Source organism: Bidens hawaiensis, unplaced genomic scaffold, assembly GCF_021521415.1.
Source record: "Bidens hawaiensis isolate Kalapana, Puna unplaced genomic scaffold, B.hawaiensis_p1.1 tig00000284_1, whole genome shotgun sequence".
NCBI lineage: Eukaryota > Viridiplantae > Streptophyta > Magnoliopsida > Asterales > Asteraceae > Bidens > Bidens hawaiensis.
Window position 1 is genome coordinate 4117093 of NW_027491022.1, and position 72089 is coordinate 4189181.

General features: G+C 38.5%; 1 pseudogene; it reads left to right on the plus strand.

The window, feature by feature from the left end:
• The first annotated feature begins 19561 nt into the window (after nucleotides 1-19561).
• On the plus strand, nucleotides 19562-25953 carry LOC143618893 (calcium-transporting ATPase 2, plasma membrane-type-like; annotated as a pseudogene).
• Nucleotides 25954-72089: the final 46136 nt, after the last annotated feature.

Here is a 72089-nt window from a genome sequence, read left to right on the forward strand (position 1 = left end):
TTCCGGATGAAATTTCCAAAAAGTTGTGAATACTGTAACATTCGTTAGTTTCTGTAACGATTCCGGCAAATCCAGGTATACCCTAGCCGGTATATACTATTTACGTGTCATTTAATATTGATTATATGAGTTATAGTACGTTTATACGAGTATATATGATTCATAGTACGAATCGTACTCGATTATATAGTGAATCGTATTGGAATTACAATTAACCAATGAACGATTATTGAAACCCGAATGAATCGGGAATTACATTATAGACGAAGTATATAATGTTTAGTGATGTTTACGAAGTATTAATGCTTCGGGATAAGTGAATTATAGCACAGAAAAAGGATTTCGATTTATTGGTACGTCGGTACGATAAACGAAACCTTTAACATCAAACCAAGCAAGAGATGATCAATCAAGCCGAAAAAGATGCGTAATTATTAATAATATGATGTTTTAATGTCATGGTTTAAGTTTTTAAAGTTTTTAAGTCAGTTTTATGTAAATTTTATTTTAACCCGAAAAACGACCATTTTAGGCTCGTTTTAAGCCGAATTACGAGTTTAAACGAGAAACGAACTGAACCAGACTATCCACAACATTATCCGGATTGTGTAATCCAAATGTGTGGCCATGGTTTGAGATGTGGGCCCCCCCCACACCACCATATGGCCGGCCTCACACACACACCCTTTACACATTACATTTTCTTTTTTTTCACACCAATTCTCTCAAATCTCTCAACTCTTTCAAGTATCCATCCAAGTTTCTTGAGTTCTAACCAAGATTTGAAGGTATAACATATGTTTTTAAGCTTGAATTTTGTTTTCTAACTTCAAGATCTTGAGAAAAGGAGGTTTCAAATGTAAAAATGGGTGAAAACCCGAGTTGAAACCGATTCTCGCATGATCAAGTGATGTATACAAGTTATACAAAGGATCTTGATCCAAGTGATGAGTTAAAAGAGTTTATAACGAATTTTTACGGTTAAAATCTTGTTAAAATGAGTTTCCAAGTGAAAGATGGGTGAAAACCCGAGATGAAACCGACTCTTGTATGATCAAGAGATGTATACATGTTATACAAGGGATCTTGGTCCAAGAAATGAGTAAAAGAGTCGAGAACGGATTTTTACGGTTAAAACCTTTGTTTTTACTTAAAAACCGACACTATGAAAGAAATGGTTTGATTGTTGGTATAGTTTGTTGGTATAGTGTTATTGTGCTTGTAAGTGTTGTATCTAGTGGCTAGAAAAGGCTAGAAACCCGGATCTTTGCGATCTAACGCTAGAAAACACAAGATAGTTCGGTTTTCGTGTGTATATGAAATTTGGACAGATTGTAGCACGCTTAGAGTCGGGTCACGAAATTTCACAGAGATGATCTACACATGAAAATATGAGATCTGTGAATTTTTGGTAATTTTTGGATAAAAGATGAATATTTGGTGAATTTAATGCTCGGTTTTGGCCAAAAATGGTGAAAAATAGCTAAACTTGATGAAAAATTTTGGAAAATTTAAGATAAGCTTTTTATAACATATAAAAGTCACCCAAAAAATTTGAGCTCAGTTGGAAAAGTCTAAGTAGGCTTTTCGGTGAAACGAGTTCTAGGGCTTTCTAGCTCGGTTTTGGGTGAAAATGGCTTGAAAAATGAGTTTTAAGTTCTGGAAAAATTCCAGGGAGTTATGAGAATGGCAAGGATCATCCCAGAAAAATTTGGGATTTTTCTAAAGTCTTTTGGTATTTTTGACATATTTAGTGTTTTAAAAAGGTTTAAAAATAGATAAATAAATGTAAATATAAGAAAATAAATCTGGAAAATTTTTATAAAATGTCTTACTGTCAAAATAAGTTTTGTGCAAAATTTCAAGACCCGAGACTAAACGGGTAATTATTTGTGCTAAAAGGAACATAAAAACAAATTTTTAAAGCTTAAAACGTGTAAACCGGCAAAACTCGCATAAGCGAGCTGACTGGCATATAAAAACCTAAAAATGGACTATTTTCATAAATCTAAGTAAATTAAGTAAAAATAAATCATCCGAAAATAATTCGGATGATTTGGGTAATTTTACCCGATTTAACTGTTTCCGGCACCTAAATGACGGAAACGGGCCCCGCGGCCAAACGGGGTGTCCAAACCGAGCTCTAATTTCATCACTTTAACTAAAATAACAGTCGAACACCATTTTTGGGTTAAGTGTGAATAAACTCATTTTTGAAACTAAAAACGGATGACCGTGCTAGGCACGCAAATCAAGGAAAACATACAAATGATAATTTTGATCGTCCGACTCTAAGTAATAGCACAATTTGAGTCCTTAGGAGTGTCACGGGGTTAACAATGTCCCCGGATCGAGTACAGTACTGGGTTAACAATGTCCCCAGACGTACCGATTGACATAGATTTAATTTACGGGAATTATATAGTAACGACTAGATATTATATTACAGATCCAGGCACGTAGCTGTTCATTGTATTACCCACCGACTCACAAAAAGGTGAGTTTTCACGAGCCCCTTTTACTGAACTGTTTTAAATATTTTCCCGGGGCGGAAAACATGTCTTTGTTAAAATATTTAAGTACATACCGATCGTATGGAAACACTTGTATATTTTTATATATATGGTTTGATGCATAGAATATATAAAATGTTTATCGTGTGGTATTGTTCTGGGGTAACATAGTTCCCAGGGGTTATTATTGTTCTGGGGTAACGTAGTTCCCAGAGGTTATTAGTGTTCTGGGGTAACGTAGTTCCCAGAGATTATTATTGTTCTGGGGTAACATAGTTCCCAGAGGTTATTATTGTTCTGGGGTAACATAGTTCCCAGAGATTATTATTGTTCTGGGGTAACATAGTTCCCAGAGGTTATTATTGTTCTGGGGTAACATAGTTCCCAGAGGTTATTATTGTTCTGGGGTAACATAGTTCCCAGCATAATTTCATTACTAATAAATGGTTATTAAAATGATCTGTCAGTGTTTATTTAAATTAGTGAAACTCACCAACTATTCGTAGTTGACCCGTTTTCTTTACATGTTTTCTAGGTATGCCAAAGTTGGAATGATTGATATGTGCTTAATGATCTGTGCTACTTGTTGGAGGCTTGCTGCTCTATATTTTGTAATGAATATAAATTAATGTCTTATCGGTAAAATATGTGTGTAACACCTAGACAGTAACGAAACTCGCAACAATGTAATATGTTATAAATTAATGTAGTGGTATTTTCTTTATAAGCAATGCTGTTGATATCAGATGTGTCTGTTGCATCCCGTGTACGTTTCCGCTGCGGTTACGGGGTGTTACAGAACTTGGTATCAGAGCCATTGGTTATAAAGAATTAGGATGTCTGAAAGAGATACCTAAAATATAACCAGTAGCTCAAGTATTATAGGATCTGAATATCAACTAATAATTTATTGTGACGGGATCTGGATGAACTTGGATGGACAAGTGAGTTATTATGGTCCGGAACATAATAACAGACTTGTCTGCACGGGAGAATTCAGGGGAAGTCACGAGGAACTTTAAATAGGTAAAATTGGCAACATATGTGTAAATATATGATAATATTATTATGTGGTAAAGTTGTATAAATAAGTATGTATTGATTTGATTATGAATTACACTATGGAAAGAACTATATGCTTGTTAACTTGTGTGCAGGTAAAAATGTCAAGCCCGCATAGCTTATCAGTAGAGGAGGATCCGGAGGAGGTTAGCCCCGGAAACTCCGGGAGCCTACATGTGTCATCTGACTCCAAGCCCAGCGAGGCGAGTCACAGGAGCTCGAGCCAGTCCTCCCCGGCCCGGATCGTCAGATCCCCTACTCCACTCGCACCGCAGGCCACCTCTGTCCCTCCGGGATTTGGTCCTCGCCTTACGGCGCGGATCAGCATTCCGCGTGTCCCACCGACCTCTCCCCCACCCCGACCTGCTACTCGTCGGGGAGAGTCCTCATCCCAGCCTGAGCCGATGGCTCTACCTGTCTGGGGCCTTCCCAGACAGGAGCGGGAGGCGGTAGCCTGGCTACGAGTGCTCACAGAGCAAGTAAATGAGCACTCAGCCGCCCTGACCGTGGGGGTACAGAGACGAGTGTACCTTGGTGACCGCATACTGGATTGCCAGTATGCAATCGACCGGTTGACCAGGGAGTGCTCGTACTCCCTAATAATGGTTCAGCGGTTAGAGGCGTGGCTCCGGGGGGTGATGGCAGTAGTGGTGGCGATGGTGGCAGTGATGATGTGGTGGGCATACCACCGTGTTTAGTAGTTATGTTTGGATGGGGATAGTCAGGGACTTTTTTTTATACTCTGTGTAAGTAGTTAGTGGTGATACTAACACGGAGTGAATCTTGTTTAGTTATGATACAACCACTGGCCCCTAGGGTGGGTCTCTTTTGGGGCATATCTTTGTAGATACTTTTGGGTATCATTCAAGCACTGACCCTTTTACGGGTTATGTCGAAATGATTCCGACATAGTGCCCTTGTATTAGAACTTAGTTATGTAATGTTGACTGGGAAGTATGTAAACTGATGTTTGTGTAATATGTATCAATGTTTACTAATGAATGAAATATGTATTGTGTTTTATAATTTGAGATGGTATTGATTATATGTATTTCTTATTGTTGTGTAGAATGGCACCGAAACGATCAACGAAAACATCGGAAGTAGATGTGAGCCGTTTGATTGCTCAACAGTTGGAGGCGGCGATACCGGATATAGTATCGCGCATCGCCGCCAGTATTAATAACTCGACCAATCCAACCCCTCCGAGCAATCAAACGCCCATAAATAATGACGGGGAACAAAATGCTAATCCTCCAAGGAATGATAACACTATTCCGAGTAATGACGCACCGCCTAGGGTGGTCGTTACTGACAGCAATGGCCCTATACCTACGGTGGAGACAAACCGTACTGAACCAATTCGTACATCCAGGGGATGTTCGATCAAGGATTTTATGTTGTGCAAGCCATTAGAGTTTAGCGGGTCTGAAGGACCGAATGGGTTAGTTAAATGGATAGAGAAAATAGAATCAGTGGTGAATATTAGCAACTGTCCCGAGGATTGTGTCGTTAAGTACGCCACTTGTACATTCACCGACCATGCCTTGACATGGTGGAACACCATAGTACAGACTCGAGGTCAGGCGGCGACAAACCGCATGACCTGGACAGAGCTTAAGGCTCTCGTTTTGGAACATTTCTGCCCAAAGAATGAATTACAGAAACTGGAAAATGAGTTGTGGAACCTGGAAATGCAGGGGGCGGATCATTTGGGATATAAAAACCGGTTCAATGAGCTGTCACGATTAGTACCATGGTTGGTCACCCCAGAGGCAAAAAGGGTGGAGCGTTATATTTGGGGACTAACTCCAGTAGTGAGGAGTATAGTTAACGCGGGGGGACACCAAACGTATGAGGGAGCAGTGACACAGGCCGGTATTGTCACGTATGATTTCTTAAGGAGTGGATCACTAAAGGTGACAGGAGAGTCTGCTGGGGGAAAGCGAGGTACGTATGACAATAGGATCCGGGAGAAGCAGCAAGGTAAACGGGCTAGACCCACTGCCCAGAACTACGCCATGACTGGTTCGGGCGGAAGGCAAGAACCGCAGAAAGGAACGTTTCCTAAGTGTGGGAAATGTGGTTACCACCATGGTGGCGTGTGCAAAGAAGTGGTGTGCCACCGGTGCGGCAGGATTGGGCACACAGCACCAAAATGTAGGACAAACCTGAACAACCTAAATAGACAACCGCAACCAATTCGTGCTCAACCATTTAGGACCCAACCAGCCCTGCAGCAAAACCCACAAGGAAACCAAATTGTGACCACTAGCCGTGCCTGCTACGAATGCGGCAGCACGGATCACTTCAAAAGAAACTGCCCGAAACTGAACCAAGGAGGAAACGGGAGACAACCCACGGGTCAGGCATCGTCGTCCAACCCGGCGAGAAGCCGAGCTTTCGTGATAGGGGCGAGCGAAGCACGCCAGGACCCCAGCGTAGTGACAGGTACATTCCTTGTTTCTGACCATTACGCTTCAGTATTATTTGATACGGGTGCTGATAGAAGTTTTGTCTCCGTTAAATTCCTATTAATAGCAAACATGCCGGTTAGTGAATCCATAGAACCCTATACCGTAGAAGTCGCTAACGGTAAGACCATGATAGTCAATCAAATCGTTCGGAATTGTCCTTTTATTCTAAACGAACAATCCTTTCTGATTGACTTGTTACCGGTAGAACTGGGTAGTTTTGATGTGATAGTGGGAATGGATTGGTTGGCACGTAACAAGGTAGAAATAAACTGTGAAAAGAAAACCGTCAAGATCCGGGTGTCGGATGACGAGGAGGTGTTAGTGCAGGGAGAAAAATCCGGCACCATGATACCATTTATATCCCACCTCAAGGTGTTGAAATATATACGTCAGGGATGTGTGGCGTATCTAGCGAGCCTGACGGCCGCTGATTCTGAGGAAAAACGGGTGGACGATATTCCCGTGGTACGCGAATTTCCACAAGTTTTTCCAGAGGAACTTCCGGGATTACCGCCAACCCGACAGGTCGAATTCAGAATCGATCTGTTACCACAAGCTGGCCCTGTTGCTAAGGCCCCTTACAGACTTGCACCGTCCGAGATGCAAGAATTATCCAACCAGTTGCAGGAATTGTTGGATAAGGGATTTATTCGTCCCAGCTATTCCCCGTGGGGTGCACCTGTACTATTTGTGAAAAAGAAGGACGGAAGCCTTCGAATGTGCATTGACAACAGGGAATTGAACAAATTAACCATCAAAAATAGGTATCCTCTTCCCCGAATCGATGATTTGTTCGACCAACTACAAGGTGCGAGCTATTTCTCAAAGATTGATCTTAGATCGGGATACCACCAAGTTAAAATTCAGGAAGAGGATATCCCAAAAACCGCGTTTCGGACTCGCTACGGCCACTACGAATTTTTAGTTATGCCTTTTGGACTAACAAATGCGCCAGCGGTGTTCATGGATCTCATGAACCGAGTCTGTAAACCCTATCTCGACAAATTCGTCATTGTATTTATTGACGATATTTTGATATATTCGAAGAGTAAAGAAGAGCACGAGCAACACTTAAAGTTAGTTCTAGAGCTCCTGGATCAGGAGAAGTTATATGCGAAATTCTCCAAGTGTAACTTCTGGTTACAAGAGGTGCAATTCCTCGGTCACGTTATAAACCACCAAGGGATACACGTTGACCCGAGTAAGGTTGAAGCAATTAAGAATTGGCAAGCGCCTAAATCTCCAAAGGAAATCCGCCAATTCTTAGGCTTAGCTGGGTACTAACGTCGATTTATTGAGAATTTTTCCAGCATTGCCCAACCTTTAACCCTGCTGACCCAAAAGGAGCGAAGGTATGATTGGGGTGAAGAGCAGGAAGCGGCGTTTCAAACGCTAAAGCAAAGATTGTGCCAAGCGCCAATCTTAAGTCTCCCCGACGGAGACGATGGATTTGTTGTATATTGTGACGCATCCCGTAAAGGGTTAGGATGCGTGTTGATGCAAAATAAAAAGGTCATAGCCTATGCGTCTCGACAGTTAAAAGTTCATGAGAAAAACTACACTACTCATGACTTGGAACTGGGAGCAGTCATCTTTGCACTTAAAATCTGGAGACACTATCTCTACGGTACAAAGTGCACCATCTTCACTGATCATAAAAGTTTGCAACACATATTCGATCAGAAAGAACTGAATATGAGACAACGAAGGTGGGTCGAGTTACTAAGTGACTATGACTGTGACATCCGATATCACCCCGGCAAGGCTAACGTTGTAGCTGATGCCTTGAGTAGGAAAGATCGAGTTAAACCACTACGCGTGCGAGCGTTGGGAATGATAGTCCAATCGAGCCTTTCGGATTTGATTCGAGTCGCTCAACGCGAGGCGTTGAAAGAGGACCAATTGGATAAAGAAGGACTTTACGGGAATGAGAAGAATTTCGAACAGCGTGTGGACGAAATTCTCTATTTCAAAAATCGGATTTGGATCCCGACCCTCCATGACCTTCGTGATTTGATCATGGATGAAGCGCATAAATCGAAATATTCCATACATCCGGGATCAGATAAAATGTACAAGGATGTGAAAGAATTTTACTGGTGGCCAGGTATGAAAAAGAATATAGCCACATACGTCGGCAAGTGTACGACGTGTGCGAGAGTTAAGGCGGAGCACCAGAAACCCTCGGGAATGCTACAACAGCCGGAAATTCCCGAATGGAAGTGGGAGCAGATCACAATGGATTTTGTGACACATCTCCCCAAGACACCCCGAGGTCATGATGCGATTTGGGTAATCGTGGATCGATTAACCAAATCGGCACATTTTATTCCGATTAGGAATACTTTTAACACTGAGAGACTTGCGCAGATTTATATAAATGAAATAGTGTCTCGTCATGGCATCCCCATCTCGATCATCTCCGATAGGGATAGCCATTTCACCTCCAAACTTTGGCAAGCTGTCCAAGAAGCATTGGGAACACGTATTGACCTAAGCACAGCTTACCACCCTCAGACCGATGGTCAGTCTGAGAGGACCGTTCAAACTTTGGATGATTTGCTTCGTGCTTGCGTACTGGACTTTAAGGGAAATTGGGATCAACATCTCTCACTCGTTGAATTTTCCTATAATAACAGTTATCACAGCAGTATAAAGGCAGCACCTTATGAAGCATTGTATGGGCGGAAGTGCCGATCACCACTTTGTTGGTCTGAAGTGGGTGACTCGCAGGTCATTAGATCGGATCTGGTCCAGGAGACGACCAGCAAGATTCTTGAAATTAAGAACAACCTGAAAGCCGCGCGGGATCGGCAGAAGAGTTATGCCGATAACCGTCGAAAACCGTTGTCATTTGAGAAGGGGGAAAAGGTATATTTGAAAGTATCACCGTGGAAGGGTGTGGTTAGATTTGGAAAGGCGGGGAAGTTGGCCCCTAGATATATTGGACCATTCATTATTACTGCGAAAATCGGTCCTGTAGCATACCGATTAGAACTGCCTGAGGAACTAAGTGCAGTTCATAACGTGTTTCATGTGTCAAATTTGAAAAGATGTCTGGCGGATGAGACGTCGGTGTTACCCTTAGAGGGTGTTCAAATAAGTGATAGGCTCAACTTCGTAGAGGAGCCCATCGAAATAGTGGACTGTAAGATCAAGCAACTTAGACACAATAAGATCTCGTTGGTCAAAGTTAGATGGAATTCGCAACGAGGCCCAGAATTTACTTGGGAACGAAAGGATGAATTTCGGAAGAAATACCCCCACCTATTTCCTCAAAAGGAAGTAGTTGACATGTAAAATTTCGAGGACGAAATTTTTATAACGGGGGGAGAATGTAACGATTCCGGCAAATCCAGGTATACCCTAGCCGGTATATACTATTTACGTGTCATTTAATATTGATTATATGAGTTATAGTACGTTTATACGAGTATATATGATTCATAGTACGAATCGTACTCGATTATATAGTGAATCGTATTGGAATTACAATTAACCAATGAACGATTATTGAAACCCGAACGAATCGGGAATTACATTATAGACGAAGTATATAATGTTTAGTGATGTTTACGAAGTATTAATGCTTCGGGATAAGTGAATTATAGCACAGAAAAAGGATTTCGATTTATTGGTACGTCGGTACGATAAACGAAACCTTTAACATCAAACCAAGCAAGAGATGATCAATCAAGCCGAAAAAGATGCGTAATTATTAATAATATGATGTTTTAATGTCATGGTTTAAGTTTTTAAAGTTTTTAAGTCAGTTTTATGTAAATTTTATTTTAACCCGAAAAACGACCATTTTAGGCTCGTTTTAAGCCGAATTACGAGTTTAAACGAGAAACGAACTGAACCAGACTATCCACAACATTATCCGGATTGTGTAATCCAAATGTGTGGCCATGGTTTGAGATGTGGGCCCCCCCACACCACCATATGGCCGGCCTCACACACACACCCTTTACACATTACATTTTCTTTTTTTTCACACCAATTCTCTCAACTCTTTCAAGTATCCATCCAAGTTTCTTGATTTCTAACCAAGATTTGAAGGTATAACATATGTTTTTAAGCTTGAATTTTGTTTTCTAACTTCATGATCTTGAGAAAAGGAGGTTTCAAATGTAAAAATGGGTGAAAACCCGAGTTGAAACCGATTCTCGCATGATCAAGTGATGTATACAAGTTATAAAAAGGATCTTGATCCAAGTGATGAGTTAAAAGAGTTTATAACGAATTTTTACGGTTAAAATCTTGTTAAAATGAGTTTCCAAGTGAAAGATGGGTGAAAACCCGAGATGAAACCGACTCTTGTATGATCAAGAGATGTATACATGTTATTCAAGGGATCTTGGTCCAAGAAATGAGTAAAAGAGTCGAGAACGGATTTTTACGGTTAAAACCTTTGTTTTTACTTAAAAACCGACACTATGAAAGAAATGGTTTGATTGTTGGTATAGTTTGCTTGGTATAGTGTTATTGTGCTTGTAAGTGTTGTATCTAGTGGCTAGCAAAGGCTAGAAACCCGGATCTTTGCGATCTAACGCTAGAAAACACAAGATAGTTCGGTTTTCGTGTGTATATGAAATTTGGACAGATTGTAGCACGCTTAGAGTCGGGTCACGAAATTTCACAGAGATGATCTACACATGAAAATATGAGATCTGTGAATTTTTGGTAATTTTTGGATAAAAGATGAATATTTGGTGAATTTAATGCTCGGTTTTGGCCAAAAATGGTGAAAAATAGCTAAACTTGATGAAAAATTCTGGAAAATTTAAGATAAGCTTTTTGTAACATATAAAAGTCACCCACAAAATTTGAGCTCAGTTGGAAAAGTCTAAGTAGGCTTTTCGGTGAAACGAGTTCTAGGGCTTTCTAGCTCGGTTTTGGGTGAAAATGGCTTGAAAAATGAGTTTTAAGTTCTGGAAAAATTCCAGGGAGTTATGAGGATGGCAAGGATCATCCCAGAAAAATTTGGGATTTTTCTAAAGTCTTTTGGTATTTTTGACATATTTAGTGTTTTAAAAAGGTTTAAAAATAGATAAATAAATATAAATATAAGAAAATAAATCTGGAAAATTTTTATAAAATGTCTTACTGTCAAAATAAGTTTTTTGCAAAATTTCAAGACCCGAGACTAAACGGGTAATTATTTGTGCTAAAAGGAACATAAAAACAAATTTTTAAAGCTTAAAACGTGTAAACCGGCAAAACTCGCATAAGCGAGCTGACTGGCATATAAAAACCTAAAAATGGACTATTTTCATAAATCTAAGTAAATTAAGTAAAAAAAAATCATCCGAAAATAATTCGGATGATTTGGGTAATTTTACCCGATTTTACTGTTTCCGGCACCTAAATGACGGAAACGGGCCCCGCGGCCAAACGGGGTGTCCAAACCGAGCTCTAATTTCATCACTTTAACTAAAATAACAGTCAAACACCATTTTTGGGTTAAGTGTGAATAAACTCATTTTTGAAACTAAAAACGGATGACCGTGCTAGGCACGCAAATCAAGGAAAACATAAAAATGATAATTTTGACCGTCCGACTCTAAGTAATGGCACAATCTGAGTCCTTAGGAGTGTCACGGGGTTAACAATGTCCCCGGATCGAGTACAGTACTGGGTTAACAATGTCCCCAGACGTACCGATTGACATAGATTTAATTTACGGGAATTATATAGTAACGACTAGATATTATATTACAGATCCAGGCACGTAGCTATTCATTGTATTACCCACCGACTCACAAAAAGGTGAGTTTTCACGAGCCCCTTTTACTGAACTGTTTTAAATATTTTCCCGGGGCGGAAAACATGTCTTTGTTAAAATATTTAAGTACATACCGATCGTATGGAAACACTTGTATATTTTTATATATATGGTTTGATGCATAGAATATATAAAATGTTTATCGTGTGGTATTGTTCTGGGGTAACATAGGTCCCAGGGGTTATTATTGTTCTGGGGTAACGTAGTTCCCAGAGGTTATTAGTGTTCTGGGGTAACATAGTTCCCAGAGATTATTATTGTTCTGGGTAACATAGTTCCCAGAGGTTATTATTGTTCTGGGGTAACATAGTTCCCAGAGATTATTATTGTTCTGGGGTAACATAGTTCCCAGAGGTTATTATTGTTCTGGGGTAACATAGTTCCCAACATAATTTCATTACTAATAAATGGTTATTAAAATGATCTGTCAGTGTTTATTTAAATTAGTGAAACTCACCAACTATTCGTAGTTGACCCGTTTTCTTTACATGTTTTCTAGGTATGCCAAAGTTGGAATGATTGATATGTGCTTAATGATCTGTGCTACTTGTTGGAGGCTTGCTGCTCTATATTTTGTAATGAATATAAATTAATGTCTTATCCGTAAAATATGTGTGTAACACCTAGACAGTAACGAAACTCGCAACAATGTAATATGTTATAAATTAATGTAGTGGTATTTTCTTTATAAGCAATGCTGTTGATATCAGATGTGTCTGTTGCATCCCGTGTACGTTTCCGCTGCGGTTACGGGGTGTTACAGTTTCTCTTTTGCACCCAAAATCGAATTGTTTTGAATATTCATTTCATGTATTATTTTGTGTATTATGTTTTTCGTTCGCTAATGAATTTTCCCTTATAACTATCGAGCATATGCATTTTAGCCCCTCAACTCCAGTTTTACGCTCATTTTACACAACCCAAACTTTAGGAAACAAATATGCAAATTGTTTAAAATATAATTTTTTTCTTTTTCTTTTTTTTCCTCCCTTCTCTCCATCAATGCCGACAACCCCCCCCCCCTTTTCTTGTTGCTTAATCCACGCCAGAAATCACGATAATTGGCATCACAAAATCGTTAATTGATTGAAAACGTGTTTAAAGCATCGTTTAATCTTGGAATATGACAGCCGTTTGACTCAAATCCCGTACTTAATGAACCGCGGCCTAAACGAGTCTCTAAACCCTATAAATACACATTCATAATGCAATTAATCGATGCCACACCACCACTGCACCATCACGAAGCCAAACCCTAACTCAATTGCACCAATCGAAGCCGTCCAGACCCTTATCTACTTCAATCCCAAGCCGAAAACCATAGATCGTTAATATCATTCAATTCGTGTTCGATTAAGGTACATGTGGGTGCTTTGGGTTCAGATTCCATCATGCAACGAAAGCTCCTTGTGAATTTTGATTGATAAAGTGTATTCATTGATCAATTGGACAAATCAAACTTAGGGTTTATACTTCAATTTGGAATTCAATTTGTAAAGTTGTTTATGTTAATTTCAAACCGTCATATTTCACAAGATTAAGCACATCCTGATGGCTGTTGTGTGTGGCTTAGGTCTTTCAGCACCGGCCAGGCACAGGTTCGAGCCCCCTGGACGCGGTTTCTGATATATATTTTTTAAGCTCTATTATTCTTTATATTATTACTAGTATATGTTATTAATACTTAATAATTATGACTTTTAACAAAACTGAACCTTCGTACTCCTTCCCAGGCCCGGTTTGTTATCATTTTTTTTATTATAATCATTTTTGAATATTTCTTGTTTATTAAACTATATACAAAAGATATAATAATTATATTATGGATATTCTTTTACCACTCGTCTAATAAACCGAACCATATTAAAGGTTCCAAATAAATTTTCGTTTAACTTTTCTGTTAATATGGGTACATTATTACATATGATAATTATTTATTTATATATCAAACATAATAATAATAATAATAACAACAACAACAACTCAAATCCATAAACTCTTCAAACTCCTTTTAAACCGATTGGTAACCATTTTATCATGTTGCAATTTTTTTTATATTTGTTTATACTCTCTAGTTATATTTTTTTACAAATAGTAAACGTAATAATATTATTAAGTAAATAATGAATAAATAAAATCATCTAAACCCTAAAAGGACCAAATCTTTCAACTCAATTATAAACCGCAATATTGAAAACTAAACTAATACATTTTCTAATAACAAACTTGTACTTAGAACCTATCGAAACCCAAATCCGTCATAAGTCTTGTGATTATAATTATTTCATTAATTAATTAATATGATCGATAACAACTAGGAACGTTAGTTGTCATATAGGAGCAAAACCGCTTTTTTCTTAATTTATTGTCATCTCGTCTTCGTTAACCCACTCGTTAACGTGAGTTTACATACCCCCTTTTTCCATCTTTTATGTTTTGGGGGTAGCATGTATACCTTATTAACTTTTCTCATGTTTTATTTACTCATCTATTCAAAACACAATTCAATTTATGTTTATGTGTGATTGTTGCATGCTTTATGATTATACTCTATGTGCTTAAGTGTTTATTTTATGTTTGGTGGTTGGTATCTCATCCTCATGTAGTATGATCATACACTTACCCAAGTACATTGATTTTGTATCAATAGGAACGGGTCCACATCTATTTAGTTGTTTATATTTTCATAAGTATTGTAATGCTCACCATTTACATATGAATTGTGATTTACCTATATATATATACAACTAAAACTTATGTATTATCACCAACATTCGTGTTGACAAACTCTTTTTTTATGCATCTTATAGGTTCAGGTATTTGATATATTCAAGATCGAAGATGTAACATCCCGAAATTTCCAAGTAATATTAATTATATTACTTAATATTAGAGAGAAAGTTTACCCGGGTCATTAGGAAATAAATAACTGAGTAGGAGTTGGTATGAGTCGGGCTAGTGTTGGGTAATGGATGTGGGTTGTGGACTTGGGTTAATTGTGATAGGTTAAATGAGAATGGGATTTCAGGGATATAAATACCCCCAAAATCCCAAAATATCTCATTTACTCACCAAACTCCACACACACTCCACACACTCCTCAAAACACACACATTCTAACCGATCAAGATTCGAAGCCGAGACCCGAGATTTTGTGATAGATCTGAGTTGGTAAGGTAAGAACAAATCCAACAAAGCTAATATTACCGAAAATGGTTAGGATTGGATGGGTTGACCGGACCCGAAACCCAAACTGCCCAAATCGGACCCCTAAAACGTCGATTTTAGGCCGATTTGATGGTTGGGATTTGTAGGCGCCGATCATACGATTCCGTGGGTACCAAAATCGAGTTATTTGGCTAAGAAACGAAGGATTTATGGGCAAACAGATCTGCAGCGCGATAACTTCGCCTGCAAGATTAAGTTCGCCTGATGAACTTCGCCTTCAAGCGTAACTTCGCCTAAGGATAACTTCGCCTACGGCCAAGTTCGCCTAAGGATAACTTCGCCTGAAGCCAAGTTCGCCTAAGGTTTAACTTCGCCTGAGGCCAAGTTCGCCTAAGGTTTAACTTCGCCTGAGGCCAAGTTCGCCTAAGGTTTAACTTCGCCTGAAGCCAAGTTCGCCTAAGGTTTAACTTCGCCTGAAGCCAAGTTCGCCTAAGGTTTAACTTCGCCTGAAGTGAAGTTCGTTTAGAAAATAAATTAAAAACCTAATGGAAAATGTGTTAAGGCAGTTATCGAAAATAAAATTTTTCCAAGCTGACCTGGCAGCTTAACCCCAGCCAGGGGCTCTGCCCCTTGGACCCCGCTAGGGGCTGCCGCCCCTAGAACCCCGCTGCCAGGGGCGCTGCCCCCGGACCCCCGTTCGTTGTAGGTCATATATAGATAGAAATACAAAACGAGTAGTAGTAGTTAATTGATATGTGTAAGTATTGTACAGTTAGCCGAGTCCAGTTAAAGAAAGGAATTACGATCAACGGCGAGCGTAACAGGATCCAGGTGAGTTTCTAGCCCCATTTATGTGTTATGTTTTCGGGGCTGTGTGCATACTCGATATGTTTGTTAATACACTTATCCTAAGAGATAAGTGTATGCCTTATGTGAATGATATGATATGTAGGAATGATTGCTTGAGGGTACGTGAACGATCTTCGGATATTGCACGTACTGTCAGGTTGTAACGCTATGTGTAAGGTAAGTATGTTATGTAAGTGTATGTGCATGAACACGACAGAGATAATAGAAGAAAGAAATGATAACGTATGGCTGTATGGTTACGAAAAGGGTACCGAGCCCTAATAATACTCGAGGAATGTAGGGCGTAATGCTCTTTATAACTTAAGATATGAAAGTAAGTTAATACAAAAGAAAGTAAGAAAGCATGGAAGTAAGAAAGTATGAATGAAAGGATATAATTTTATGTGTATGTCGTGTATGGTATTTGTGACAGATACGATTGATTGCTTGACGGTACGTGAACGATCTTCGGATATTGCACGTATCGCCAAGGATAGTGATTGCCAAGTGGTTGATAGTGTGTATGAATGTTGTGATGTGACTTGCTCACTACGTAAATACTAAACTAATATGAGTGTGACCAAGGCAGGTTGAGGTAGAGTGTGTTAGAGGTAGCAGGAGTCTAGTAAGGGTGTTAGTGGCATAGCGTGAGTGCGTGATAGGGAAAGCCTATACGTGCCTTCGTTATTAAGTGGCATAGCGTGAGTGCGTGGTAGGGAAAGCCTATACGTGCCTTCGTTATTAAGTGGCATAGCGTGAGTACGTGGTAGGGAAAGCCTATACGTGCCTTCGTTATTAAGTGGCATAGCGTGAGTGCGTGATAGGGAAAGCCTATACGTGCCTTCGTTATTAAGTGGCATAGCGTGAGTGCGTGATAGGGAAAGCCTATACGTGCCTTCGTTATTAAGTGACATAGCGTGAGTGCGTGATAGGGGAAGCCTATACGTGCCTTTGTAATTAAGTGGCTAAGCTGTAGGGGTAACTAAGTGGTTAAACAGTGGCATGTTAGACAGTGGACTATGTGTCTTCGGATACGTATATATTGTATGAAGTGGTTGTATGATAAGTTGCTTGATTAACTAGAACTCACTCAGCGTAGCTGACTTTTAGTATGCACGCAGGTGAGCTGATTATAGAGTTAGCATGAGGATGACACACGGCATGGGTTGAACGGCTGGCATCTGAAGAAAGAAGTAAAGATGTTTTAAATATAAAGTTTTGTGTTATGATATCAAAGAAAAGATTTAATGTTTTGTAACAAATGATTGATGTTTTATATTCCGCGAAAAGTTTTAATAAACTCTGATTTGAAGGACTGTGTTTATGAGTAAATCCGACGCTAAAGTAGGGCTACCGGTGACTGGGCCTTACAGAAGATAGTTAGTTGACCTTAGGATATTTATTCAAATTACAAGTTATGATGTATTTACTTATTGAATTTGTGTACGTGTTTAATGTTAATGAATTTAAATAATTATTGTCTCTTTAATTAGTGTCTTTATAGCTACTGTCCAATCAATACGTTACGCCCCAGCATGTTCCGCCTTTGGTCGGGGTGTGATAGGATGAGCGTATGCTCTTCCACATGTATAGCTAAATCCAAAATATCTTTGTCACTACTTAGGTGTTCAAGGCCATTGTCCAAGTTCTTTTCAGGATGCAAAAACTAATAGTATATTAGTATAGTCCCATTGTTGCCTAACATATCTAACATCAGATCACACTCAGGAGTTGAAAATTTGTATATGTCTATCAAGTCTACAAACTTTACCTTACATCCCAGATAGGTATGGTCTGGAGGTGTTGTTAACCTACCACCAGTATGCAAACACAAACTTAAAAGATTTGGATATAAGCTTGCAAAAAAATAATTTTTTTTATAATTTAATCAAGAGTTAATCGTCACCTAGGGTTACAAATTGTAGCAAAAGTCGCAACATTACCATGTACTTCATCGAGGTCAACTTCTTCGATTGTCTATCGTATGAACCAGCCTGAATCACCCATCAGAGTTGATGATCGGAGTTGATGTTAAGAGTTTTGTGGCTAAACCCTAAATTATCGAAGAACGAGGATGAAGGAGATGATTTATTGAATGATCAGGAGGTTTGGGTTGGTTTATATTGGGGGAAATATGAAGGGGACCTGAGATGACCGTATTGCCCTCACGTGACTAGCAGGTGACATAACCTAACAAAGTTTTTTAACGGAGTTAGGCTAAAAGCAAAAACGCTGTTGGATTCTGAAACGTAAAGGCCACAAAATATTAATTTAGAAGATAAATGACCACGAGTGAAATTTCGGGTAAAGATAAAGGACAATTTCTGTAATTCTGTCTAGAATTTAATAATAATTATCATAATAATAAAAATAATAATAGTAATTCATTTTTTGCTTAATAATTAAGATCTGAATAATAATAAAGTACAAGAATTTAAACGGATCGAATTTTCGAGTCCGAATATTAATGAATGTTACACATATTATATAACAACATTAAAGAATATCACATAAGTGAAAGTAACAATTTCTCCTTGAACTTAGTAGTTGATCATATTTTGACAAATGAAAAACAATCTTTCTTTTATATGTCTTGGTTTAACTAAAAAGTGAATAACGTCACGCGATGTCACTATTATGCAGGCTTGGGACTCTCATGCTAACCTTACCTTCAAAACGCGTAAGTTTTAACTGAAAAAATAATTATTTTTAAATATTTTCCATTTTCTTTTTAAATGTGAGTTAGATCATGTGATTGGTTGAAAAATCATGTGAGCCCACAATATATATGTGTCCCTTAATGCAGTAGTGTCCAAAGGGCTGGCAATTCTTGTGTTAACGAAGGTTTAACAAGTTAGAAACGACGTGTTTAACACAAGTATCAACATAAATATAACTCATTTAACTATTATGTCATGAATATAAGATAGTTTTAAGATTGATGTATCAATAAGGGAAAATGATAGAGTCTAGTCTACTAATCCAATTATTTAAAGAAACAAAAAAATAAATATAGCGCACTCATGTCTTATCGTGTTTTAAGCATGTGTCGAATTATCAGTCGTGCGCATAAGAAGCCCATTTAAAGCTAAGAAACTGACAATGAGATGATACGGGTGCCGATTATCATTATTGCTCTTATCAGATAATATATCCCCATAAATTAAAATAAAAGCAAGGAATGAATAATTACAATAAATTATACTTAAGATGAAAAAAGCCCTGGTCATTGTTAATTCCACATATATCGGTTTGTCATAATAAAGAAAGAAACCGTTAAAAACTAACAACATTCCTCCATAGCTCATCTCTCTCCGTCAAAACCATCAATTTCAAATCTCCATATTACAATTTTCTCTTCAATCCATCATTTGGCATATTATTATTATTTTTATTCAATTTCCACGGCGAACGTACGTACGTAGCTTAACGACGACGTTCAAGTTTGAAGAATTTTATTTTTGCAACCGCTTTAGCGTAAAGTTCATCAATCTCTGATTTCGCATATTATTCTTTCTTCTTCAACATTATCATCATGTCTAGAATCTGATTCTTTCCTCCTCATTTCTCTTTACATTTCTTTTCCACCAACTTTAATTTCTATATATGTATATATAACGCGATTTTGTTTGGAAAACAAGAGCATTCGATCGGCATAACTTTCGAGATCTGATCAGTTAGTTATTTGCGTGATCAAAATGGGGATGGAGAATTATTTGAACCACAATTTTCACGCGGTGAAGTCGAAACATTCGTCTGATGAGGTGCTACAGAAATGGAGGAGTTTGTGTCATGTTGTTAAGAACCCTAAGAGATGATTTCGTCACACCGCTAACCTACACAAGCGCAATGAGGCTGCCGCTATGCGACGCACCAATCAGGTAGAGTATTTTTTTTTTATAATTATCGATTAATTTCTGAAATAAATGCCTATTTTAATTTGTTGGTGAACAGATTGTGTGGATTGTAATTTATGTCGTCTGATTGAATTAATGCATGAAACATAATGATTAAAGTGAGATTAGGTAACGGCAAGTGTAATATAATGTTTATTTTGAGATGTGAATCTGAATTTCATTCAATTTGAAATTTGTTCCTTCTCTCTAGTGTAGCCTTGCAAATAAATAGACTCTGTAGAAAATATTTGGTTAAAGTAGTCAATCTCAAATTCTTGAGGATCAAGTAGCTAGCTTCGAAGATGGGCGGTTATACAAACGCCATTGCATATTATCTAGACATCACTGACATGCCACACGGCCAAGCACAACAGGGTAAAAAGTGGTCAAACGGACTGTATAACACGGTCATACGGGTTGTGTGAGGGCCAAATCATACGATGTGTTATATTTTTACCGACATAGAATGACTGTTGTGACCACTAACAAAGCCACACAGGTCGTATGACCAAAATTTTGGCCCTAGTATACGGCCAGTATGATAGGGCTAGAAAGGTTATAAAAGCTCGTATTACGTGACATGCAAGCTGGTGTTCACTTTTGGGTAGCATACCAATAGAAGGACATTTCAGTATTTTACAAGTGTTGTTTGCAATTTGAGCTATTTTAATTCACCAGTTTTACATTGAATTATCAGGAGAAGCTGAGGATTGCAGTTTTGGTGTCAAAGGCTGCATTTCAATTTATACAGGGCAAGTTCCTCATTCTAATCTAGCATCATCAACCTTCTTTTATTTTTTCATTGTATAATGATTTTGTTTCTATTCTACTTTAGGAGCACACAATGGTGATTATGAGGTCCCAGATGAAGTAAAAGAAGCCGGTTTTGACATCTGTGCTGATGAAGCGGCCGCTGTAGTCGAAGGCCACGACCTCAAAAAGCTAAAATTTCATGGTGGCGTGGAGGGCCTTGCAGGAAAGCTTAAAACATCAACCGCAAACGGGCTCTCTATCGACAATGAAAAGCTAGCCCGCAGACAAAGAGTGTATGGAATCAACAAGTTTGCCGAAAGCCCACAACGAAGCTTTTGGGTGTTTGTTTGGGAAGCACTTCATGACATGACGCTTATGATCCTCGCGATGTTTGCCATTGTTTCATTAGTTGTTGGCATTGCAACCGAAGGGTGGCCCAAAGGAGCTCATGATGGTCTCGGGATTGTTGCAAGTATCTTGCTGGTGGTTTTTGTAACCGGAACGAGTGATTACCGCCAATCATTACAGTTTCGAGATTTTGATAAAGAGAAGAAGAAAATCTCTATTCAAGTTACACGGAGCGGGTACAGACAGAAGTTATCAATATATGAACTTCTTGTTGGTGATATTGTGCATCTTTCGATAGGAGATCAAGTCCCTGCAGACGGTCTTTTCATTTCAGGATTTGCAGTCTCGATAGACGAATCTAGTTTGACTGGTGAAAGTGAACCGGTCATGGTTAGTGCCGAGAACCCTTGGTTAATGTCTGGAACCAAGGTCCAAGACGGTTCGTGCAAAATGTTGGTCACAACTGTCGGGATGCAAACCCAATGGGGAAAACTCATGGCAACTTTAAGTGAAGGTGGAGATGATGAAACGCTACTTCAAGTTAAACTGAACGGAGTCGCAACGGTTATTGGAAAGATTGGCCATTTTTTCGCTGTGGTCACTTTTGCGGTTCTGGTGCAACGGTTGGTCTCCAGTAAGATATCAACAGGAACGCAATGGAGTTGGTCTGCCGACGAGGCGCTAGAGTTGTTAGAATACTTCGCTATCGCTGTCACCATTGTCGTCGTTGCAGTTCCCGAAGGGTTGCCTCTGGCTGTCACTTTAAGCCTCGCTTTTGCGATGAAAAAAATGATGAACGATAAGGCTCTTGTTCGCTACCTGGCCGCCTGTGAGACCATGGGGTCTGCCACAACTATCTGCAGTGACAAAACCGGCACGCTGACCACCAACAAAATGACCGTCGTCAAATCATGCATATGTTTAAACATCATGGATGTATCAAAACAAGGAAACCCTGGCGTCAATGGGAATGCGCTAAACATTCTTCTCCAATCCATATTCACCAACACAGGCGGAGAAGTAGTGAATAACAAAGAAGGGAAGCGTGAGATTCTTGGAACGCCTACTGAGGCCGCGATACTGGAATATGGACTGTCACTTGGCGGTGACTTCCAATCCGAGCGCCAGTCATCGACGATATTAAGAGTCGAGCCGTTCAACTCGTCCAAGAAGCGCATGGGAGTGGTGCTGAAGCTTCCGGATGGTGGTGTAAGAGCACATTGCAAAGGTGCTTCGGAAATAGTATTAGCTGCATGTAACAAAGTGCTCAATGCAGATGGAGAAGTGGTTGATCTTAAAGAAGGGTCACTTAACCATTTGAAAAGTACAATTGAGCTATTTGCTAGTGAAGCACTTAGAACTCTGTGTCTTGCATATATAGATTTAGACAAGAGTACTGTGAATGCTGACACTCCTATTCCGTCTTCTGGGTATACTTGTATAGGCGTTGTGGGGATAAAAGATCTGGTCCGTCCAGGTGTTAAGGAATCGGTTGCCCTGTGTAGATCAGCTGGTATAATCGTTCGTATGGTTACAGGCGATAATATAAACACAGCAAAAGCCATAGCTAAAGAATGTGGAATACTTAGAGATGGCGGTATAGCTATTGAAGGTCCAGATTTTCGTGAGAAGAGTTTGGAGGAGTTGGATGAAATTGTTCCCAAGATTCAGGTTTGTATAACATATTATTAGATTACATCAAAATTCTCCGATCTTTGATGGTTCGGTTTGTTTCGGTTTTGCTTTAACTATTTGTTCTTGAAACTTTTTTAGCAAACTAAAATAATGAATTTGGTTGGGACTAATTTTTTTTTTTTTTAATTTGTAATTGGTTGTTATCATAAATTTGGACTAAAATAATTAGGTCACAGTTTTTACCAAATTCTTATAAATCACACAAATTTCAAAACTAAAAATGAAAAATTCATATTCAGTTTTTCCGGTTTATATCACACGCATAACTGAAACCAAACCGAAAGTTCAGTTTATTACGAAAACATAAAACTAAAGAGTTGGGTTTTGTTTGTGTTTGTTTCTGTGGGTTTGAAATCTTTGGGCTGGAAAAAAATTGGCAAAAATAATGTACTTGGACCTAAAACTTTGGGACTAAATTTATTAGAAACTTGGGCTAAAATATTTGGGTATCACTTTATTAAATTCTTATAAATTACATAAATTTCAAAATCTGAAAGTTCATAAAATTGGTTCAGTTTCTTTTTTTTTCATGCAAAACCGAATATGAACTGAACGTTCGGTTGTTGCGAAAACATAAAACCATCGGCTTTTGTTTGGGTTCGATTATTTGGTTCGGTTTTTTCTGTTACAAATCATTTTTTCCGGATTTATACACACCCCTACCACAGTGCCCTGATTACCAATGGACTAGCTAAAGGACAACTTGCATCGGGCATGTTATAAATTTTAGCCCGATTTTTATACGTAATGTAGGTGATGGCGCGGTCTTCACCTTTAGATAAACATACACTAGTAAAACACTTGCGGACCACGTTTGGGGAGGTTGTAGCTGTTACAGGTGATGGAACAAACGACGCACCGGCACTTCATGAAGCAGATGTCGGGCTGGCAATGGGCATTGCTGGAACTGAGGCAAGATAACATGATTTTAGCCTAACTTTATCACTCATATAGATATAACTTTTTCCTTATGTATGTTGGGGTCGGTCGGTCTACGTTAATATTCAAAAGTTTGTACAGTTTCAGCTGACTGTCAACATTGTTGCTTTAATGGTGAACTTCACATCAGCTTGTTTGACAGGTATAGTTATTGTAACACCTCTGGCAAATCCTAACATTTGTAATGTTGGTCTTAAAAAGCACGCCTCAGATGTTTCCACTCAAGTAGGCCTGCAAAGGAACCAAACGAACACAAACGGTTCATGTTCGTGGTCGTTTTTTAACTTTGACTGAAAAAACACTAACAATTAAACGAATGGGATTTTCTTCTTCGTGTTTGCTCATTAAGAAAATGGGCTTGTTCATGCTCGTTTATTTTTGTTTGTTAACAGTATAAATGAACGGGTTCGTGAGCGTAAAAAAATAAACATAACTGAACATAAATGAACAAACATATCTAAGCTAGAACTAATTAGAAGTGAGTGTGAACAAAATGTTTTGGGCCTAAAGTGAATATAACTAGACTATAAATGTAATGTGCCTAAACAAATCAAATAATATATCATTTAACATAGCTCAAGAACATAAATGAATCAATAAGACATGTGTTCATATTCGTTCGTTTAACTAAGTAAACATAAATTTATGCTCATGTTTTGTTTGTTTATTAAGTAAATGAGCATAAACAAACTCCCCGTGAAAATTTCTCTTAGTTCGTTTACAGGCATACTGACTCAGGTGACAAAAAACGAACCTTTGAGCTCTTCATGTGCAAAGTAATCAATGTTGGTTGATACGAGTGGTCAGATGTTACAGTCACACCTTTACATATAACACGGAGCATCTACTTGTTCTTTTTTATTTTTCTTTTCCTTTTTTTTGTATTATTATAGGGAGCACTCCCCTAACCGCAGTTCAACTATTATGGTTAACATGATCATGGACACACTGGGAGCACTGGCGCTTGCTACTGAGCCATCAAACAATGCACTAATGAAGCGGACCCCCGTCGGCCGATATGGGAATTTTATTAGCAATGTTATGTGGAGGAACATCTTTGGACAATCATTGTACCAGTTCATAATTATATGGCTACTTCAAACCAAAGGGAAATCATTTTATGGCCTTCATGGAGACAATTCAGACTTGATCCTCAACACACTTATATTCAACTCCTTTGTATTTTGTCAGGTATTACCTTGTTCGTTCATTTAACTTTAACCGAACAAACGACCTAACAAGAACAATTAAACAAACATGGGTTCCTTGTTCGTGTTTGTTCGTTAAGCAGATGAACATGCTCGTCTTCGTTTATGTCTGTTCACATTCATTTATAAACAATATTAACGAAAACTCATGAATGAACAAAACTGAACAAACGAACACAAACAGAGCGTGTTTATGTTTGTTCATTTAACTTTAACCGAAAAAATGATCGAACATAAACAATTAAACAATTGGGCTTCTTGTTCGTGCTCGTTTTTTAAGAAAATGAACAAGTTCATGTTTGTTTATGTTCGTTCTTTAACTGTGTAAATGAGCGGCTCACTGACGAACATAACTGAACGTAAATGAAGGAACATAACTAGCTACAACCAATTAAAAATAATGTGAAGAATAATGTGTTAGTCCTAAAGAGTTATTAAAACTCCACTAAGTTGTAATGGGTCAAAAAATTTAAATAAATATATTAACGAACGACACAAACAAGTTTAAATGGACTAAAATGCTCACTAACATATATGAACGAACGAGACGTATTCATGTTTGTTCTTTTATTAAATAAACGAACTTATACAAACGTAAACTAAATAACATAATGAACGTAAAATAACGGACACATGAATTTAAACGAATGAACGTAAACCTCGTTTACGAACAAATATAAACGATCGAGACATGTATTCATATTTGTTCGTTTAACCAAGACAAATTTTTTTGTGTTCATAATCGTTTGTTTAATAAATAAATGAACATAAACGAACTTAAATAAATGTAAACTAACTAACATAAATGAACATAAACAAACAAACATAAAAGGATGAAAGTAAACCTTGCTCACGAACATATGTGAAAGAAAGAGGTGTGTGTACATGCCTAATGTTATTTCAAAATTGAGAACATACGTACATGAATAATGCAATCATAACAGTTTGATTATAACCTATGCAGCTTTTTAACGAGGTTAACTCTAGAGAAATGGAGAAACTAAACGTGTTCAACGGGATATTGAAGAACAATGTGTTTGTGGGTGTTTTAAGTGCAACTGTGGTTTTCCAAGTGATAATAATCGAGTTTTTGGGTACTTTTGCAAGTACTTCACCGTTGACCATGAGACAATGGTATTATAGTGTGTTGACCGGGTTTATGAGCATGCCGATTGCTGTGATCTTGAAGATGATCCCTGTTTGAGTCTGCATTAAGCAGCTAGATGAGTTCTCATCTCTTCATTAAGACTAGAAGTTGGTTTTCTTTTCTTTTTCTTTTTTACTTTTTATATAAGTGTATTAATACTAATTGCAAAATTTCGAACTTATAAAAGTTTTCTTGACTCTCAAATCTACCTATGTTTGTTTCAAATGCATGCGGAACTGATAAAATTGGTTTTATAATTTAATTAAAATATGGGCCTTGAATTAGGTTATTGTCACACCCCGACTAGCCAAGTGCGGAAGCATAAAACGGGAATGTAGCACACACCTCTGGTATCAACCACATTGTTTATAAAGAAAGATTACAAACTAATTTATAATATATTACATTGTTCTATCTTTGTTTACAAACTAGATGTTACAACAAAATCTGTTCGTCAAACTATTCTCTTCGTTACTAATACCCTTGCGTCTGTTAACACAGCATCGACCACATTCAGTAATAGGTAGCACATCTCCAAGGATTTTCCAATTTCGATACAACACCTAAAAATCACGTTTAAAATGGGTCAACCACTAGAGTTGGTGAGTTTCACGTGTTTCAAGAAAACAGATATGCGTAATCACAAGTCATAGTTTGTATATACGCTTGTAAGTATGTATGTATGTGTATATGTGATGTAATTATGCTAAGACACAGTGAAGCCTGTACTGTTTGTACATGCTGCGTGCCTCCATTCAACCACTGTGGCCCCCCTTACGCCCACAACATGCCCCAAGTAGCCATGCCTAACACTACGTAGTTTGTTTGTATAATTATGGACATGTGTAAACGGGATAAGGTCTCAGCAAACCGTGCTGGCCCCGTCTGGGTTTGTCTAACCAATAGTACTATTCACAAGCCACCGGCTCGAAGTTAATCATCGTGTTAGTGGGGACTTTCGTGTGTTAGCACTTAGATAATTCACATAATCATACGTTTCACATATGTATATAGATATAAGCAAATATGCTTTTCACCCCAAAAGTTTGTAAAAGAATTCAGATAGTGGGGGTCATGAAACTCACGATTTAATGGTATTCGGTACAGCGTCAGCTCGAGGTTGGTTTGACTTGCAAGCACTAGTCCCTATAATCAATATTATAATAATATTAATATTCTAACATTATTATATTCTCTATACTTAACTGGGCTGTATTTCTAATTTGGGTATAGCTGTTACATTTGAAAGTGTCAATGGGCTGTATTCCAATAGGTTCGTTAATCATGAACTTGTCGGTTTTTATCCAATTTGAGTTTGTTTAATCTTCTATTCAGCACCATTAAATATCTGTTTATCATTAAATTATGTAAATTTTGAAACTTATCAATTAAAATATTTAGATTTTTATAAAAATATTTCTAGAATTATTTGCTGATTTATTAATTTATAAAAATTCATTTTATATGCTTTATTTTTAGCCCGAAAATCGTCCATTTATACCAAACGATTCCGAAAAATCTGACAAAATTCTTGAATGATCCAAATACTTCCCAAAACACCCTGTAAAATTTCCAGAATTTAATAAACATGCCAAATTACTTTTTTGAGCCGAAAACGATTGTAAAAACCCAAATAAATACCAATCCACAAAACATAACTAGGGTTTTCCAAATGAACCCAAATTTCATATACGATTATAATATACCAAATTTGAGTTCTCCACAAAATTTCAGAATTTTTCCAAACATTTTAAGTATGTTTCCCAAATAAACGTGTATTACACGGGGCTGGTTCGTTTTCTCCCTCTTAAAAATATTTGGACATGGACTCATTCATATGGTCCCTGATGTCCCTGTAATATTTTGCAAGCTAACAATATGCACATTACAACCTAACTATAAACAGCCCGTAATCGATTAATTCGGTATTACCTTTTCCGTTTTGGTTCGTTTTTGCCCTCTTAATCAAATTTCCAGATTCTTGGGCTTCTAAGTAAGGTGGAGACAGGTCCTATATCACAAACCAAGCATATATCATCAACATAACAGCCTTGGAACTTAGGGTTTTGGCTAGGGCTTTAAACCGAACTTTTGAACTGTAAAAACGCGATTTAAACCCCATAATCCGTGTTTATGGCCAAAAATTTACCAAAACAGGTTCCTAACCAAGTGTATGATCAAAATATGTTTATGGACAATTTTTAGGATTTTTTCATGGTTAGGAATGATTTTTAGTAATCAAACTATGTTTAGGAATGATTAAACATGTTTAAATCATGTATTAATGATCAAAATATGAAGATTACCTAGGGTTTGATCTTGAACTAAATTTTCAGAAGTTTTTAGTGCAGGGATGTTATGAAAAAAAGTGCTATAATATCTTACATATATTATTAAAAAGAAAAGAAAGCTTGGGGGGGGACTCCTTTGGGGGCCGGAAATGGAATGGCCCCCCCTTGGGCCCATTTGGCCCACTTTTCTTGAGTTACGTGCCCGTACATGAAATGCTGAGTCCAAATTTATGTTGGATTCGGTTTATGGTATGAAAAATATATCGGGTACGACAAATAGCGCGAAAACGAGTGTTTCGGCCATTTTCTTGTAAAATTAGAAAACACACTATTTTTTTGTAAAATTTAAATTATTTTCACGGATCGCTTAAAACATTCCCACTAAGTGTTTTGTAAGTCTTTTTTGGCTTAACGGATGATACAATGCTTGTTTTGTAACTCTCTTTCGCGTTTAAGTTCATAGCGGGTAGTTAAACGAGTATGTTTTCATTTAACTGGTTTGCTATCGTACTAAGGCCATAATACCAATATTCTAGCTTATATTAAACGTATATCACTTATAGATACCCCCTGGGATATCTGGGTCATAGGTAGACCCGTTTGGTTTTTCGTTTGTTTGGTACGTAATAAGCGGTTAATTGTTTAATCGGTAAATACGTATTGAGGCGTACCTGGTTTTTTTCTCAAATGTCACATTCTCCCTCAGTTAGAAAATTTTGTCCCCAAAATTCGATTATTCAACTTTTCCTTATTTGGAAACAAGTGTGGGTATTTCTTTTTAAATTCCGATTTTCGTTCCCACGTGAATTCGGGTCCCCGTTTTGAATTCCACAGAACTTTGACCAGAGAGATTTTGTTGTGTCTTAATTGTTTGATCTTCCCCTCTAGTATTTCCACTGGTTCCTCTATGAAGTTTATTTTTTCATTTATGTTCAAGTCTTTTAGTGGTACGATTTCGATTTCGGCAGTAAGGCACCTTTTTAGGTTTAATACGTGGAAAACATCGTGAATAGAACTTAACTCCAAAGGTAGTTTCAGTCGGTAGGCTACGGGACGAATTTTAGAAAAAACTTCATACGTTCCAATATATCACGGAGCTTGTTTACCGGTTTTACCGAATCGAATAACGTCTTTCCAAGGGGATACTTTCAAAAATACTTTATTACCTACTTCGAAGGATAACGGCTTTCTACGAACATCAGCATAGCTTTTCTGTCGGTCTTGGCTTTCGAATTTTGTCAGTGGTTTCTTGAATCAGATCGGATCGGGTAATTTGCGTGTCGCCAACTTCAGTCCAGCATAGTGGAGACCTACATTTTCGCCCGTACAACGCCTCATATGGTGCCGCTTGTATGCTACTATGATAGCTATTATTATATGAAAATTCAACCAGTGGGAGATGTTGATCCCAACTCCCACCGAAGTCTAGTACACAAGTGAAGAGTAAATCTTCTAAAGTCTGAATGGTTCGTTCGGATTGACCGTCAGTTTGGGGATGGTAGGCCATGCTCAGATCAATTCGGGTTCCCAGGGCTTCTTGCATAGCTTGCCAGAAACGAGAGGTAAAATGGCTATCACGATCTGAAAAGATTGAAACGTGTACGCCCATGTCGGGATATGATTTCATTGATGTAGATGTGACCGAGTTTTTCGGTCGTGAAGTGGTACGATTCAGAAGGAAGTGTGCGGATTTGATTAGTCGGTCAACTATTACCCATATTGCATCTTTTCCTCGGGATGTTTTAGGAAGGTGTGTTACAACGTCCATAGTAATTTGTTCCCACTTCCATTGAGGTATCTCTGGTTGGTGCAACATTCCCGAGGTTTTTGATACTCAACCTTAACTCTAGCGTAAGTTAGGAATTTACCGACATACGTGGTGGCTATGTACTTCTTCATACCGGGCCACCAATAATATTCTTTTTGGTCTTTGTACATCTTGTCTATTCCTGGGTGAATGGAGTATTTGGACTTATGTGCCTCGTTCATGATCAAGTCCCGTAAGTTATTAAGAGTTGGAATCCAGACTCGGTTTTTGAAGTACATAATTTCATCAGTTCTTTCTTCAAAATTCTGCTTGTTCCCGTGCAAATCTTCATCCTCTCAGTGATCTTATTTTAAGGCTTCGTTTTTGAAAATACTGATTCGTTCGGTAAGGCTAGTTTGGACAATCATTCCCAGTGTTCGGACCGTCAGTGGTTTAGTTCTGTCTTTTCTACTAAAAGCATCTACTACTATATAAGCCTTGCCCGGATGGTAATGAATTTCACGGTCATAATCATTCAACAGTTTTACCCATCTTTTCTATCTCATGTTCAGTTCTTTTTGGTAAAAAATATGCTGTAGGCTTTTGTGGTCAGTGTATACTGTGCGTTTGGTGCCATACAAGTAGTGCCTCCAGATCTTAAGTGCCAAAATAACCGCGCCCAGTTCTAAGTCATGGGTAGTATAATTCTCGTGCACCACCTTTAACTGTCAAAAAGCATATGCTATGACCTTGTTTCTTTGCATAAGTACGCATCCTAAATCTTTCCGGGTTGCATCACAATAAACAACAAGGTCCTCAGTTCCGTTTGGGAGACTCAGTATCGGGGCTTGACATAGTTTCTGTTTCAGCAGTTGAAAGACCGCTTATTGTTCTTCTCCCCAATCATAAACACGGTCTTTTTGGGTTAAAAGGATTAGAGGCTGGGCTATACTGGAAAAGTTTGCAATAAAGCACCGGTAATACCCTGCTAGTCCCAAAAGTTGGCGAATCTTTTTTGGTGATTTCGGGGGTTGCCAATTTTTAATCGCTTCGATTTTGTTTGAATCTACATGGATTTCGTGCTGATTAACAACCTGGCATAAAAATTGCACCTCTTGTAGACAAAATTCACATTTGGACAACTTGGCATACAACTTCTCTTGCCTCAATAACTCCAAGATTGTTCGTAAGTGTTGCTCGTGTTCCTCCTTGGTGTTTGAATATATTAGAATGTCATCAATAAACACTTTAATGAATTTGTCGAGGTATAGCTTACAAACTCGATTCATAAGATCCATGAATACTGCGGGTGCAATAGTCATCCCAAAAGGCATAACTAAGAATTCATAGTGACCATGACGAGTTCGAAATGCCGTTTTAGACACATCTTCCTCTTGGATTTTTGACTTGATGGTAGCCGATCAGAGGTTGATTTTTGAGAAGTAATTTGCCCCTTGAAGTTGGTCAAATAAATCATCTATTCGTGGGAGAGGATATCGGTTTTTGATGGTTACTTTGTTTAATTCCTGGTAATCAATACACATTCTAAAGCTTCGATCTTTCTTCTTTACAACCGACACCGGTGCTCCCCAAGGAGAATATCTAGGACATATGAAACCCTTATCTAATAATTCCTGTAATTGGCTTGATAATTCTTGCATTTTAGAGGATGCCAATCGATAAGGTGTCTTGGTAATGGGGGCTGATCCCGGGATTAGGTCAATATTGAATTCGACTTGTCAGGTCAGTGGTAATCCGGTAGTTCGTCGGGAAAGACATCGGGGTATTCACGTACTACGGGGATATCTTCTATGTGTTTTTCATCGGGGTTCTCTACGGTTACGTTTGCCAGAAACGCCATACACCCTTGGCGTAAACACTTCAATACCTTGAGATGAGACACGAGAGGTAATATTGAAGTAGACTTTTCTCCCTGTACCATAATCGTCCTACCATCTGAAAGGGGAATTTTAACTATCTTATCATTATACACAATCTCCGCTTTATACTTGGTTAACCAATCCATGCCAACAATTACATCGAAGCTTCCTAACTCTACTGGAATTAGGTCAATAAGGAATGAGTGGTCATTTAGAATAATGGAACTGTTTTAGACTATCTAGTTGACAGATATAGAGTTACTATTAGCGAGTTCTATAGCATAGGGATTTGTTAGTTTACTAACCGACATATTTCCCACGGATAAAAAGTTGTTGGAAACAAAGCTTCTATCAGCACCCGTATCAAATAGTACAGAAGCAAATTGACCATAACTACGACTGTACGTGTTACTACGTCCTCTAGGCACACTTGAAGTTGATGCTTGGTTCTGTCTCGCAACTGCTCCTTGATTCAGCTTGGGGCAGTTCCTTCTAAAGTGCTTTGTGCTACCACGTTCAAAACAAGCATAGTGGTTTACTACGGTTGGGTTTTGTTTAATGGGTTGCTGACGAATTGGTTGAGGTCTAAGTGGTTGTGGACGACAGGGTTGAGGTGTTTGAGTTGGTTGGTTTACAATCTCCATACTAATCTGCAATTGGAGCAACCATTGTGCCCAGTCCTTCCACACTTCTGAGATACTAATGGTCTGCAATCACCCACATGATGAAAATTGCATTTATCACACTTTGGCCAGGGTCCCTTGTACCTATCTCGTTTCACATCAACACTACTCATAACATAATTTTGTATCATCGGGCATGCACGTTTACCCACTTGTCTCCTTTGTGATCTCATTCCATAATTCGTTCATTTTATACATGATGATTCCCCGTCCATTCTCAATACTCTGCTTCTTATCAAGTCAAAAGTTACAATGCCAGCTTGAGTCACGGCATTCTTAAATGATGTGTGATCAACAGAATTCACCAAAATCCTCACTTATGGGGCTAAACCCCATATATAAAGTTCAATGCGCTTAGCTTCATGAGTTACTAACCATGGTACTAAGAGAGCCAGTTTGTTGAAGCGGTTTTAATATCCCAAATGGTTCGCTCATCTCATTTCCAGGCTCCAGAGTTCATGTTCTGACCTTTGGATTTTGTTCTTTGGGCTAAAATGTTCCAACATCAGTGTTTTGAGTTCTGTCCAATTCATGCGATTAACTGTATCCTGTCCTTTTATTTGTACCGTAGTGTTCCACCACATTAAGGTGTGATCAGTAGATGTAGAGGCAACATACTTGACTATGCATTCGGGTGGACAATTACTGATATTGATGACAGTTCGGTCTTTTAAATCCATTTAATCAACCTGTTTGGCCCTTTGGTTCCCCAGAAGTCTATCGGTTTACAAGCCATAAAGTGTTTGATTGAATATTCTCTCCGTGGGTGATTAGGGTTGTTATGGTTATTGTCTGGGTTCGGTGGAGGATTATTGTTACCCATGGGATTTGTATTTAGAGTGGGATTGTTATTATTGATAACATTTGTATCTAGTGGGGGATTGTTTGTATTGGGAGTGGCATTTGTATTAGGTGGGGGAATATTATTTGTGACAGTATTAGTGTTAGTTAGGGCGACATATTGTTTGGCGGTTGATTTGTTTGTAAGTTTGCATTTACACCGGGAGTTACTTGTGTTACAATAAGTGGGATCACTGCTTGCATTTGCCAAGCAATCATCTCAGCTATCTCCACCTCAGTCATAGGGTTTGCTTTCTTTGGGGTCATTCTATAATGATAATCCAATACAAATCAATTAATACGAATTCCATCACATAACAGTGATCACAATAATGATTGTACAAGTAAACCAAACAACATACTGGTATTTCACATATTGTACTGTACATATGTATCAAAGTAGCACATATACTTAGCCTGATAAAGGCCAGTGCTTGCATGTGTATATCAAAATCTGTCAGTATGTGACGGTTAGACTTAACCCTGTAAGGGTTAGTGCTTGTAATAATACATCAAAATCCTGCTCCATGTCAGCATACATAATACTATATACATACATGGAGTGTCAAGAAACTACGTATATAGATCCATAACATACTGCATCTAGCTATACAAACTATGCGCTAACCACAAACATAAAAATATCAACGCCGAAATCATCCAATAACAGCTCCATAGTTGGACTGTCACCCTATCCAAACACTAGCGGTGGTAGGCATCAGACTGCTGTAAGTTCACCATCTGATGTAGTGTCAATATACACTGGGTCACGTCCCTCCTCCCCTAATTTATGTTAGCTTGGTTATCGAGTGGTCTGTCACATGTTCAGTTAGGACAGCAATCCAAGAGCTGTTTCCTATATCTGGGAGTTCAGGGCTAGAGGTAGTCACACTCAATGAATGGGAGGGTGTGGCACCTGTCCTAGGGTGTGAAGGCTCCCCCCGATGATAAGTAGATCTTGGTGTGAATGACTAGGGTCGATCGGGGTTACCCGAATACAAGCGGTCTGCTAGCTCGTTGTGTAACTAAAGTCGTCGGGGACAGGTGGATAGGTGGAGTAGGTGATCTAGCTACTCTAGTGGGTGAATGATATTGACTGGTAACCTCGTCCTGACCTCTACGTGGTGACCTGGGTGGGTAACTATCACGTCTATAACCGGATAGGTCGGGCTCAGCACATTACTGGGTAGTTCTCTAACAATTATCTCCTCCTCGTCCTCTTCCGGATCTTCTCCGGATCCTCTTCCGGATCCTCCTCCTCGATCTCCGGATCTTCCACCTCCTTAGATATCATCGGTTCCTCTTTCGGTACAAGTCGTTACTCCTTGCCATTTCTCGGCACAATGGTTATTTATATGAATAATATTTATTGCTAGTGTTAACTAGTGTAGGGGAGGTTTATGAATTAGGTCAAATTTTATATTAATTATAATAAAATATAATATTAGTTTTTTTAAAATTTAATGTTAATTATAATAAGAATCAATATAGATTTTAATCGAATATATATTCATTATAATATGATTTACCATTATCGACAGTACAGCACGTACACGTATTCGTACACCTTGTTCCAGAATGGCACGTATGTATGTTACATATATATATATATACTTAACATTACCTTTTATATACATATGTTGCAATTTTTACCTATCGGTACATCCCGTGATTTCTCTCCGAATTCCCTCGTACAAGCAAGTCTGTTATTATATTCCAGACCACAATAACTCACTTGCCCTACAAGTTCATCCCGGCATCCATCAGTATATAATATTAAATAATCATTTATTTCCCCAGAGATAATCGAGCCAACGGTTATATTTTAGGTATCCTAAGGGATAACCTAATCCTTTATAACCAATGGCTTTGATACCAACTTCTGTCACACCACGACTAGCCAAATGCGGAAGCGTAAAACGGAAATGTAACAGACACCTCTGATATCATCCACATTGGTTATAAAGGAACTTTACAAACTAATTTATAATATATTACATTGTTCTATCTTTGTTTACAAACTAGATGTTACAACAAAATATGTTCATTAAACTATTCTCTTTGTTACTAATACCCTTGTGTCTATTCACATAGCATCGACCACATTCAGTATCAGGTAGCACGTCGTCAAGGATTTTCCAATTTTGGTACCACACCTGAAAAGCACGTTTAAAATGGGTCAACTACAAGAGTTGGTATTTTCACGCGTTTCAAGAAAAAAAGTATGCGTAATCACAAGACATAGTTTGTATATACGCTTGTATGTATGTATATGTATATGTGATGTAATTATGCTAAGTTACAGTGAAGCATGGATTGTTTGTACATGCTGCGTGCCTCCATTTCCCACGCGCAATCAACCACTGTGGCTCCCCTTTCGCCCACAACATGCCCCAAGTAGCCATGCCTAACACTACATAGCTTGTTTGTATAATTATGGACATGTGCAAACGAGATAAGGTCTCAGCAAACTGTTCTGGCCCCGTCTAGGTTTGTCAAACCAATAGTACTAATCACAAGCAACCGGCTCGAAGTTAATCACTGTGTTAGTGGGGACTTTCGTATGTTAGCACTTAGATAATTCACATCATCGTACGTTTCATATATGTATATAGATATAAGCAAACATGATTTTCTCCCCTAAATGTTTGTAAAACAGTTCAGAAAGTGGGGTCATGAAACTCACGGTTTAATCAGTATTCGGTACAGCGTCAGCTCGGGGTTGGTTTGACTCGCAATCACTAGTTCCTATAATCAATATTATAATAATATTAATATTCTAATATTATTATATTCTCTATACTAAATTGGGCTGTAGATCTAATCTGGGTATAGCTGTTACATCCAGAAAGTGTCAATGGGCTTAGATCGTGATGTTGTTCAATGTTTAATACTTAAAACCGAACATGGCTCAGTAACCTGTTTCACCTACTGGGCCAAGTTGATCATTAATGCGTTTAGAAAACAGGTATGAGTATGTAAACTTGGGTAAATGTGTTGGTTGATAAAAAGATTAAGTTATAAAGAAATACCACAGTTTAGGGGCTTGGATTCGCTACGGGGCTATTTTTCGTTTATTCAGTTTGATTTGAAGAAAATGCACACAATTTATCCAACCTGTCCGGATTTCTCACAAAAATTTTGTTTTTTACTTAATTAATCAAAAAATATGATTTTTGATCAATATTGATGTTCTAATATTCCAACAGGTTCGTTAATCACGAACTTGTCGGTTTTTATCAAATTTGAATTTGTTAATCTTCAATTTAGCACCATTAATTATCAGTTTATCATTAAATTATGAAAATTTAGAAACTTTTTAATTAAAATATATATATTTTTATAAAAATATTTCTGGAATTATTTCCTGATTTATTAATTTATAAAAATTTATTTTATATGCTATATTTAGCAAGTAAACCGTTCGTTTATACCAAGCGATTTCTAAAAAATTCCAAAAAATTCCAGAGTGATCCAAATACTTCCCAAACAACCTGTAAAATTTCTGGAATTTAACAACCTTGCCAAATTACCTTTTCGAGCCGAAAACGACTGTTAAAACCCGAATAAACGCAAATCCACAAAACATAGCTAGGCTTTCCAAATGACCCCAAAATTTCATATGTTATCATATTATACCAAATCTATGTTCCCCACAAAATTTTAGAATTTTCTAAGTATTTTAAGTCTGTTTCCCAAATAAACGTCCTAATTCTGTAATAAATTCGTCAAATATTCTCAGATGGTCAAAAAATTACCAAATTTGGACAGGGACTCATTCATATTGTCCCTGACGTTCCTGCATAATTTTAGAAGCAAAAAATATTCACATCACAAACTAACCCTAAACAACACGTAATCGATTAATTGGGTATTACCTTTGCGGTTTTGGTTCGTTTTCGCCCTCTTAATCAAATTTCCAGATCCTTGGGCTTATAAGTAAGGTGGAGAAAGGTACTATATCACAAAACATGCATATATGATCAACATAACAGCCTTGGAACTTAGGGTGTCGGCTAGGGCTTTAAACCGAACTTTTGAACCGTAAAAACGTGATTCAAACCTCATAATCCGTGTTTATGGCCAAAAAAAACTTAACAAAATAGGTTCCTAATCATGTGTATGATCAAAATATATTTATGGACAATTTTAGGATTTTTGCATGGTTAGGAATGATTTTTAGCAGTCAAACTATGTTTAGGAATGATTAAACATGTTTAAATCAGGTATTAATGATCAAAATATGAAGATTACCTAGGGTTCGATCTTCAACTAAATTTCTAGAAGCTTTTATTGTAGGTATGTTATGAAAAAAAGTGCTAAATATCTTACATATATTAGTAAAAAGAAAAGTAAGCTTGGGGGGGGGGGGACCCCTTTGGCGGCCGGAAATGGAATGGCCCCCCTTAGGCCCATTTGGCCCAGTTTCTCGATTTACATGCCCGTACGTGAAATGCCGAGTCCAAATTTATTTTGGGTTCAGTTTTTGGCGCAAAAAATATATCAGGGATAACGAATAGCGTGCAAAACGAGTGCCTTTCGGCCATTTTCTTGTAAAATTAGAAAAATACACTATTTGTTTGTAAAATCGAAAATATTTTCACGGATCACTTAAAACATTCCCACTAAGGGTATGTTTGGTGAAAATAGTTGGAAGTTTAAAGTTGGAAGCTGGTAGCTGTTAGCTGTTAGTTGTAGCTTTTTAGATATATTTAGGTGTTTTGTAGAGTAGTTGGAGCTTTTTAGATATATTTAGGTATTTGGTAGATTAGCTGGAGCTTTTAATAAAACTAATTGGGTGCTAGCGCGGTGCGCGGGCAACCTGAGATCAACTGCATAATCAGCGTCGGCACGTGATTCACTTGATATTAGTGCACGAATAACCTGAATGCAGACGTGTACTTCATGCAAAGGTAGCAAGTGTGTAATCGTGGCGAAAATCAAGAAACAAAGCTAAAATATACAGTAATTTCAAATAGATAGTTTTTTAAACCAACCTCTTTTGATTTGAAACTCTTTCCGACCCGACACCGTTTTAATCTGAAACATATTATGACCATTTGCAACCACTTCCGCCGTTGAGTAAACTTCCGGCCCCGGAAATGCTTTTTGATGAAGAAGAAGAAATTCATGATTTCATTTCTCCAAATAGATCAACTGCAACTACAAATGAAGGGTATTCAGTACGCGGCTCGAATATTAAACAGATTCATCGAAAAGTTTCGAGCATGAATTCGAAAAGAACTTCACCAAGATTAAGACTTTCGGTTTGTTCTTTGTCCTGAAAATCCTGATTTGGCCATTTCTCTTGTGAAACAACCACCACCAATTAAGACAACTTCAACAAGCCCTGCTGCTAAAGTAATTCCCAAGATTATAAATCCAACATCTTCTCAGTGTCTGAGGTGCTGTTTATTTTTTTATGACAAAAACTGTCTGCAATCTGATTTCATGTCTACAACTGAATATGTGGTCTGAAGGTCTGCAATCTGAAAAATAATATTGTTTGTTTTATAATCTGGATATTGTCTGCATAAGCTGAAAATTAATTACCTATCATACATATAACAATAGATAGAACTAATTTAATGTCTGTAGATTGCTAAAATAATTGGTGTTGGTGTACGAACTATGAAAGTGGGTGGTGGTGGACGATTGGTGGCAAACTATTGTGGTAGGCGATGAACGGTGGTGGTGGATGATGGGTGGTGGTGATGGACGGTTGTGGTGGCGATGGACAGTGGGTGGTGGTTGGTGGTGGTGGCGGACGGTGGGTTGTGGTAGTGGATGATGGTTGTGGCCGACGGTAGGTGGTGATGGCGGACGGTGGATAGTGGGTGGTGGTAGTGGACGATGGTTGTGGCCGATGGTGGGTGGTGGTGATGGACGGCGTTGGTGGTGGTGGGTGGTGGACGGTGGTGGTACTGGCGGATGGTGTGTGATGGGGGGTGGTAATGGACAGTGGTTGTGGCCGACGATGGGTGGTGGTGGTGATGGACGGTGGTGGTGGTGGGTGGTGGATGGTGGTGGTGGAGGACGGTGGTGGTGGATGGTGGTGGTGGACGTTGGTGGTTGGTGGTCGGTGGTGGTGATGGCGGACGGTGGGCGATGGTGGCGCACGGTTAGTTGTGGTGGTGTTGGACATTGAGTGTTGGTAGGATGTTAAGAAGTGTGCTGAAGTTGAACAATAGCTTATTCTTTAAGATTATAAAAGCATTTTTCAGATTTTTTTTTTTTTGAAAAACAAACAAACAGTCTTCAGAAGCTTATGTCTGCGCGCCCGTAGATATATGCACCCTGCTGACCTTTTAATCAAAAACAAACATAACCTAAGCAATGATGATCTTCAAGCTAATAACCGTTCGAAACCAAAGCTTAAGCCTCATAGGCCGTTAACGTAAATGAACTGAACTTTTAGTGAACTGTTGGGCGGGATACTCGTTTATGTTTGTTTATTTTATAAACAAACGAACATGAAAAAGCCTTTTTGTTCATTTAGTTAAACAGACAAACATGAAGACGTCTCGTTAGTTTACTGTTCAATAAATTTCGTTTATGTTTGTTACTTTTCGTTTGGTCGTTTATACATTCATTTAAGTTTTGTAGGCATATTACAGTTTATTCGAGTCTATGAAATTAAATTATCATCCATTATAATTTAGTTGGATTTTATGATATTTAGCCTTAAAAGTGAATGTTGTCCCATAATAACAATGTTAGAAATCATTGAAAGGTATGAGACTTGTCTCACATCAATTGTATAGGCGACTAGCGTGCGGTTTATAGGCCGGATAGGTCCATCGCCCATTAGATTTGTCTCGCTAGTTTACTGTTTAATAAATTTCATTTATGTTTGTTAGTCTTCATTTGGTCCTTTATACATTCATTTAAGTTTTATAGGCATATTACAGTTTTTTCGAGTTTATGAAATTAAATTATCATCCATTATAATAAAGTCGGGTTTTATAATATTTAGCCTTACAGGTGAATGTTGTCCCATAATAACAATGTTAGAAATCATTGAAAGGTACGAGATTTGTCTCACATCAATTGTATAGGCGACTAGCGTGCAGTTTATAGGCCAGATAGGTCCCTCGCCCGCTAGACTGGTATTCAGGGTCTGTAACAGTCCATTAGAGAAAACAAAAAAAAAGATCAAAATAGGGCCGCAAAAGGAATGAACCTAGGGATGGCAATGAAACCCGAACCCGATGGGAAAACCCGAAACCCGACATAAATGGGACGGATAAGACCCGACCCGTTAGGGTTTGGGAATAGTTTTGAAATTTTTCACGGGTTTTGGACGGGTTTGTGATTTCTAATATACCCGATTACCCGACCCGATTACCTGATAACATAGACTCATTTACCTGATTATATACCCGATGTACCCGATATGGCTTATTATATTATACATATACTATATTCCAAATATATTATTTGTCGAAACTTGTTTATGTCAATTATTTGAGATATTTTACCTTTATGGTAACCATCTTGGTAATCGATTAGTTATATTTTGTCAAAATCCCGGTAGAAACCCGAAGGGTTTTGAGCTGGGTATACCCGACGAGTATTTTATCAAAACCCGATAGGAAACCCGAAACCCGACGGGAAAACCCAAAACCCGATGGGTAATTACTCGATTAAAACCCGACGGGTTTGGGATGAACTTTTATAACAGGGTATGGGTTTGGGAACACCTAAACCCGATCCAAACCCGACCCATTGCCATCCCTAATTGAACTGCCCACTTTCAATGTATCAGCAAGCCATTGCGATACATAACTGTGACATTTGAGATAAAACTAGGTGCACCTCAGTACGTATTTACTGATTAAACAATTAGCCACTTATTACGTACCGAACAAATGAATAACCAAACAGGTCTGGCTATGACCCATATATCCTGGGGGCATCTATAAGTGATATACCTTTAATATAAGCTAACATATTAGTATTATGGCCTTAGTATGATAGCAAACCAGTTTAACGAAAACATACTCGTTTAACTACCCGCTATGAACTTAAATGCGAAAGAGAGTTACAAAACAAGCATTGCATTTTCCGCTAAGCCAAAAAAGACTTACAAAACACTTAGGGTACCGAATACCCTTCATTTGTAGTTGCAGTTGATCTATTTGGAGTAACAAAATCATCAATTTCTTCTTCTTCATCAAAAAGCATTTCCGTGGCCGGAAGTTTACTCAACGGCAAAAGTGGTTGCAAATCATGGCTTGGTCGATACCAATCGGATGTTTTAACCAAGTCCAGCTATTATAAGGTGTTATATTAACCGCTTCAATTCCTATTGTTGATGAGTCATGTTGGGTCAGAAAATTGACAAAGAAGATTGGAATCTTTTCAATCTCCTCAAAAATGGTTAAGTATGGAACACGAGCAAGCTTGTAGCGCTCAGAAATGTTCGTTAATCGTCTTAAGCGTATATAAAAGTTTGTATAATAGATGGGATTTTAATCTTTCATGTTGAGGGGTCTTGTGGTACTTTTTGAAAGTTAATTTATTTAACTTTGATAACAAGACACCACAATTTCAGTGTAGGAGAACCGAAATTGTAAATTTCCCAAAACTTATTTTATTTTGGATGCATACCTCATTCAAGCGATCGGAGGTTTAGGGTAGCCCCAATACTGATCTTTTCATCTTTCAAGCCTATTCCAAGTCATATCCATTTAATTAGAAGTTTGTATTATGCCATGTGACATCTTTTTCATCCCTAATCCGTGTTATATTGTTGGGCTATATTTTTTGGTTTATGCTTTGTAGTTTTGGGCTTAGTTGGGTTATTATATGTAAACCGAAATCTTTAGATTTCGGTGGGCTTTAGTATGTTTTGGGCCTAGGTTTGTATATCTATATATACGATGTATGTAGTTCATTGTAGGGTTGTTCGTCTAAGTTGGTCGATCACCAGTGTAAGTTTGTTAAGGGCTTAAGCACCCGACATAATAATATATGTGTGTTTTGAAGCTAGTTCATCGTGTTCATTCTTACTGTTTTGGTTGTTATAGAATCGACTCATTGATTAGTTTCCGCTAAATCAACGAGTTCATTGATATCACATTGAAAGATCCTCTCATGGGACTTGCAATTTTATTAGAGCCTATAGACCTTTTCTAGGCTCGGTTTAAGGTGATATCAAGGATTCTACCGATGATTTTTGGTTATGTTTTGGTTAAAGAATTCTGGAATTTGAAGAAAGATATTCTTCGTGTTCTTCGGATAGTTTGAGACATTTTTGGAGAGGATTCGGGTTTATCCTTGACTTATCAAATCCCTTAATTCTCGGGATTTGACTCAATCTTCAAAGATTACCAAATCAAGATTCTTCTCGTTCTCGACCATTTTTGAAGATTCTCTAGTAGATTTGATTGTTCTCGGGCATTCCTTGATCGTTCTCAGCGAACTATCTGTGTTCTCGGGATTCTTTTGGGTGTTTTCGGTTAACTTTTAACGTTCTCGGCCACTGTTCAAAATTTTCGGTTAACTTTCAATGTTCTCGGCTATTTTTGCTTGTTCTTAGTCAAGTTTCAATGTTCTCAGTTACTGTTTGGTGTTCTATGGCAAATTTTCATTGTTCTCAGTTGACCGTATGAGTAAGTTCTTGAATCCATGGCCTTCACCTCTTCCAGATCATCCGAGGTAAGTTCTAAACTGTGTTCTCAATCCTGTATTAATAAGGTAGATTTGTATAAGACTGACATTAGTAATCTCCTTAGTGAAATGGAGGGAATAAAACATGAAAATCTCACCCTTAAGAAACTTGAAAAAGCTTTAAACGAAAAACTAGAGGCACAACCAAAGGATTTTTCAAAACTTCAATCTGATTTCAGCATAAAATGTTGTCACCATTTAGATGCTAAACAAAAAATTTCCGAACTAACCGCTGAGTTAGATGCTTCTAAGTTGGAGATTGCTAAGTTAACTAATAAATTTGAAAATGCTGAATTCAATTTTAAGAAATTCGATGTCTCTAGTGCTGCCGTTAAGTCCATGATCGAAAAACAGTTAAAATGGAAAGAGAACAAGGGTGTGGGTAGTGGGTACAATATGGTCCCCCCCCTCCGTATAATGATAATTACACTGGACTTCCTCTTACCAAAGAAGAGGAAGAAATGGAAAAGTTCATGCAGTATGGTACGTCGATTGCAAATGGCAAAGGTGCTGTTGGTTCAGCCAGCGCTACTGAATCAACATCTGGGGTGAATGATACATTGCTTCAGGTGTAGATGAAGTAATAATTGAGGATTGGACTGATGAGGATGATGACTCACCTATTAATTCTCATGTTTCTTTAAATTTACTTGTTTTGTACTCTATTGCTACTGATGCATGTGTGGGCTCTGTTTTAAAGAGTAAAGACAATTGTGTGGTTGATATTTCTAAAACTTCAAAAAGTAGTGATCTGTTTTCAAATAAACTTGATAAAAATAAAACTTTGCATAAATATTTGTCACCCAAGTTTGTTAAAGAAGGAAGTTCATGTACTCACAATTGTGAAAAATCCAGTGCTAAGTCCAAAGCGGGACAAACAGGCTCGCACAACAGAGCAAGACCAGAAATTGGCCATGACAATTTTTTTGTTAAAAGGAAAACGTGTTTTAATTCTGGCGTTCCTAGTCACATTGCTAGAAATTTTCCACATCGTCTGTATGTCCCATATTACAGATATCATCAGCGGACTATACCTCGAAATACCTACAAAAATTTTAATTCAAATAAAACAAGGTATTATGAGGCAAAGCCCTCTGATGGTGATTGGAGAAGAAACAAGGCTGACAGGTCAAGTTCCCATCAGACCAAACCTACATCGTTTCAAAAGCGTGATGGAAACTCAGTTTCTGCTTCAAGACCCAAATGGGCCTCGAAATCGAAATCGTTCAAGAAGTCAAAGTCAAATGTGTTTTCCCTCTACGAACCGAAGACTAGGTCAACCGTTTTTACAAATAACAAAAGTTTAAAACCTAATTATAAATGGTTGCTTAAATCTTCGGTGATCAAATCATCAAAACCTTCCTGTTTGAACTTTGATAATCAAGAAGACATGTCATGGCAACCCGTGACATGTTTGAATAAATCAGGCCTACCCATAACAACTATGGACCAGATACCTAAAACTAATTAATCTTGCACATCGTGCAGGAACAGCTATGGAGGAATATCATCAGACCCTGGTATGTTGATAGTGGCTGTTCTAGGCACATGACAGGAGACATCTCTCAACTACACGACATTCAAATCTTCAATGGAGAGTATGTTTTCTTTGTGGGAGGAGAGAAAAGAAAGATTACCCAGAAGGGTACTAAGATTGGGTGATCGACTCATTTCATGGCAATCGACATCCACTGTTGAGGCTGAGTATGTTGCTGCTTCTACTTGCTGTTCTCAGGTTATCTGGATGCAACATCAATTACTGGATTACAGTTTGGAATTTCTTGACACTCCTATTTTTTGTGATAATGATGCTGCCATAGCCGTTGTTAAAAATCTGGTTCAACATTCTAAAACCAAGCACGTCGATATCAAAATTCATTTTATTCGTGACTGTTACAACCGGAAATTGATTCATCTTGAACAAGTCCACGCTGATAATAATGTGACGGACTTATTTACAAAACCGGTCGGAATAACCAGATTTAATGTGCTTGTAGGGTTTCTTAAGATGCTGAGTTTTGATGACTGAGTATTTTTGAGGTTAAATTTTTACATAAATTTTTTCTTGTTTTATCATAATTTCTGTACAAATTTAAGGGGAGAAAAAAAAAATACAAAAAGAGTGTGTGTGTCTTTAAAAATGAAAATTTTTAAAAATAAAAAATCTAGTTTGTTATGTCGCTCAAAATCATGTCGGCTACTCAAGTTCAAGAGAAATGTTTTTATGTTTGGTCCCGTTGTCAATCTTGACATACGAGATAGCCAATAACCGAAGGACTGAAAGTGACTGGGGCGACTGAATATAAAAAAATTATATAATATTTTGTTTTGACTATCTGATTTTAATTCTTTCACTGAAAATTATGTCGGTTACCTATGTTTGAAGGACATATATTAATATATGTTTGGTTCTATTGTCTACCTGTAGATATATAGGATAGCCATTTAGCTAAAGGCTGAAAATGACTGGGGTGACTGAATCTAAAATTGTCTTCTGAGTTATCATCTAGTAAATGATATGATTATTCAGCTAAAGGCTTTATAGAAGTTTAAAATATTTTCAGATGAAAATTGATCCAACCTTTGAAAAATGATAGATACATTGATTTAGTGTGCATAACGTGTGAAGTTATTAAGCTAAAAGGGCTTTTGAACAGTCATTGATGTGTATGGTAGCTTTCTACGATAAGTAAGAAGTGATATAAACTAAATCTGCTTAACTTATTGTGGAGAGTCATTTTGAAGATGTTTGCATGTCCCTAGATACATCTCTCCGAATGATAGGCAGAAAAGCAATTACCTAGTCATACACGAGCCCGTTAGTGTCTTGATCGCCAAAAATATTATATTTCATTATTAGCATAATAAAAAAATTATTGTATATATATATATATGAAAATTGTTACAATTTAAATTTGTTTTCTAAAAGCTTAAAGGGGCACTAGGGAAATACAGGGGCGGGGCATATAAATAAGTCCTAAACACCCTGAATGTATGGCTTGTATGTCCGGATGGCATGTAAGTCCAACGTTCAACTTTAAAGCTTAAAATTATTTTTTGTATAGAGAAAATCTTTTGATCAAGCACTAGGGGGTTGAGTCAATTTGGGGTGATCTGGGGAAAGCCAAATACGCTTTGAGAAGTGATAAGGGGCATCATATGTCCATAAGTGATGTCCATATAAGCTTTATGCGTAATTGAATCTAAGCATATCATGGCTCAATGAAAAACATGCTAAGCTTTTAATTACCTACTATAAACCTTTTCACTATGTCTTAATAATGGTTAAAATGAATCATGGTGAAAGTATATCTTAATCAATATGATTTCATGTTCGGATCTTTTCTTAAAAGGGTTGCTTGTTTGAAAACAGCTGAAATTTGATCCCAAAATATGTTAAATCTATTGAAGGCTAGATGGGTAAATTATTTTTGTTTTAGTTTAGTTTTTTCTTTTAATTTTATTTTATTTTTAATTTTTAATTTTTAATTTTACCTCATGTTTACACGTGTCGAAACAAATACCCTAAGAAATCGTTTTTAACATGAATCGGGATTGTTTTTTAGCCTATGAAATTTGTCGGTTGCAAGTCATGTTCTTGGGCCATTCTGTTTGGCCCAACGTGTTCAAAACTCGTGTGGTCTCGGTCTTGTTCGCTTGGCCCAAATAATTGTTTTCGGCCCATCTGAATTATCGGCCTAAAGGGTGTATCAGAAGTTTAAAAGGCAGATTTTGGTGTATTATTGGATATCTTTTTCAAAATTGCAAAACCTTAAAACCCTCGTTACCAAACATCCGGAAAATTCCAAATTGCTTGATCAGCACTCACTTTTGATTTCGTCAAGCATTAAAGGTAATAAAACTTAACCAAATCGGTTTTCGGATTTTGGTTGCGAAGCCATTGGGGTCGTTTTGGAATGATTAAGGTGTGAGATGTATCTAGTCTATATGTTCATTATGAACGATTAGGGGTGATTGATTGTATTATGAGTTTTTCTTGAAGTTGCAGGTTGTTTATTGACGTGAGGTCGAAGACTCACTCAAAAATAAACTAAATACAAGTAACTAGATAGCAGTTAGTGGGTGTTGAACACAGAGAGTTTGTGGAATATGTGTTAATCAAGTAGCGTAACAATTAAACTAATATAAAAGTAAATGACAAAAAGTACTCTTCAAGTTGATTTTGATTTGATTTTATGAACTAAAATAACTAAGCAAATAAGTTGTAAACAATCAATTAAACAAGTATTCCTCTTGGAATTCGGGTTATTGCGCAACACTCATGTTAAAGTTCAAGAGATAATATCTTGGTTTTGTGTCAATATAATTGCTTGTGATTAATCAAGAACGAAGTACTCGGATTCCTAGAACGCGAGGTTATTACTTGGTAGTCAATCAATAGTTTAACCCTAATTCCTTCTACTAAATCTCAATTGTCAACGACACCAAGAACGTATAGATTGAAATTAGGTTTAAACGATATGGACAATTTACAAACAATCACATAAACATCATAATTATACTAACATAACAATTTAGATAATCAATCCAATGTTCAAGAACAATTAACATAAAGTGTCTTGTAATAACATTACATCCACGAGAAATACCAAAGAAATTAGCCACACCTGGTTTGGTTGATCATCATTGCTTCAATTGTCTTGTTCATAAGAATCAAACACACAAACTAATGATTGTAATCACCAAAAACAATGTCTTGGACTCCAGAAATCGCCCTAGGGTGGTCCCAATTGAAATAATTCTCAAAAGACAACCAAAAACAACCTAAAAAGTGGCCCAAACTCGGAAGTTACGAGTCGGACCGTGGTCCACGGTCCATCCACAGTGCACAGAATGGCCACGGTACGGTGAAAACTGTCATTTTGGAGCTGGGTTGACTGTGGTCCACGGTGTTGACTGTGGGCCACGGTGGAGCTTTTGCTCATTTTCTTGTTTTCTTCATATCTTTCTCGTTTCAACTCCGTTTTCTTCGTAGTTTTTGCCCACGTTCTCGTAATTTCATCCTCTACCTCCTCTACCTACAAACATATGAGTAACCATAGTCAACTAATTCCGTGAAATTAAGTTGGTTACGCCAATGCATTTGTATCTTTTAACTCGCTTAACGGTTTTCCAACGAGTCACTCGTCGTTTATCAATGGTGATTGGTGAGTTTGAGAAGATGAAGATGGTGAATGCAAGGGTTTTCGTTGCTGGTTAACCGAATACCCTTAGTCAAACCAGAGATCCTTTGGCTCAATTAAGCTCTTGGTCAAACTTTGATCGAGAAACCGTTTGGTCAACCGGGAACTCATTGTTCTCGGTGTCTCTGAGATTATATGGACTGAAAACATTAAATTGGACCGAAAACTCCTAATTTAGATAGAAAACTCCAAATTGTGACCGAAGACTCATAGATTGAACCTAGAACTCTTTCTTTGGACTGAAAACACCTCTTAATAATTACCATAAACATTTTTGTGAAGATCATGATGATTATAATTATGTTTTCAGTTCCGGTTGCATGGTAAAAATGCCAAATTCACAAGTTATATTAGTTCCATATAATGCATCACTAATTTGACTCGTTTGTTGCAGTCATGGATGATCAAGCACCTCTGAAGTTTGTTGACTCTCACAATGTTGCTGGATGCTTATTTGATCCTCCTCATATGTAAGGCCCCGAACTCCGGGAACCCTACATTTGGTATTCATACAAAACACTTATTAAAATAATTAAACCTGAAAACGGTTTCTTCCATTAAAACAAACGTCTCAAAGTGTAAATTCAGCGAAAAACATAAATCACAAGATAAGTTCCCTAAAACCTGGGAATTTTGCCCAAAACCAATTTTAAATATAATTCGTAAAACTAATTAAAATAAATTGTTCAAAATTCATTCTTCCATCCGTGTGTGCCCTTCACCGTCCAAGTAGCTTCGTGCACGTCCAAGCGATAGGGCATCCTTTTCCTAACCTGAAACTCATACTAACATGCACATAAAGTCAGCTTGAGTTGAGTGAGTTCAAGTTTTAAATAAATAATAACAGTAATGGAAATTATGATAGTCATGCCAAAAGTTTAAAAGAAAATTAAAAAGAGTACATTCATTAAGTCATCATTACCGAAGACTAAACATTCTCATACATATGTACATATACAAAATATACATATATAAACATCCTTTAAGTACATCCCTATATATACAACAATATATATATATATATATAACATCCACATATAACTTTGAGGGTCGAGAAAACGTACAACCCAAACACGTAACCTTCAACGCATGCAAACACAAAGTAGGCATACGCAACATTCAGTAGTCGAGACGACTACAACATCGCCAAATAGAGGCCAAACAATAATGTATATATATATATATATATATATATATTAACATCCCAAGGCCTACCATATACTAGCAAGCCTATATACATCCGTTTAAAACATTTCATCAAGTAAGAAAACACTTAGGTATGCATGCTAGCCCAAAAGTAAAAGAGTAAAAAGGGCATCATGAAATCACCTGAAATCAACTGAACACCTGCAACAAGCTAGGAAATCCCTAAGTGCACACTCACAAGTAAGAGCCTGTAAATTGTATACAACGCGTCACTAAACTAGACCGTAAGAACACACTTGCCTAATGGGCCGTTCAAGCCCAACACTCAAGCCCGAGGCCCAACCCATACCCAATTACTTCACCTCAGCCCCTAAAACCCTTCAATTAACCAATCCCACCCTTCGATCATGGTCGGGGCTAACCATGTTGCCTAACTCACCCGTCGGTATGCAAATCGAGTCGAATACGCGCGTACTAAATCTTAAAAACCAATTGTCAAACCAATCAGCCCCAAATGGACCAAATTCCCATATTAACCTTTTCATACATCATAATTATGTCACCCGAGTCGATAGGGTCGACGGTTCCTTTTTACAACACTCACTTTAATGTTTAAACGACAATTTGCGCACAACCGACTCGATTAACTAATAACCAACCTAATCAGCCCCGAGTACCAAATGAAATAATTTTCCCACAGCCCTTAAACCCCACTAGGGCTGTACAAACTGATTCAGTTGGTCATTCAATCGATTAACGCATCAAACTCAACAATTGACGATTCTACACCCGATAAACCCTAGTTTTCGAACGAAAATCGATTGACCGACCTAAACACCTTCAATGAATATGGTTTTTAAGTATGATGTACCACACATACCTAGGAGGATTTTGGTGCAAAAACCTCACTCAAAACAGTCCCAGAAATGCTCAATTGGACAGCCACCCGGTTAACCTATAACAAATCGTTTAAAGATCAATACGCGCAATATAAAGGTCAATTAAGGTGTAAAAGACATGGGGAATCATAAAACTGACCTTGAATTGAAGTTTTTACGGTTGAAACACGGCTGGGCAGAAGATTTTCGAGCAGGGGGGGTCTGCTCCTTGGCTGATCGCTGCAGGTGGGGGTTTAGGGTTTGGTTTTTTTTTTTTTATTATGATATAAAATAAATTACACTCTAGTCCCTCCAGTATGAAGTGTAAGGCAACTCGGATGAAAAGTTACATAATTTTAACGTACCGGGATGACGTAAAGGCTCCCAAGAAACTGATGTGTTGTAAAACACACGTATTTTCTGCACCTTTTATCTACGTATTGTATTACATTTTATGTATTTTAACTTGTTTTAGATTGGTTTTACATAGTTTTTATTATCTTGTAAACTAAGGGTTAAAAGGAAGAAAAACATAGCTTTTGGAGCAGTTTACGAGCCTTTTACGCATACGTTTTCAAGTAAAACTCAAGGCCCGGTCCGTTACATCATGGAAAAGCCCAAGCCTACTATTATATTATAATATAAAAAAGAAATAAAAAACCTAATTTGGGCAGGAGCTGCGATCGTAGAAGAGGAGAAAAGGAACCAAGAAGAAATATTTTTTCGGCTAGGGTTTGAAGGTTGTGTCGGCTAGGGAAGGAAGAAGACACAAGAACCAAGCGTCGGGATCATTTACCATAAGTTTTTACGCCACAAGCAGCCCATAAACATCCATATCCTTACACCTTTTACATTGTTCATATACTTTGATTTACTTGTTCAATTGATTAGTAGTTTTGCAATTACTTGAGATATCGACTTGTTATTGATTAGTATTGATTATTGAATGTTTGAATTGATGTCTAGGATGAGTTTATTAATGGTTTTATTAAAGGTTCATGGCTGTCCAATTATGATTCTCGGCTAAACTTGTTAGTTCTACCTAGGAATGATGATTATTGTTAGTTTTTAATATGTTTTATGGATTGTTTGATATAGACCTTAATTGCTATTGTAAAGTTTGATTTAGACATGAAATAGGTTGTGTTTAAGGGTTGGAAATATTGGTGATTCGTTGCATAAACCCCGTGTGTCGGTTGATTAGTTTTGTATTGATTGATCGATGCATTGTTTGATTCTAGACTTTGTGTTTAGGGTTTGTTTGCGGTAGGTACCGCCGTAGGGTTTTATTGTGTGATTATTTGGATTAAGTACAACGGTTAAACACCTTCTTTGAGACCGAGAGGTGATAAGAAGTTAGGGTTGTCTCATTGCCTTTGCATGCTAGAATAAGGATTGCGCGAGAGCGAGTTTGTTTCTTGTCTGGTTTAGGTGTTTTGAGCGACTAGTTGATCTATTTTGGTTTAAGTTGAATTGTTCCTCTATCCTTGGTTGTGTAGTATTCATAGCCATTAGGGTAGAGTGTTGGTGTGACCGGGAGGTGATCTAGCATTAGAACACGTTAGCAATTATTTCCCGGTTTGGTCGTTTTAGCCGATTTTGAGTAGTTAGGGTTTATTGAGTGAGACCGAGAGGTAATCCAGTGAGCCCGAGCGATCCTTAGTCGTGTCATCTTTAGAGACCGGTGTCTTGATATCATTCAATCCATTAGCTTGTTAGGCCTACAATTTGATTCAGACCTAGGTAGACGTTTTTCTCCATCCTAAGTTAACACAGTTAGTTTGTCGTTAAGTTTTCTATTTTTGGTAAGTTTTGTTAGTTAGTCCAGTTAGTTCAGTTAAGTTAAAAGAAATCAAAAATCAACTAAATATTATTCAAAGGTAGGTCTTGTCTAGGGTCAGTAATCGTTAGCGTCTTACGTGTCCACGTGTTCGATACTCGGACTTCCTAGGTCTATACTACTTGCGATCGGTACATTTGCCGGTTGTGTGTGGTTTTAGGATTTTCGTTTTAATATTAAAGCTTAGTTGTGAGGGTCATTATTATAGCGTTATTAGACACACATCAGAAATTTCGGTCAAATCCCGAGAATTAACGGGCTTTACAAGTCCACCCTTTACGATGGGTTTCGTCCCCGAATCCCGACACAACAGGAACAACCGCGGGTAGAGTTTCATCATCTCGTCTTTGGACTCCCAAGTAGCCTCGAAACCCCTGCGGTGCTTCCATTGCACCTTCACCTGTCTAACCACCTTGTTCCTTAAACGTCTTTCCTGACGGTCAAGTATAGCAATAGGTTCCTCAACGTAGTTAAGCTTACTATCAAGTTCAATATCATCAAGAGGCACATGGGTCTTTTCATCTACTAAGCATTTCCTCAGATGGGACACGTGAAAAGTAGGATGAATACCCGCGAGCTCATCGGGCAGCTCCAGTCTATACGCTACCTCACCAACGTGGGACAAAATATGGAACAGACCTGTAAACCTCGGACTAAGCTTCCCCCTTTGACGAAAACGAATAATGCCCTTCCAAGGAGAAAATTTCAACATAACCCGATCCCCGGCCTCAAACATAATAGGTCTTCGCCTTTTGTCCGCATAAGACTTCTGACGATCTTGCGCGGCTTTCATAAAACCCTTAATCTTATCGAACTTCTCAGTCGTAGCCTCGACTACCTCCAAACTACCCAATTGTTTCTGACCAATGGAACCCCAACAGAACGGAGTCGTACACCTCCTACCATACAGCATCTCAAACGGTGGCATCCCAATCGTGGCGTAATAACTGTTATTATACGAGAACTCTACCAACGGTAAGTGACGATCCCAACTACCACCAAAATCGATTACACAGGCCCGCAACATATCCTCAAGAGTCTGGATAGTCCTCTCGGATTGTCTATCTGTCTGCGGGTGATAGGCAGTACTGATGAGGAGTTTGGTACCCATCTCCTCGTGAAACTTTTTCCAAAACCTGGAGGCAAAACGCGTATCCCTATCCGAAACAATAGATAACGGCACCCCGTGCCTAGAAACGATCTCACGAATAAACACGTCGGCTAGCTGTTCAGAATTAAAAGTCTCTCGAATCGGCAAGAAATGAGCGCTCTTGGTCAGTCTATCCGTGATTACCCATATGGTGTCGTAATTACCCCTAGGAGTACGAGGCAGTTTAGTCACAAAATCCATAGTAAGATGCTCCCTTTTCCACTCAGGTATTTCCAAATGCTGAAGTTTCCCAAACGGTTTCTGATGCTCGGCCTTAACTTGTAGACACGTCAAACATTTACTCACATACTGAGCCACCTCAAACTTCATCGCAGGCCACCAATAATTCTTTTTCAGGTCTTGGTACATCTTGGTCGCGCCCGGATGAATGGAATAGCGCGACTTGTGCGCTACATCTAAAATTTTATCTCTGAATCCCCCGTACCTCGGTACCCATAAACGCCCATCCTTATACTTTACCCCATCGCCGACGTCTTCCAACAACTTTTCCTGACCCCAAATACGTTCTGACATAACCCATTCCACCTGTAACGCTTCATTCTGGATGTTGGCTATTTGTTTCAACTTGTCGGGTTTGAGAATAAGCTGATAGGATTTCACACGAATAGGTTTTGGTCTCTCCTTCTGGCTTAACGTTTCGGCTACCACATTATCCTTACCCGGATGGTACATAATCTCCAGATCGTAGTCCTTAATCAACTCCAACCATCGACGCTGTCGCACATTTAGTTCCTTTTGCTCGAAGAAATACTTTAAACTCTTATCATCTGTATAGATAATGCAAGGAACCCCGTACAAATAATGCCTCCACAACTTAAGTGCAAACACAACCGCCGCCAACTCCAAGTCATGAGTAGGGTAATTCACCTCATGAGGCTTCAACTACTGTGAGGCATAAGCGATGACTCGACCTCGCTGCATCAAAACATACCCAAGCCCCTGATAAGAGGCATCAGAATACACTACCAAATCATCGGTGCCATCAGGTAAAGCTAAAATCAGGGCATGCGTCAACCTGTTCTTCAACTCGAGAAAAGCCTCCTCCTGCTCAGTACCCCAAACGAATTTAACACTCTTTTTAGTCAACTTGATGAGTGAAGAAGCAATTTTCGAAAAGTCGGGAATAAAGCGGCGGTAATACCCCGCCAAACCCAGAAAACTACGGATTTCAGATGGAGACTTAGGAGACTCCCATTCATTCACGGCTTCCACCTTTCCAGGGTCAACCAGAATACCACTTGGGTTAATAACATGACCCAAGAACTGAACCTCGCACAACCAAAAAGAACACTTAGAAAACTTCGAATACAACTTGTTCTTTCGCAGAGCTTCCAAGACTTCCATGAGATGACCAGCATGATCGGATTCATTTTTGGAATATACCAGAATGTCATCGATGAATACAATAACTGAACGGTTGAGCATCGGTCTACAAACCCGGTTCATAAGATCTATGAACGCAGCCGGTGCGTTGGTCAAACCGAAAGACATCACGAGGAATTCATAATGTCCATAACGGGTGCGGAAGGCGGTCTTAGGAATATCCTCCTCTTGAATTTTCAGCTGATGGTACTCGGACCTATGGTCGATCTTCGAGAACCAACTAGCTCCTTCGAGCTGGTCAAATAAGTCGTCGATCCTCGGGAGAGGGTACCGATTCTTAACAGTGAGCTTATTCAATTAACGGTAGTCAATGCACATTCGCATGCTATCGTCCTTCTTTTTAACAAACAGGACCGGGGCACCCCAAGGTGAGATGCTCGGTCGAATGAAGCCCTTGTCGAGCAAGTCTTCCAATTGGGCCATCAGTTCTTTCATTTCATTCAGTGCTAGACGGTAAGGGGATCGAGCAACGGGTTTTGCGCCCGGCACAAGGTCTATCTGGAATTCGACCTCGCAGTCTGGCGGCACATCTGACAAATCATCTGGAAATACATCCGAAAAATCCCGAACAATAGGAACATCACCGACGGTAGCCACATCTGTTTTCATATTTATAGCATACGCCAGAGACGCCCCGCAACCCCGCTGCATCAATCTCCCCGCTTTAAGCATAGATATGATATGTGGCGTCGCACCATTCCGACCACCGAAGACAGTGATTTGGGTCCCATCCGGGGCTCTCAGATGAACAAGTTTCTGACCACAAATGATTTGAGCATCAACACTCGCGAGCCAATCCATCTCGAGCACCACATCGAAACAACCAAGCGGCATCAAATACAACCACACCGGAAATCTATACCCAGACAACTCGATGGAACAACCCTGAATGGCCCTAGACACGGACACGGATTTTCCTACGGCAACCGCAACCTCAAACACATCGACTACGCACTCGGGTGATTTGTTCAACGAGGAACAGAAAGTGGTAGACACAAAACTCCTACTGGCGCCTGAATCAAGTAAAACTGACGCCTATAATTCATCAAGTAGATAAGTACCTGGGACGATATTATACTACTGCTTAGCTACACGGTCAACACATACGATTTCAAAGGAATAAGAAATTATAACGGTGGAATGAAAATTAAATGAGGAAAAGTACCTGAAACGACATCCGCATCCTCTTTCGCTTCCTACTTGGAGATGTTGAAGGCCCTCGCTCTGGCCTTCGGCTTCTCATCCATCTTCCCCCTAGAGGAAGTCGCCTGACCGGACCCCCCCGCCTTACTGGAAGGACAGTTTGATGCCAAGTGTCCCGTACCCTTACAGCGGAAACAAGTCAATGTCAGACACTCGAAATGAGGGTGTCCAACCTTATCACAACGAAAACAGGTTCCAGACCCACTCTTACATTCCTCCCTGTGCTGTTTCCCGCACTTCGTGCAATTAACGAACGCCGCATCCCTCTTAAATTCAGAAGTCTTAGTCTTTACCCTTTTCTCAGATGAATTAAAATTGTTTCCCCCGGGCCGCTTACCATACGAATTTGAGTTCCATGTCTTCCTAGTCTCGGTCGGCGGTAACTTCTCCCTCTATTCATACAATGTAACTGCTAGAGTAACCACCGAGTGAAAAGAGTTCATGTCGGTAGTCAACACACCCCTACGAATATCCACCAGAAGCCCCTTCACATACTTCTTAATCCTCTCGGCTTTGGGAGTAACCAAATCGGGACATAATCGAGCCATCTTGTTAAACTTGGTGGTATACTCCCGATGCGACATAGTACCAGCCTCCAAGGTCAAGAAGTCCTGTTCTATCTTATCCAATTCATACGGAGGACAAAGCTGATCGAGAACCAATTTCTTCAACTCATCCCACGTCATCCTCCTAATCGAACGATCACCCATAGCCTGTGCCAAGTTATCCCACCAACACAGTGCCTCGGAAAGAAACGAGGCAGTAACATAAGTCACCATGTAGTCCCCATTGCACTTACTAACCCTCAGAATGGCCTCCATCTCTCTCACCCACAGATGTGCTGCCAAAGCATCTTTAGTGCCATTGAAAGAAGGGGGGTCGCACTTCTTAAAGTCACCATACGAGCAACCCCGAGTAGATACACTAATAGTCCACACCTCTTCATTATCCCCACTCGGCATATACACTTCCTCTTCCTCATCGAACCGCACCTGCTTACTCTTCCTTCCCTTATCTGAACCCTTACCAACCAGTGACTCCTCCATGGCCCTAACGGACTCAACAACGATCTCAGGAATGGCGCTATGGAGCACCTGGTAAACCTCATCCGTGATAGCCGCGCGCATAGCAGGATCCAAGGCGGGATTATCCCCCTCCTCATGAATCGGGGTCTCCTGCTGGGGAGTAAGAATCTCACTCTCGGCTTCGGCACGTGGCTTACGACCACGACCGTGAACACTAGGACCACCTCTCTTAGCTGCTCGAGTATTAACCATGACTTATCCCTACAAAGACAGAATTTTAACACGATTAAGTACAGGTGGCATTTAGAACATGTAAGATAAGGGTAAACAGCTAATGACATTGATCAAGTGTAATTAGTCGTTTAGTTTACCCGCCCGTCCTAAGTACCCCCTGCCCCTAACGTCGTTAGCCTTCTATCTAACACTTAGATAGTTAATCACATACTGGAAACTTTTAAATTTATAGGAATGACTAATAATTTAAAGTTACCTCTTGGCGTGCAGCTACTCGCGGTGGGCATACTAGTTACTTTCTTACAGTTCGAGTCCAAGCATTCGATAATGCTCGGATCCCTCGAACCATGGCTCTGATACCAATTTGTAAGGCCCCGAACCCCTAGAACCCCACAGTTGGTATTCATACAAAACACTTATTAAAATAATTAAACCTGAAAACGGTTTCTTGCATTAAAACAAAAGTCTCAGAGTGTGAATTCAGCGGAAAACATAAATCGTAAGATAAGTTCCCTAAAACCTGGGAATTTTGCCCAAAACCAATTTTAAATATAATTCGTAAAACTAATTAAAATAAATTGTTCAAAATTCATTCTTCCATCTGTGTATGCCCTTCACCGTCCAAGTAGCTTCGTGCACGTCCAAGCGATAAGGCATCCTCTTCCTAACCTTAAACTCACGATAACATGCACACAAAGTCAGCTTGAGCTGAGTGAGTTCAAGTTTTAAATAAATAATATCAGAAATGGAAATTATGATAGTCATGCCAAAAGTTTAAAATAAAATTAAAAAGAGTACATTCATTAAGTCATCATTACCGAAGACTAAACACTCTCATACATATGTACATATACAAAATATACATATATAAACATCCTTTAAGTACATCCCTATATATACAACAATATATATATATATATAACACATCCACGTATAACATTCAGGGTCGAGCAAACGTACAACTCAAACACGTAACATTCAACGCATGCAAACACAAAGTAGGCATACGCAACATTCAGTAGTCGAAACGACTACAACATCGCCAAATAGAGGCCAAACAATAATGTGTATATATATATATATATTAACATCCCAAGGCCTACCATATACTAGCAAGCCTATATACATTCGTTTAAAACATTTCATCAAGTAAGAAAACACTTAGGTGTGCATGCTAGCCCAAAAGTAAAAGAGTAAAAAGGGCATCATGAACTCACCTGAAATCAACCGAACACCTACAACGAGCTAGGAAATCCCTAAGTGCACACTTAGTAGTAAGGGCCTGTAAATTGTATACAACGCGTCACTAAACTAGACCGTAAGAACACACTTGCTTAATGGGCCGTTCAAGCCCAACACTTTGGCCCGAGGCCCAACAACTTGGCCCGAGGCCCAACCCATACCCAATTACTTCACCTCAGCCCCTAAAACCCTTCAATTAACCAATCCCACCCTTCGATCATGGTCGGGGCTAACCATGCTGCACAACTCACCCGTCGGCATGGAAATCGAGTCGAATACGCGCGTACTAAATCTTAAAAACCAATTGTCAAACCAATCAGCCCCAAATGGACCAAATTCCCATATTAACCTTTTCATACATTATAATTATGTCTCCCGAGTCGATAGGGTCGACGTTTCCTTTTTACAACACTTACTTTAATGTTTAAACGACAATTTACGCACAACCGACTCGATTAACTAATCACCAACCTAATCAGCCCCGAGTACCAAAAGAAATAATTTTCCCACAGCCCTTAAACCCCCATAGGGCTGTAAAAACTGATTCGGTTGGTCATTCAATCGATTAACGCCTCAAACTCAACAATTGACGATTCTACACCCGATAAACCCTAGCTTTCGAACTAAAATCGATTGACCGACCTAAACACCTTCAATGAATATGGTTTTTAAGTATGATGTACCACACATACCTAGGAGGATTTTGGTGCAAAAAACTCACTCAAAAGAGTCCCAGAAACGCTCAATTGGACAGCCACCTGGTTAACCTAAAACAAGTCGTTTAACAATCAGTACGCGCAATATAAAGGTCAATTAAGGTGTAAAAGACATGGGGAATCATAAAACCGACCTTGAATTGAAGTTATAAGGTTGAAACACGGCTGGGCAGAAGACTTTCGAGCAGGGGGGTATGCTCCTTGGCCGATCGCTGCAGGTGGGGGTTTAGGGTTAGGTTTTTTTTTATTATGATATAAAATAAATTACACTCTAGTCCCTCCAGTATGAAGTGTAAGACAACTTGGATGAAAAGTTACATAATTTTAACGTACCGGGATGACGTAAAGGCTCCCGAGAAACATCGGTCAAATCTCGAGAATAATACATGCTTTACAAGCTTTGACTCTTGGAACCGGAATTAATGGACGTTACATCATATTCACAAGGAGTTCAAGTCCATGATTGTTGGGCTGAATACCTGCAGGATCTCTCATGCCTTACGAGAAAATCTTGTCATATGTAAGAATATGGTGAATGATTTCTGGAAGTATGCCTCCATTAATCCAAGAGGTGTCGTGGGAGTAGCTGTAATTGAGTCAGAGATTCAGAAAAGGCCTGTCATTATTTCTGAGGCCATAATCCGTGAAGTGCTACTATTTGGGGATCAACCTCATTACCCAACAGAGTTTTCAACTGATGATGTTGCTACGATTGTGAGAAGAATGAAATATAAGGGAGTCTATCCTACAACCATAAAGAAGCTTTATCATCCATATTGGAGATTCTTGATTCATACATTCTTCACGTGTGTCTTAGAACAAATAGAAGGTACTGACGAGATCAGCCTCACCCAGATGTCGGCTGTAGTTGCTCTTATCATGGACTAGGACTATAACTATTCCAAGTTTGTGTTTGATGAGATGATGAGCAATCTCAAAGGGAAGAATAAGGAAATATTTCTAATGTACCCGAGTTTTCTACAGATGATCTTTGATTCTCCTTATCCAAACCTAAGCAAATCTGTATAGATGCTCGACATGAAGGCGTTGGGACCAAACACGTTTGGCTTAATGAAACAATCAAGGAAAGGAGTCAAGGTGATCTATCCAGGTCTTCATCCATTGGTCAAATTTGGAAGATTTGCTGAGACCGAGATAAATGTTGATGCTGCTGGTGTAGCTATTGTTGAGGAACATGTGGTTCCTGCTCAAAGGTTTGTTACCGCCTTTGAGACATTTTCTGATAATGATGACTCTGATAGTCCTCCATCACAACCTATGGAGACTGAACACCAGCTACAACAGTTAGTACCTACTGCTGAACAAGTTAAAGATTTGAAGCGTTCAAGGACACGCTCTAGTCGATTGCATTGAAGCCTCCTCAATCAGTCACTGTGACACATGTTGAAGAAGAGCCGGTCGCCGATCTCATTGGACGATAAAAACGAAAGAAAGATCCGAGACCGGGTGTGCTGGCTGATGATGTGACACCAACCATTCTACCAACTGTTACTGAGCCCGTTAATGCTGAAGCTCAGACTGCTGAAGGCCCATCTACTGCTGATCAACATACTCAAGAACCGATTTTGGAAGACATTACACATGAGTTTCATTTTGAGACATTTATTCAGTCCACTACTGAACCATCAGGACCGTCTGACCCGACTGGTCAAGAAAGCTCAAGTACCGATAACAAAATAGCTCATATTCTGGCCATGCAAGACAAGTTCTTACAAGACAATGGCAAGGGGATTGCTCTAGAGGCTGAACCTGCTGATATTCAGGTTTTGCAACGCCGAGTCTTTGAGCTTGAACAAGACTAGGTTGTGAAGGATGTTCGCATTAAAGAGCTTGAAGATTGCGATGCAGACAAAGACTCAAAGATTCAAGAACTTCAAGCTAGCATGGCTCTTACTACAATATACTTAGAACTCCAGCAAAAGCTTGTTAAAAAATTTGGAGATGAGTTTAGAAGTGCTGCTGATGTTGACCGTGCATGCTCCCTACTTCAAACATTGACACATCAGTGGGGATAGAGAAATACATGAATGCTCCACCAAAGACGGATGAACAGAAGGAACGATTGATGAGAAAGATGTTGATAAAAAGAAATTCAAATCAGAATATTGTATCCTCTGATCATCCTAAGAAAAGTTATTGTGGAATTACAAATGGGTTTTTCTGATAAATACGGTGATCGTTCTGGGGGTTCTTTCGTGGGGATATGATGTAGACAAGGAGATGTGGTGGGTCAAACAAAAATCTTGTAGCATTGAGTATTACAAGAAAGTGAAAAGCTTCTGATCATGGACGAAGGTTAATCTGACTGATTTGATTAATGCTCCTTTCAGCAATCCAAATAATGATCCAAGGGCTGCAAAGTTCTGGAGCTATTTGAAGAATCAAATGGAGCGTGGGTTTCCCAATATGCCTACTGCTGAATCATTTCTCAAGAAAGCAAAAGGCGTTCGTGACCCTCACACTAACAAGACTATGGTAAATGTAATGTGGCCGCCAACAGATAAAGAGACGATAATACCGATCACCAAGAGATTTCCTAAGGGAGCTCTTGATGGGATGACGTTTTGGACGTATGATGGTGAAACAGCTGCGATAATCATAAGACTGGCCAAGGGTCAATACCGTCTTGTCTATCCAAGGGATTTATTGAAGTTTGGCAAAAACGACATCAAGACACTTAGCGGCTTTCAGATTTCGGCTGAACCTTTTTATGAGCCAGCTGCTAAGGAATATACGAGCATGATAGGATCGATTATTCGTATAGGTTTATGGGCAACGCGCATAGGGAAGCAGATGCTGACATACTTGAGCATGAGTAATGATGAAGCAATAAACCAAGGGGGAGATTGTTGAGCTTTATTTTGTGGTTTATGCTTTGTAGTTTTGGGCTTAGTTGGGTTATTATATGCAAACCAAAATCTTTAGATTTCGGTGTGCTTTAGTATGTTTTGGGCCTAGGATGGTAGATCTATATATACTATGTATGTAGTTCATTGTAGGGTTGTTCGTCTAAGTTGGTCGATCACCCGTACAAGTTTGTTAAGGGCTTAAGCACCAGACGTAATCATATACGTGTGTTTGGAAGCTAATTCATCGTGTTAATTCTTACTGTTTTCGTTTTTATAGAATCTGCTCATTGATTATTTTCCACCTAATCAACGAGTTCATTAATATCACATTGAAAGATCATCTCACGGGACTTACATATATTTTTATTTGATCGAATTATTTGTTTAGGTCAAAATCCGGCTACTGTTTGGTTTTCTGGTGACTGTTTCGGAGACGGCCGATGGCAGGGATGGTACAAGGTTGTAGTACTCAGCGATGCGATCAGGTGGATATATTATTTGCTTGATTTCGAGTTCGTATGACCAAGTTATGAGCAAAACAAGAAAGAGTTCGCATGTCAGATGACGGTTCAGGTTTCCGTTGGTTGTTTGATTTTTTGGCGATGGTGTTAGCAATTTACAGTAGTGGGAATAGGTGGCTTTGATGGGGCTCGGTGAGACGAACATGTGGATATATTATTTGTCCAACATGGAGTTTGTTTGATTGGGTTTCGAGTTATTCGACAATTAATGTGTAAAACCGAATGAACATGGAATTTGATTTCTGCTTTGACATATGTGGGGGCAGGTGCAGCCTGTGAAAATAAATTTCTTAGGTCTGGGATATCGATACGAACGCATGGATATATTATTTGCCCATAACGAAGTTCAATTGATAGGGTTTTGAGTTATTCGACTGTTTACGAGTAAAACCGAACGAACCTGAAGTTTGTTTTCAGTTCTGACAGCTGTGGGGCTAGCTGCATCCTATAGAAGTAATTTTCTTTGTTCGGAATGTCGAGATGAACGCATGGATATATTATTTTCCCAAAATGGAGTTCGTTTGATAGGATTTCGAGTTATTCGACTGTTAACGCGTAATACCGAATGAACCTGTAGTTTCTTTCAATTCTGACAGCTATGATGGCAGACGCTGTCACACACCGACTAGCACAATGCGAAAGCGTAAAACAGGAATGTAACATACACCTCTGGTATCAATCACATTGTTTATAAAGAAACATTACAAACTAATTTAGAATATATTACATTGGTCTATTTTCGTTTACAAACTAGGTGTTAAAAGAAAATATACTCGTAAGATATTCTACTTGTACTAATAACCTTGCATCTATTAACATCGCATCGAACACATTTAGTAACAGATAGCACAACATTACACATTTAAAATGGGTCAACTACACGAGTTTGTGAGTTTCACCAGTTTCAAGAAAACAAGTATGCGTAATAACAAGTCGTAATTTGTATATACGCATGTAAGTATGTATGTATGTGTGTGTATATATATATGTCATGTAATTATGCTAAGCTATAGTGAAGCCTGGACTGTTCGTGCTGCGTGTCTCCATTTCCCATGCTCAATCAACCACTGTGGCTCCCCTTCCGCCCACATTATGCCCCAAGTAGCTATGCCTAACACTACATAGCTGGTTTGTTTAATTATGGACATGTGCAAACAAGATAATGTCTCAGCAAATCGTGCCGGCCACGCCTGGGTTTACCAAACCAATAGTACTATTAACAAGCCACCGGCTCGAAGTTAATCACTGTGTTAGTGGGGACTTTCATGTGTTAGCACTTAGATAATTCACATCATCATACATTTTAGATAAGTATATAGATATTAGCAAACATGCTTTTCACCCAAAAAGTTTGTAAAATCATTTAGAAAGTGGGGTCATGAAACTCACGGTTTAGTAGAAAATGGCATCGAGTCAGCTCGTGGTTTGTTTGATTCGCTATTTATCTTCAGAAGTTCAATTCGTTTGTCTTCAGAAGTTACTAACCAGGGTACAAAGCGAGCCAGTTCATTGAAGCGGTTCGTGTATCCCAAATGATCCGCTCCTTTCATCTCTAAACTATAGATTTCGTGTTCTAAACTTTGTATTTCATTCTTTGGGCAGAAATGTTTTAGCATCAATGTTTTAAGTTCAGCCTAGGTTATGCGATTAATCGTATCTTGCCCTTTTATTTGTACCGTAGTGTTCCACCACATCAGGGCGTGATTAGTAAATGTAGAAGCAGCGTACTTGGCTATGCTTTCGGGTAGACAATCACTGATGTTGATGAGTGATTCGGTCTTTTCAATCCATTTAATCAACCCGTTTGGTCCTTCAGTGCCATTGAAATCGATCGGTTTATAGGCCATAAAGTTTTTGAATGGGTATTCTCTCCGAAGGAGATTAGGGTTGTAATTGTTTGGATTTGGTGGAGGTTATTGTTTTTGACATTATTTATATCTGGTGGGGGATTATTTGCATTGGGAGCGACATTTGTATTAGGCGGGGGAATGTTATTCGTGACATTTTCAATGTTAGTTGGGGGAGCATGGATGTATGGTTGTTGATTTGTTTGAATATTGGCATTTACACCGGCAGTTATTTGTGTTACAATAAGTGGGATCACTGCCTGCATTTACCGAGCGATCATCTCGGCTATTTCTGCCTCAGTCATAGGATTTGCTTTCTTTGGGGCCACTCTATAATGATAATCAAATATAAGCCAATTAATACTAATTCAAGTATATGACACACTGTAACAATAATCACAATAAGAGTTGAACAAGTAAATCAGACAACACACTAGTATTTCATAAACTATTATCTACATGATAACAAAAGGTACATAGACTTAGCCTGATAAAGGCCAGTGCTTGCATGTATATATCAAAATATGTCACTAGGTGACTGCCAAACTTAACCCTGTATGGGTCAGTGCTTGTAATAATACACAAAATCATGCTCCATGTCAGCATAATATACCACTATGTACATACATGGAGTGTCAAAAGTCTACGTATAAGGTCCGTAACATGATACATCTATCCATACAAATGATGGACTAACCACAAACATAAAAATAACAACACCGTAATCACCCAGTAACAGCTCCACAGTCGGACTGTCACCCTGTAACGTCCGTAAATTTCCGATAAAAGGTTTAGCCTTGTAGTGTTGCTTACGCCCTCGGGCTTGACCCGGCATTCTTCTGAGAGCTCCTGGCCACCTACATAAACGTTTTTCACACTTAACTTTCCACCCAAGTTGCTACACACTTCATACTGGAGGGACTAGAGTGTAAATTATTATTTTATATCATAAAACAAACCCTAGCTTTTTTTTTCCCTTGCCTGGCCGATTGCACAGCAGCAGCAGAAATAGACCCGCGATTTTCTTTTTTCCAGCCAACATTAACGTGTAAAAATCTAATTCAAGGTTAGTCCCATGTCCCCTATAGTCTTTTACACCTTAAACCATCCTTATACATCGCGTATTGATCGTTAAACCGCTTGTTTTAGGCTTACCGGGTGGCTGTCCAATTGGGCAGTTTCGGGGCTGTTTCGGCTAAGGTTTTTGCACCACAATCTTCTTAGGTATGTCACTTATATCATATTAAAATTTCGTGGCCATTGGAGTTGTTTAGGTCGGTCAATCGATTTTAGTTCGACAACTAGGGTTTATCGGGTGTAGAATTGGCAATTGTTGAGTTTGATGCGTTAATCGATGGAATGACCAACTGAATCAGTTTGCATGGCCCTAGGGGAGTTTAAGGGCTGTGGGAAAATTATTTTTTTGATACTCGGGGCTGATTTGGTTGGTGATTGGTCAATCGAGTCGGCGGTGCGCAAATTGTCGTTTAAATGTTAAATTGAGAGTTGTAAAAAGGAACCGTCAACCCTATCAACTCGGGTGACATAATTCTGATGTATGAAAAGGTTAATATGGGAATTTGGTCCATTTGGGCCTGATCGGTTTGAGAAGTGGTTTTTAAGATTTAGTATGCGCGTATTCGACTCGATTTGATTACCGACGGGTGAGTTGTGCATCATGGTTGGCCCCGACCATGATCGTAGTGGGGATTTGGTTAATTGAAGGCTTTTAGGGGCTGAGGTAAAGTAATTGGCTATGGGTTGGGCCTCGGGCCAAGTTGTTGGGCCTCGGGCCAAAGTGTTGGGCTTGTACGGCCCATTAGGCAAGTGTGTTCTTATGGTCTAGTTCAGTGACGCGTTGTGTACAATTTTCAGGCCCTTACTTGTGAGTGTGCACTTAGGGATTTCCTAGCTCGTTGCAGGCATTCGGTTGATTTCAGGTGAGTTCATGATGCCCTTTTTACTCTTTTTAAGTTTTGTGCTAGCATGCACACCTAAGCGATTTTGCTTGATGAAATGTTTTAAACTATTTTGCATAGGCTTGCTAGTATTCGTAGGCCTTGGAATGTTATAGAATGTGTGTATGTATATATATTATTGTATGGCCAATATTTGGCGAATGTTGTAGTCGTTATCGACTACAGAATGTTATGTATGCCTACTTTGTGTTTGCATACGGATGGATGGTGATCTTGGCCTGGCCAAACTATACGACTCAGGTTCTTAAATCCTGTGGCGGGCCTTGAAAAGCCTGTGAGGGGGGAGGCTCATGTGGCATGATCATCAACGGAATGTTACGTGTGCTCAACCCTGAATGTTATACGTGGATGTTATATATATATATATATATTGTTATATATATAGGGATGTACTTGAAAGGATGTTTATATATATATATATATATATGCGAATGTTTAGTTTTCGGTAACGATGACTTAATGGATGCACTCATCTTACCTTAAAAACTTTAGGTATACGTGTTTGGGTTGTACGTGTGCTCGACTCTGATGTTAGTATTTGGATGGTATTTGTAGGGATATAAATATATGGATGTATATAGATGCCTAAGTACGAATACTTAGTGTTGATGGTGGCCTAACTGTTCGTATCCCGTATTGTATTTTAAACTATTGGAATGTTTTATAAACCCGTTTTTATATTTAAATCCTTGGAATGATTTATTTAAATGTCTATTATTAAAACTTGAACTCACTCAGCTCAAGCTGACTTTGTGTGTATGTTAGATTGACTTTCATGTTAAGGATTGGTGGTTACCGCTTGGATGTGCTCGAGACTATTTGGACGGTTGAAGGCATAACTAGTCGGAGATTAATACGCAAACTGTTTTCTTTTCATTTATTATTTTAAAATTTAAATTATGGTTTTGGGAACTTGGTTTTAGTACTTGTGATTTTCCGCTGTTTACTACTCTGAAACGATTCTTAATAAGATGAAATGGTTTGACTTTAAATTTTTGAGAATTTTTGGATATGATTACCAACTGTATGATTCCTGGGATTCGGGGTCTTACACACCCTATCCAAGCACCAGCGGTGTTAAGCATATGACTGTTGCAAGTTCAGTACTATCTGTTGCAAAGTTAATAAGCACCGGGTCACGTCCCTCCTCCCCTGGTTAATGTTAGCTATGGCTATCGAGTGGTCTCTCACACGGTCGGTCAGGACAACCATCCAAGAGTTGTTTACTACATTTGGGAGGTCAGTGTGAGAGGTAGGTATACTCAACGAACGAGAAGATGAAGTATCTGTCCTAGGACGTGAAGGCTCTCCCCGGTGATAGGTAGATCTAAATGGAACTGAGGTAGGGTCAATCGGGGTTACCCTAATACGAGCAGTCTGTCGGACTTATTCAGTGGCTAAAGTAGTCGGGGACAGGTGAATAGGTGGAGTGGGTGATCTAGTTACCCTGATGGGTGAATGATACTGACTGGTAACTTTGTTCTGACCTCTATGTGGTGACTTAGGGGGTAACTATCCCATCTGTAGCCAGACTGGTCAGGCTCATTACAGGGCAGTTCTCTAACAATTAATTCCTCCTCAACATCTTCCTCATCCTCCTCTGGATCTTCCTCCGGGTCCTCTTCTGGATCCTCCTCTGGGTCCTCCTCTTCGATAGATATTACCGGTTCTTCTTCCGGTACGTAGTCGTGGCTTCTTGCCATATCCTGTCCAATGGTTAATTATAAGAATAATATTTATTGTTAGTATTAACTCATGTAAGGGAGGTTAATTAATTAGCCCAAATTTAATATTAATTATAATTAAATATAATATTAGTTTTATTTTTAATTATAGTGTGAATTAATAATGAATATAATTGAATATAATATTCATTATAATAAGATTTGACCATTATCGATAGTACAGTACGTACACGTATTCATATACCTTGCTCCATATAAGCACGTATGGGTGTTATATGTATATATATACATATAACATATATACATACTCAGTATTACCTTTTATACACATATGTTGCCATTTTTACCTACTCGGACGTTCCGCGATTTCTCCCCGATTTCCCTCGTACAAATAAGTCTGTTATTATGTTCCGGACCATAATAACTCACTTGCCCTACAAGTTCATCCCGGCATCCATCAGTATATAATATTAAATTATTATTTAATTATTTTCCCAGAGTTAATCGAGCCTACGGTTATATTTTAGGTACCCTAAGGGATAACCTACTCCTTTATAACCAATGGCTCTGATACCAACTTCTTTCACACCTTGACTAGCACAACGCGGAAGCGTAAAATGGGAATGTAACAGACACTTCTAGTATCAACCACATTGTTTATAAAGAAACATTACAAACTAATTTACAATATATTACATTGGTCTATTTTTGTTTACAAACTAGGTGTTACAACAAATAAGCTATTCTACTTGTACTAATAACCTTACGTCTATTCACTCCACATCGACCACATTTAGTAACATATAGCACAACATCACGGGTTTTCCAACTTCGGTATCACACCTGAAAAGCACATTTAAAATGGGTCAACTACACGAGTTAGTGAGTTTCACGAGTTTCAAGAAAACAAGTATGCGTAATCACAAGTCGTAATTTGCATATACGCATGTAAGTATGTATGTATATATATATGTGATGTAATTATGCTAAGTTACAGTGAAGCCTGTACTGTTCGTGCTGCGTGCCTCCATTTCCCACGCTCAATCAACCACTGTGGCTCCCCTTCCGCCCACATTATGCCCCAAGTAGCTATGCCTAACACTACATAGCTGGTTTGTATAATTATGGACATGTGCAAATGGGATAATGTCTTAGCAAACCGTGCCGGCCCCACCTAGGTTTGTCAAACCAACTGTACTATTCATAAGCCACCGGATCGAAGTTAATCACAGTGTTAGTGGGGACTTTCATGTGTTAGCACTTATATAATTCACATCATCATACATTTCAATAAGTATATAGATATTATCAAACATGCTTTTCATCCCAAAAGTTAGTAAAACAGTTCAGAAGTGGGATCATGAAACTCACGATTTAGTAGAAAATCAGCACCGAGTCAGCTCGTGGTTTGTTTGATTTGGTATCACTAGTTCCTATAATCAATATTATAATAATATTAATATTTTAATATTATTATAATCTTAACACTCAACTAGACTGTATATCTAATCTGGGTATAGCTGGAACGCCCAGAAAGTGTCAATAGGCTTAGGTTGTGATGTTGTTCAATGTCTAATACTAAAAACCGAACTTGGCTCAGTTTCCCCGTTTTCCCAGCTGGGCCAAGTTGTTCATTTATGCGTTCGGAAAACAGTTATGGGGAAGTAAGCTTGGGTAAATGAGTTGGTCAATAAATGATTAAGTTATAAAGAAAGATCACACATTGGGGTTCTTACGGGGCTCGTTTCCGTTTATTCAGTTTGTTTTGAAGAAAAATGCGCACAATTTATCCAAATTGTCCGGATTTCTCATAAAAAGTTCGTTTTTATTTAATTATTCTAAAAATATGATTTCTGATCACTATTGGTGTTCTGATATTCCAACAGATTCGTTAATCACGAACTTGTCGGTTTTTATCAGAATTTAATTTGTTTAACATTTGAATTAGCATAATTAATTATCCGTTAATCATTAAATTATGAAAATTTAACCACTTATCAATTAAAATATGTATATTTTATAAAAATATTTCCAGACTAATTTAATGATTTATTAATTTATAAAAATTTATTTTATCTGCTATATTTAGCCCGAAAATCGTCCGTTTATACCAAACGATCTCCAAAAATTCGACCAAAATTTTGAGTTATCAAGATATGCCCCAAAATAACCTGGAAAAATCCCAAACTCTAACAATCGTGCCAAATATCATTTCCGAGCCAAAAACGTCTATGAAAATTCAATTAAACGTGAATGCACAAAACATACTTAGGCCTTCCCAAATGCTCCCAAATTTCTTGTGTGATCAAAATATAGCAAATATGAGTTCCCCAAAAAGTTTCATAATTTTTCAACCATTTTAACTATTTTTCCCAAATAAACGTCCCAATTCGGTAATAAATTTGCCAAATATACTCGGATGGTCAAAAAATTACCAAATTTGAAAAGGGACTCAATGATATGGTATCTGATGTCCCTAAAAAATTTTATGGCCTAACAATCTTTGGCACATCACAACCTTAACCTAAACAACCTGTAAGCGAGTGATTTGGTATTACCTCAGCGGTTTTGGCTTGTTTTCGCCTTTCTAATCGAGTTTTTAGGCTCTTGAGCTTCTATGCAAGCTAGATACAGGTCCTATATCACAAAACTAGCAAGTTTCATCAACAACACAGCACCTTAACTTAGGGTATAAAACCGAACTTTTGAACCGTAAAAACACCGTTTAAACCCTCTAATCCGTGTTTATGGCAAGAAAAGAGTATGATTCTGATTCCTAACCATGTGTGTGATCAAAACCTGTTTTTGGATCATTTTTATAGTTTTTGCATGGTTAGGAATGATTTTTGGTAATAAAACTATGTTTATATGGACTTAAACTTGATTAAAAATGTGTGAAAGTTGATAAGTTAGACTTTTTACCTTAGGGTTTGGAGACTTTGAACAAGAACAGCAGGTGAGTGATTAACTTCTGGAAAAAGATTGCAAGAAAATATATGTTGGTTTAATATATAAAAAAAATGATGCTTAGGGGGGAGGGGAAAGCCATTTGGGGTCGGACCTCATTTGGGCCCCCCTTGGTCCCATTTTGGCCCAAACATGTGATTTTACAAGCCCGTACTTGAAAGCCCAAGTTCAAATTTATTTCGGGTTCGGTTTTTGGCGCAAAAAACATATCGGGTGCGTCAAACAGTGCGAAAACGAGTGTTTTTCGGCTATTTTTATTTAAATTTATAAAAATATACTATACGTTTGTTAAATTCAAAAATATTTTCACGGGTCGCTTAAAACATTTCAATTAAGTGTTTGGTAATTCTTTTTCGGCTTAACGAATGATACAATGCTTGGTTTGTAACTATCTTTCGCGTTTAAATCTATAGCGGGTAGTTAAACGAGCATGGTTTCGTTTAACATGTTTTATATCGAAGGGTTTCAGGTGTTTAAAATAGTTAATTGTTGCCATTCGCGTATTGTTTGAGAGAATTACGAACCTGATCAGATTGTATAGTCATAGTGTGCTATAAGGGCTGTAAATGTATTAATTTTTATTACGGGGCTGATGTGGTTGGAGATTACTTAAGTGGTTCGGTAGAGCGCGAATTCTCGTTTAATCGGTAATTTGTGTGTTGTACAACAGAATTACTGACCCAATCAGCTCGTGTAGTGTTGGACATATTGGCTATAATAACATTAAATTTTATCTATATGGGGCTGAGTTGGTTGGTGATAACTTAAACGACTAGCTAACGCGCGAATTCGACACAATTAACGTAAACTGGGTGTAGTTTGGAACCCTTTTGTCCCCAATTTTTATCTAAGTGTGGTTTTGGTAAATTAAAGGCCTCGGGGGCTTATGTAAGTGAATTTAGTATTGGTGAAGCTTCGGGTCAATTAAATCATGTTAGAACGTCTCGTAGAGTGAGCGGGTCGATGCGGTTTAGTTAGTGATTGTTGTATGCTATAATTTGACAAGCTTTGAGTTTTAGTGACTACTTAGAGGTTCTCTAGCTCATTGATAATTGTGCGGCCTATATCAGGTGAATTTCATGATGCCCCTTTTTAATCTTTTACGTTTTTGGCTAGCATACACACCTTACTGTGATTTTACTCGTTAAACTGTTTAGATGATATCGTGCAGGCTTACTTGCATTTTTATTATATATATATATATATATATATATATATA